This window comes from Drosophila busckii, chromosome 3L (genome assembly GCF_011750605.1).
Source record: "Drosophila busckii strain San Diego stock center, stock number 13000-0081.31 chromosome 3L, ASM1175060v1, whole genome shotgun sequence".
In the NCBI taxonomy this organism is placed as follows: Eukaryota; Metazoa; Arthropoda; class Insecta; order Diptera; family Drosophilidae; genus Drosophila; species Drosophila busckii.
Genome location: NC_046606.1, coordinates 2,193,083 through 2,261,721, shown reverse-complemented (window position 1 = coordinate 2,261,721; position 68,639 = coordinate 2,193,083). Strand labels below are relative to the sequence as shown.

The following is a 68,639-nucleotide window of genomic DNA, read 5'->3' as shown; positions in this document are numbered from 1 at the left end:
TTGTCTCTCTGTGTTGTTTTTTTTTTTTTTTTGCTGTGTTTATCTAACTGCACTTGACAGTTGGTGAGCATTAGCCTTATCCAATTTAACGCTCTGTATGCCGATACACATACACCCGCTACGAAAAGTAAATGTACAGCGCCAAGACATTTGTCAGTGACTGTTTCTTTGCGTTTAATTGCCCCAAAAGTCGGTGAATTTATGACCTCTGCTAATTATGTGACAAACTTGGCTTTTACTTCCAACACAAACATTTAGTTTGCTCGCAAAAACTTTGCGCTGCTGCTCCTCCCGAAATCCGTGTACGTCGTTAATAATAACTGACGTATTTTTTGAAAATTAAAACATGAGCTACTTCCAAACGCTTTTTAAAATAATTGCACTGGGGGGTTAAGTATGCGTGGGTGTTCTTAAATGGAAACTACAATGAGCAGAGCAACTGGAACTGGGGGAAACAAATTACTTTTGCCAACATTTTTTCGTGTGTTTGCCCAGAGACACTGCAAGAAATTATAGAGTAGCAAAGCTGTAGAGAAACCAAAGCGTAGCATGCGCAGAAATAAGAGAGATCATAAGATAAGTATTTTAAATACTCTAACTGAAAGAGAAAGTTATATTGCCTAATAGCCTTATAGAGATATTAGGAGTGCCACAGAAATTTCGGAAGATCAATTAGCCCAAATTGTTGGAGGCGAAGCATTTATATAGATTTTATTTGCAATATTTTTGCATATGTAATGTTTAATTAAAAAAGTTTTTAAATGTAGATCTTAAAGAGGAAAAAAAGGAATATAAAGTATTAGTAAAGATAACTCTAAAGATCTCTTAAGCTAAGTCGTCTAAGGCGAAGAATTTAAAACAATTTTATGCGAAATATATTTAGTTACGCATATGCATTAAAAATGTTTTAAAATTTAGCACAGCCCAAGTTGTTTTTGTTTCAATACAGCTGAGCATAGTTTTAGTTGCTAAAACACACGCATGAGTAAGTAATATTTATTTAAACAATTTGCATGCAAATTGAGCTGAGCTGAGATTATTTCTTAGCGTGCATTTGCTTGCAGGTCCTTCGAGTGCTGTGCAGCAGTTTCTTGAGTGCAAGCAACAGCAACAGCAGCAACAACTTATTATGGGTTACCTTTTTGGTCGAGCTGGGACGACTGACGCTGGAGTGGTGTTCAAAACGAATTTGCCACAGCACTTGAGCGCTTAACAAGCTGCCCCTGGAGTACAACAGTATGTGGCATGCTCATGCTGTCCATGTAATATTTAACAGAGGAGTTGGAACAGCAACAGCAGCAGCGATAATAATGATGGTGAAAACAATTGCAACAACTGTAAACAAGGATTCGCTCGACACGCTCAGCTCAAAAACACTTGAAGGCGCTGCGTTCTGGCCTAGGTCCTTGCAGCAGCTGCCGCGCAGGATGCGTTGCACTGTCACGCAATCACGCGCAACGCGCTTGATGCTTGATGTGTTTAACTGAAAGTTGGAAGGGGAGTTGGTAGGTGGGTTGGGTTCAGTTGGGTTGTGTTGATGGGGTGCTGGTGGTTATGGCTCATTGTTGTTGTGTAATAAGCATTAATAGGGTGCTCAGCATGGGTGCCGACTGCCGTTAGCTCACCTTTTAGCTATTCATGTGAAATGTTGTTGTTGTTGTTGCTTATCTGTCAGCAGGCAGCGGCTGCTGCGGCAACAATGACGCGCGCACAGTGTTTTTGCACCACTGTGCAGCCAGCACCACCCAAAAAACTTGCAGCCAGGGGTTGCTGTTGTGCTTGCCGTTGTCATAACGCGTGTGAGAAATTATTTTTCTATTTTCACAGTCAAATGTTTTTCGTTATTAATTTAATTTTTTTCAGCCTGCCAGCTGCTTGGCAGTTTCATTTTGTGGTTTATTACACGCAAATAAATTAAATTTCTTTTACTGTTACCATTTTCCATTTCAGCTGCGACGTTTTTCCATCCCTTGCTGCTAGATCTCTATTAATTTGATCATTTCGTTGTGTGTGTGTGTGTGATGCGTGGTGTGTTTGTATTGTTGTAATTAACCTTTTGCCCTTGAGAGACAACTACCAATGTCAAGCGCTGCCAATTAACAAAGTTACCCTTTTGGCTGCCCACACCAGCCACACTTAACCTTTCTTTTAGTTTTGCTCAAAACTGATTGAAGCTCAGCACACGTTGCGTATGATTTATTTGATGTTTGGGCTATGTCTGCAACTCAATGAATTGAAAGTTGTAGCAGCTGTTGCTCTAGCTAGTCACAATCTCAGTCTCATTAGTGCGACTCTCGCGCTGCTTTCCTAGGGCGCAGAGTCATTTAGTTAAGTGGCAGTTGATTGGAACCAGTCGCAGTCAACATACACACACACACACACACACACAGGCATATGTGTGTATGTTAATCATGATGATTGCTTAAATCTCTTTTGCCTTTTGCCTCACTTTATTGTTGTTTTCTCTTTGCCATCTTCAAGTTTCAATTTCTTCTTTCCACTTACAAAATTTGTGCTTCGATCTATCTTTATATCTATGTAGCTGTCTGGCTGTCTGGCTGACTGGCTGACCCGGCTTTGTCTTTTAAATTGCTGGCATTACCAAGTAACAGATATTACACTTTTATAGCTGCCAGACACGCTTTTCCACTCTACACTCTCTCCAATCTAATCGTGCTCTGTTATTTCCACTTTTATCGAACACTAGCTACTGTTTTTCTTTTTCGAGAGCTTCAAGTCATTAGCGATCGACATGACGCTGCAATAGCAAATTGATTGAGTGAAATCAAAAGCAGCAGCAGCAACAACAAATTTGATTGAGTGAGAACACGCAAGAGACGCACTACAGTATAATTAATATATATGTTTATTATGCTGAATTTTTTAGTCGCTCTGCAACAGATTTTGTGGCTGGTATTATCTGCATTTGTCTGTCTATTTGCTGTTGCTCAAAATTGCTTTAATTTGCTGCCACAAACAATCAAACAGCCAATAAATCTATATATATATATAGTATTGCTCCACAATTGTTCAGGCTCATTGATTAGTTTTCATTGCAAATCTTTGAGCCGGCAAATTGTTGTCATGCGATCGATCGATCGTGTTCGCTATAAGTTTCAATTGTTTAATGGCTACGGCTATTAAACTTACAGACTGTAGCTGGAACTAGTTCTTTTGTATATAGTCGCTGGCATAGCAAATTGCATTAGAACGCAACCAAATTGCTTAGCTAAGCGTATTGCTTAACTTTAAATATATATGCATTTAAATCTGAACATTGAAGCAATGCGGTATATTTGCTTTTTGGCTATAACTTTGTTGCTTATAAGCGCCTTGAACGCTGCGAAGACCACCAAGAAAAGCTCCTATATGTTTGGCCAGGAGTACAAAGATTTTCACAAAAAGCAAAATCCATATTGAGATTGATTATTTGATTGCAAAATAAATAAATAAAATGCATTGTTGTTTGAGTTTGAGTTTGACAATTAATTAATTGCAGCAACTGTTATGCTGTTGACTGTACCGCAGGACACAAAGGACGCGGCTGGCAGTGCGCATATTAAAACCGGAAATAGTTGAACCAAGTGCCAAGCAACCGACTGACGCACTGACACACATTTCGCAAACAAAAGGAGTCGAAAAATAAAAATAAAAGAGCTGAAAGACAAAACACAGCACAAAATTTGGAATTGAGGCGAATAAAAAGCTGAAATAAAATGCTAAAGTCCTGGGGCGCTTCGGGGTCGGCCTAACTAACCAACGCCGGCGGCGGTAAACTCATCGACAACCACCCCTAATAGCAGCAGCAGCAGCAGCGACAGGACGAACTGGACGCCTGGCAACAGGCTGACATGGTCATGGACATGGGAGGTTGATGCTGATGACTGGCAGCGCATACAAAAGGACACCGCATAAAATAGAGATCATAATAATGCGAAAACTTGAAACCAAGGATAACCACCAGGATGCCAGTCAACAAGCCAAGCCAAGCCGAGCCAACCCAAGCGTTCGTTCTCTTTCACACACACACACACACACATTTAACGAGGCGAGGTAACTCAAATGAAAAAAGAAGCAATGAAAAAGCAGAATAAATAAAAATTAACTTATTTGCATATTTCAGTAAGCGGGCGAAAGGATATGTCGCTGGACACACACACACACAGTCACGCACACACACATGCATGGCTTGAAATTAAATAAAAAGCCAAAGCACATACGCGCGTCAGGATGTGCGTGCAGAAACGTAACCAAGCGTATGAACATTGCAAAATCCTCGCACGCAATTTTAACCAGAACAAGGACCAGAGATCCTTTTGCAACTTTAAATAATCTGCAGGCATTTCTTTCGCCAGTGACATCAATTTCAACCAGCAGTGCAACAGCTCTGCAGCTTTCATTGCTGCACTGGATGGAGTGCGTGACTGTTGGAAAATAAAAAATAATAAAGCTGCAGTTAATTTAAGATTTAATTTAAGAGTCAGAGAATTCAGTTGAAAAGTAAGCGGATAAAGCAAAAATATAATTATTAAGTTAAAAGTTCGCTTGAGTCCAGAGAATTCAGTATGCGAATAGAGAAAAAAATATTTCAATAATAAATTAAATAAAAAATTCACTTTCAAATTAAAGATAAGATTGTGAATATTTATTATTAGCTAGAAAATAAATATATTATTAATACAAATTAATCATAATAAATGGTGGTATTTATAGATTTATAGTTTTTTGCAACTTAAGTTTAAATAAAATAAATTGAGCAAAACTTTAAAAATATTTGAAATTATATTTAAATATTTTTTGTTGGAAATTAATAATTGTGAGAATTGGAAAGGTCAAAAATATATAAAATAAAAATATTAAAAAAAACTGATATATGTTGAAAATTAATAATTGTGACCATAAATTTCAAATATACGAAAGTTTAAGAAAGACTGCAGAGAGTTTCGAAGATAAAAATATGAATAAACTTATATATTTAATAATTGTGTCAAATTTACGAGACTTTACAGACAATTTTAAGCAGAGAAAAATATAAATAAACTTAAATATGTGTAGGTAATTAATAATTGTGAGCATACATTTCAAATTTACGAAACTTTACAACAATTTTGGGAAGAGAAAAATATAAATAAACTTAAATACATGTTGGTAATTAATAAATGTGAGCTTAAGCTTAAAGCTCAAAGTGACTAAAATTCACTTTTAAATTATTCTTTTTATTTATATTTATTTTATTTAGTTTGCACGCATATACTCTTCGATTTTATTGCAGGGTATGCCGCTCTTGGTGCAGTTTGGGGTGTTGAAGCAAAACCAAGATTTACACTAAAAAAAAAATGGGAGCATAAAAAATGTGAGCTGTGAGTGGTGGTGGCGTGATTAAGTGATGGACGTGTATGGACACATGCAGTGTGCTATATTTAGCATACACAGGACACAGCCCAGCGCCACCCACCAGAGCCTTTGCCACACCTACCGCAGCGCACTTTGGCAAGTGAGTGAAAGAGTGAGAGGGCGAGAACATATGTGTATATATTTACATATGTATATATGTAAATGCATGCGCCTGTGTGTTATATGCTGACGAGTCCTTGCGCTTTTAATCATAAATAACAAAGGACACATGGCGCGCTCGCTTGCTTTACCATAGAGCATTTAGCTTTATCCAACAAAAGCCTTCCTGACTGCCTGGCGCAGTCAACCCTCGATCCGAAGTCGAGTTGAGGTCGTCGTCGTTGTTGGCTATGGCAATGTCCATGTTGACCAAGGATATTTGCTGGTGTGTGCAGTACTCGTATGTTTGCCTGTTGATAATACAGCCAACCACCCACCACACACACACACACACACACACATATATGTAAAAGCAAACGCTGTTGCCATGAGCTTTTCATTTCCGCCTCATGTACGCCAAACATGCCACGAACGCTACATGGACTCAGTCACTTCCACCCACACCCACCCACCCGCTCCCGCACTGTCTTGCGATTCCATAGGCTGGGCGCAGATGGACTCTAGCCTGCTCCTAAACAACTGCGCATTTGCCGCCTTCGTAGCTCAATGTGCTGTGCATAAATTTTTTTCTACTTTTTTGCTGCTGCTGCTCTTGATATTAATAGTGTTGGACAGTTTTATAAACGCGTTTCGGGGTTAACATGTTCAAGTGGTATTCATATTTTCCACTGACCGACCTGTCACTATTTCCATGTGTCAGCGTCAGTTGCCCCCAAGTAGCTGCAACTAAACAAACAAATTTAAAGTAAACTTTGTGCCAACAGTTTGAGGCGTAAAAGAATTTAAATTAGCTTAAGCGATCGCTCAACCCCTAAGCGATCACTGTATAACTCCTTAAAAATTGCAAATAAACAGTTGTTAGGCTTTTGGGCTGATAGCATCGCAAGCAGCTGAGGGTTGTTCCCAGCTACAATCAATTGAGGGTTGCAAAGACAAACGCAGTTTTTCCTCAATTGCGTCTTGGATAAATTTTCCCAAGCCCAAGAGCAAGTTGCAAGCTTTTCATACTATGTAAGCAAAAGGTACAGTACGTCAGAAAAACAAACCACCCGTAGTTTTTATTCTTGTTGAACGCAGCAGCATAAATTACGCATTTCACTTTGGCGTCGCTGCCGCTGCCACTTTCAGTGCTTTGGCTTGGCCGCAGCGCAGTTTTGTTTATGATTTATGTGCCTGATGACACAGGGACTTGGTTGCAGCCACAAATGTGTGTGTGCCAGTGGCAGTGGCAGCGCCTTGCTTTTCTTTTGTGAAAATTACACGCAAATTGCACGCAACACGCAAAGCCAAAGCCAAAGCCCGAAGCCCGCTCGCTAAACTTTGCATGCCAATGACGCCAAAACGCGCCACTCATGCGTTCCCCATGGTGCGCGATAGTTGCTGTCACAGTCACAGCCAGCAAGCGGCACTGGAGCGTCAGGCTCATGTCCTCTGCACTGCATCGTCGTCCTGCTCAACATGTTGGCTTCCCATATCCACATTAAGTCGTGCGTCATCCTTAACAGCAGCAACATGCGTGCGTGCAGTCGCTGCCGCTGCTTTAAATATCATAATGCTAATCCCTAAATGCTTGGCCAGCATGGCTGGTGACTCAGCTCTGTGGCAACATGTTGCGGTTGCGGTTGCTAAAGATTTCGATCTGTAGCTGCAGCTAAACAAGTGCGCAAATATGTTGAAAATTCAAGCGCAATTTAGCACCTGCTTGCTTGAATTTTAAACTTTTCTATAAATTGACTGTATGAGCAGCAGGAATTTAAAAACTGGAGCGTTAGAGCAACTAAATTTTGCATGTAGTTAGTTGTTATACCAAGCTTAACGCTTTTTAACCTAAATCTACTTCCACTCTCTACACAAATGCGAAATATCGAGTACCAAAAGTCCAAGTGTATCATAAAGTTGGCTGTTGTTGCTTTTTTGTAATTAATAAATATTTATCAAGTGCCAAATCGTATGTTCACTATTCTATTGAAATTTAGAAAAGGGATGTTGCTGTTAAAATTTGAAAGAAATGAATGAATTCAAAAATATCTTAATTCAAGATGAATTAATCAATCAACCCTATACAAAAATTAGTATCAAGTGTAATAGTCATAACTTCTATTGCTGCTTAAATTGCCTTAAAGGACGAACTTCTAATAGCTGCTTTGTCTCTATAACTGCTTGCTATATCTTCTATATGCATAGCGTGCACCTACCCATGGGGCTGGCAATAAATTGTGCAACATTTTATGTTTAATTAGCTTTCATTTGAAAATTGCAGGCAAGTTTAGAGTGAGAGTCCTGCGCTGTCCTAGACAGCAGCTGTTAAGCAAGTTTATAGCATTGTTTTTGACATATTTATGGCAATTTTGTAATTATTTTTGTTGTTTTTTTTAATTTATAAAATACGTCTAGCCACACACACACACACACGAGCACACACACGTACGTACTTTTTAATCACTTTTCATGAGCTTTTAATTACCAGGCTGCTGCCAAAGCTCGCTCGAGTGGTAGAGCCACAGCAAAAAAAATTTATGAGAAACCGAACGCATAAAAAAAACTGCTTAACAAGCTTTTGCTGTTGCCCAAACCGACAAAAGAAGCAAAAAATAAAGCATATTAAATAAAATAAAAATGCATATGTGTGTGTGTGTGAGTGTGTGTGTGTGTGCACATACAAATTCTCCACTCATTTCCGTTATAATAATGTGTGAAAGGATATTAATTATGAAACAAGCGAACGACAGGAAGCGCCGGCAATAAAAACAGCAAGCGACAGGAACAACATGCGTGACCAACAACAACAGCAACACAGCAGCAGCAGCAATAATAATAGCAAATACTCATAACAACAACAAAAAGTAGCAGAAGCACCAATTTTGTATATTGTATTTTATGCGAATGGCCACATGGCCCACGTATGTAGCCAAAAGTGGGTGGTTGGGAGCCACCACACGGTAGCAACGGAAACGGGAGCAACATGTGCAACATGTCGAACGGAAATGTTGGCCATATTACTCACACACACACACACAGAGACACACACATACATAGCCCTAAATAGGCGCATGTCACCCAGCACTGTGGGCAGGACAAACAGAAGTCATTAGACGCCAGTAGCCCAAGTAGATTTTTATGTAATGTTGCTTGGTTATTGCTTTCATACATTTATTTTATTATGAATATATAGAGTTGCTTTAATTTAACAAGCATTTAATTAATTATAAATTATATTGAGTAAAAGAATTCGCTGCTGCCAGGCAACCAACCAAGCTCGGAAGCAACGTCAATGTCCATCAGTCAGACTGAGCTCAGTGCGTCATGCAGTCAGTCAGGTTGGTTGGTTGGTTGGTTGGCTGGCTGCTGAGCACGTTGCCGCTTCACGTGACACTGCCTCACTCCAGGTCGCCCTACAGTCATCATCTGCACAGCCGCCTTAATGTGGCTGCTCTGGCTTGTGGCTGTGGCTGCCTTCTGCGTGTAATTGCCGTTGTAATGTCCCTCGAACGCGAATATAATTGCTAAAATGTTGCATAAACCGAGCAGACGTGCCAATGGCCAATGGCGCTGCTGCTGCTGCTGCTGTTCGTGCTCGACCGTTCGCCTGTCTCCTGTCTCCTATATCCTGTCGCCTGTCGCCGGTTACCGATTGCTGGCTGCTGCTGCTGCTACGACACTTTTCCATTTGAATTTAATTTTCATTTACGCCCAACACGGAAATTGGCCAGCCACCCACACATTCCGCCCCAACTTTTGGCATGTCTGCTGGCCATGCAACTGACCAAATTCGAGAGCTCTGTGCGCACCGTTGAGTTAATGAGAGCAGCAGCGCCGGCAGACATTTGACTACCCTATAAAATTGCCCAGCGGAAGCAGAAGAGGAAGCTTAATTGAAGCAGACTCCCCATGCAATTAGTCTATAGGAATTTAAATTTAAATAAAAAATATAAGAGATGCGACTTGAAATTTGCTGCTCATATTAAAACTAATCATTAGTGTTTGTGCGTAATTTTCCGCTGGTACAAAGTCGTGCTGACAACTCATTAATTGTCATAACAATTAACATGGCCCTAAAACAATGAAAGCTAAAACAAACGACTAGCAGTTACACTATTTGTTTTAGTTTAAAGCAAACAGCAGCATGAAATTGAAATTTGTTAAGCAAACTATGTTAATTCTATTAGCACTTTTTTATATGCTTGCTAGTTTATTAACTGCGCTGCCATGGAAATATAGAAAATAAATTAAACAGCAGTTGTTTAGCATAATATTTATTTGTGATTTAAAAATTAATTTCTACGCCGCTTCGCACTTAGATACTGCTCCATTAACTGATTTCTTTTGTGCAGCAGCTCGTTGCGTTCTTGCTGTAAAACAGCTGATTGTTCCAATAACGCGCGTATAGCCGTCAGCTGTTCAACGCGCTGAAACTCTAGCTCTTCCATATTGCCATAGGCAGCGTCAATATCAACATCGCGCGCTTCATCATCAGCTGTGTTGGCATGTTCCATAATTTGTGTAGGCTCCAAATCAATATCACTTTTGATTTCAATATCATCATCGATGCAAACTACATCATCGTCATCTTCTTCTTCTTCTTCTTCATCAGCCTCCAATAGCAGTTTGTCATCGAATTCCTCAACTTCAACTTCCACCTCAGTTTTTTCCTTCGACTCATCTGTAGCTTCCACATACCTTTCGTCATTCGACTCATCTGTAGCTTCCACATACGTCTGTTCATTCGACTCATCTGTAGCTTCCACATACGTCTTATCATTCGACTCATCTGCTGCTGAGAAGCGCCAATCTTTTGTTATAAATTGCATCATGGGATAGAATTCCCAATTACTGTAGGGCACTCCAGCATGTTCTATGCGTCGTTTGTTATCGCGATAGGTGCGCATCATGTTGCGAAATTTACGATCCACATTCCTTACATTTATATTGGTAGCGCCCATCAATTGCATTTCCTTCACAACTTTATGCCACAAGCGCGTTTTCAACGCCAGACTAGTGGGATTGTGTGCTATGATCATTTCCAATAACATTTTGGTTTCCTGGCGACTCCATTTGTCTATTAAGATAAACTAATTTTAATTGCTTTGATGTTTTTGGATCAAATTTTACTTACGTGACATCATTTTGCTTATGCTGCCTGCGAATTTGCTCAGCTGTACAACAGAGTTGCTGACTTAGAGCAGCAGTGTTATCGATATGTCTAGCGTAGCATGAGTATAAATAATCGATCGCTGGATCTATATGTTTGTTATCAATTGACAGCACAGAAGCTTCAACGCCTGAAAAGTATGCGCGATACAAAAAAGAAAGCATAAAGTAAAGAAGAATTTATATTTTGGCGCTATACTGAATATAAAAAGCAAATTACATGCACAGTACTTTTTTATTTATTTAATTTGAACATTACATTAAAATTATTTTGTACGCCGCGCTAAAAATTTTTCCATAAGTTCATTATTCTGCTTAAGCAACTCGTTGCTCTCTTCTTGTAGCGCATTGGTTTGCTCCAAGTCCTCACGTATGGCTACCAACTGCTTTACACCCGAAAATTTCAGCGCTTCGTTTAAGTTGCTATAAGCCGAGTCAACTTCACTAGCTGTCGGCTGATCTATGGCCAGCATTAGCTGCTCTATATCAATATCATCATCATCATCGGTTTCAATGTCATCTAAGCAAATTACTGCATCTTTATCGTCATCATCATATGCAGGCTCATCAGCGGCCTCAGCTATGCTTTTCATAATATTAAAGTAGTACCATTTTGATTTTCTAGCAACTGGACTTTGACCTTGTAAGCGTTTTTTTGTTTTATAATATGTGGACATTAAGCAATGAAATTTACGATCCGGTTGCATATTGCAGTGATAAACTCCACGACTTTGCATTTCCTTAACCACATTTTCCCAAACTCTCGTTCGGCCAGAGTGATTACCAGACTTGTATTTTATATACAGCTTCAGCATTAATTCGACTTCTGCGCGTTTCCATTGGTCTGTCAAAGTTTAAGTTAAGTTATTTGCAACTTTTGCTGTTTTGTTATTTTACTCACGTAACATTTTGATCACAAGCACTAGAATTTTGCTCAGCTGTTTAGCAGCGCTGCATTTAACTAAACTATCGTGTAAGCAGTGTTATCGATGTATCTGCATCGATAAGTTGGCGTTAAAAATAAACAAAAATAAATAAATTAATGTAGTTAAAGCTAATTAATCGCTTTGTGCGCGTTTAGCTGCTTCTATATCACTCCAAAATGCTGCCCAGGACTCGGACTGCGTATCCTGACTCACTGCATCAGTTTGCCATTGATTTTGTGCATTCTCGTACTCGGCTAACTTTTGCAAGCGCTGAGACATAAGCGCATTCAATGTATCCGCTTTCAATTTCTCTTCTTGCTTTAGCCAAGCTCCATCGCCATGACACTCGCTTGTTGCCGCACTTTGTGGCACACTCGTTTGCTCAGCATCGGACATGTTTATTGAAAAGTTTACTTCTATATATAATATAATTTTATTATTTAAACAAATAGTTCTAGGCTTGCTTGCTACGCAGAGATTGATCTGCGCCTCTACGTGTTCAAGATTAGGCTACAGACAAAAAAGAATATATTAGGGCAATTATGTTTTCGGAATTACTACATCTAGTGTCAAGTCAAGTGGCCGAGTGGCTGTCTCCAGCTCCTCTAGATTCAACACGTTGCAAGCACGAAACGTGCAGCCGCATAAATGTAGCAACAACAACTACAAGAGAGCTCAGCTTGAGTGTCTTAAGGTGAGCACTAAGCTGGATTTGGGTGCGGTCTGGGGCTTGGGCTTGGGCTTTGGGTTTGTGTTATTATTATTATCGCATATATTGCTATTTGTATCTTGGGTCATGTGCTGTGTTCGCTTATCGTGGCATCGCCGTCGCCTTTTGATTGCTGCACGCAGTGCTCATATTTCTTCCCTCTATCTTTCTTACACAATTTCTTTTCATTAGAAATAAAAAAAAAACACACACAACAACAAGCTGATTGAACGTGCAGGCTTAGCTCGACATACATAATTAATTTTGAGTATTTCGTATTTTAGATATTCGCTGATAGCAACGTGTCTAAATAATTAACATGAAAACATATTAAAAGGTTCAAACTATTTATGCTATAACAAATAGTTGAATGAATGCTAAATAAAATATTTAATAAATTTAAAGCTAATAAAAATGCTTAAAAAATTAAACTGAATTTTAGAGCAATCAACAAACGGTTAAAAATAATTGCTAAATAAAATATTTAATAAATTTAAAGGCAATAAAAATGCTTTAAAAATTAAACTGAATTTTAGTGCATTGAAAATTTAGCAATTCAACAAACAGCTCTATGCGGATTCAGTTCGGCACTAGCTACCCAACTATTTACCTTTCCCCACTTTTCTTTAACCTCTAAGTGTTGCCATTATTTTCTAAAATTAAATATAAATCACTTTAGCTCGCATTTTATTTATTACAGCTAATTTTATTTGCTTTTTCTTTTGAGTTATGCTTCGCGTCATGGCATCTGTTAAATTTTCCAACAATTGCATGATTTTTCTTTTTCAGTTTTTGCGTTTCCACTACCAAAAAACAAAGAGAAAAGAACAAATTGATGAATGCGTGGTATAATCATGGCTGATAATATGAAATTTATCAAACAAAACGTAGTGCTGGGCCCAGAGGCTTCATTTGCAGCGGCTGCGAAATAGAAAATGACTTTCGACACGGTTATCAATAACCGGCTATCGATATTTTATGAAAATTGATACGCCACACACACACAGAAGTATGCGTAGTATATAGGGCCACACCCCCGCTGTGCTTGAGGGAAATAAAAATAAATAATAATAGCTATTATTACAGTTGATGCCACCCTAAATAGTTTCGACTGCCGCCGCCGACGCCGCCGTCCTGTTGAGTCCTTTTGCCAATGCCACTCATAAGCGCACTAATCCGTCAAAATTTATTGCCTTAACTCTGCAGTAAGCGTAGAAGAGACAACATTTTTGGATGAGCATATGACCGAAACTGAAACTGAAACTGAAGCTGGGAGCTGCGGCTGTGGCTGCGTCTGTTTGCGTGGCTCAGGCAATTGATAACGTGCGTGTGAAATTTATCAAATAAATTGAGGCCATAAATGTCAAAGCAGCCGCATGATTCATAGACAGACACAGTGGGGCACACACACACACACACACGCACACTCGAGGCAGTCAATACGCAATTGGCTTAGCTGACAAATTTGTGCTGAATATCATTTTTGCAAATGGCCAACGATTTATTAAAAAGCCATCGAGCCAGAGCCATTAGAGCTCAGCTGCTAATCAACAGACCAAGCCAATCAAATTTTTAGTTCCATTACTCTATTAATTTAATGCCAATTGTTCAAGCGTAATTTGGAGTGGGTGGTCAATTAGTACAACATTGAAATATTATTTTCAATAGTTAGCCTAACCAAAAACAATTCATTTAGCCAAAGCGATATAAACTGCTTCAATGGCCAAGCTCAATTTGTTTTGAAAGCCACACGCCCACTTTTGAATTTAGTATAAAATTGATGCTTGTTGTTTATTGTTTTTGTTTTTTATCGCACTTGTAGTCTAAATTATATGGAGACAGCAGCATTAGCCTCAGCTACAGACTAAGAGAGAGAGACCCTAAAAAGAGCTAGGCAAAGCCAAAATCGTAGTTAAATTGGCCATGTTAAACCGCAGGCCATTTGCTTGTAGCCGTAGTTAGCCGCTTGTGTTTTTGTTTGTGTATTGTGTTGTAGGTTGCAAGGCGACTTATCTGCCAACTTGCCACAAAATTGGTTTCAAGTTGTTGCTGTAAGTCCAATTTATTTTTGGTTTTTTGCGAATTAAGCCAAAAAAACAGAAAATCTACATAAGCTTTTTCTGCAGACACACGTGTGTGTGTGTAAGTCTGTGTGTGTGTGTGTGTTTGCCATATATCTATGGCTTGACTTGTGCCCTGTATGTTTTGCCTTTCGGTCCATTTGTACATTTATTTGTTGCCTCCATTGCTGTTGCTGTTGCTGGGGCATGAATTACATTTCTCTTAGCCACTGGCTGCTCGTTTTCATTTCAGTTTTGTGTTTTAATACACTTTGACATTTGCATGTATTGCAAAAGGGTGTGCCTAGCTATGTAGCAAGTAAATAAATTAACTGGCCTAACAACTTCTTGCTATAAAGCCTTCAAATCTGCCGAGACATATTAAACATAGATTTTGAGCTTCGTCAATTGCAATTAAACATATTGAAAAGCAAGCGCATTCATTGAGCACGTGCGTTAATAATTTTGGCTACCTGCGATTGCCCGCTCTTGCTCTTTTATCTCTTATCTTAAGTAAGCTGCTCTTCGCTCAGTCGCTCGACTCGACTGCGCTGCTTTAAACGAACGAAAGCGTCGCTGCCTGTTACAGTAAATCAGTCCGTATGCATATTGATAGCGCTCTCAACGAATGTGTGCATAAAGAAAGGAGAGAAAATAAGCAGCAGCGCTAGACCGACCGCACGCCTGCGAACTTAACGAAACATCACTTGATTTAAAAGCAAATGAATATTGTTTTGAGCTTTAAATTAAAACTTAAATGTATCTAAATTAAAAGCATAGCATAATAAAATAGTACTTAGCTGCATACTAATAATAAAATACAATATCTATTGCTATAACTTAACTGACTAAAATACTTACAATATTATAATGTAATATAGCTAATATAAATTTTTATTTATAGCAGCGCCTTGTTGTTTATTTCGTTTGAAGCGCTACACCGACCGATTGAGAGCGTCGCTGCCTTAATACTGAAAAGCGCGCTCAACGAATCCTACGCTGGGAGAGAGCGCAACTCAACGAAACATCACTTGATTTAAGAGCAACGAACAAGAGCGAAGGGTTGAATCTTGAAAACTCAGGCTTAACGAAACATCACGTGATTTAAGAGCGATTGTAACAATTTGTATTTGAAACATTCAATTTTTGCATCGATTTAAAGCAAAGTAAAATGCTATATGCCTAACTTAGTTACTTGTTGTGCGTTTTATATAAACTATAAGCAATATTGTAGCTAAAAGTGCAAACTTTGCTGCATATATAAAAACAATTTTATTATCGCATTTATATGCTTTGTGTGAGTAAGAGAAATGTTATTAAATTTAGCGCAAATAGCAAAATCAAACTTGCAGCTGATTTTGTAGTATATTTTTAATACTGTAGCTGCTCAGTTTTTTTTGAAGTGTATTTCAAAGTTGATTGTGCTACACTTTAGTCTGCTCGCTTGTTTCTAAATGCTAATTTATGGGCTTGTGCCGCCATTTGCTTGCCATTGGGTAATGTTGCTACCAGCAGCAGCAACAGCGGCAACAGGAAATGCAGCAATACTAAATAAAAAAAAAAGTTAAGTAAATTGCATATTTATGAATCTGTCAATTGTTTATACTAAGTTTTGAGTTGTTATTGTTATGCTTTGCTGTTCGTTTATTTTGTGTTCCGAGAATTTTTCACATGTTATTATTTAGTTGCTCGTTTATTCGTTTGTTCCAACTGCTGATTGTTGCTCTTGTGCTTGCACTAACGCCCTCCATTCAGTTTATATATAATTTTTTTTTTTTTTGCAGTGCTGGCTGTCGCCATGTGTAACGCCCTAATGTATACCCATAACATATGATTCCATAACAATTCGATTCGCTCGTTTGCGCTGCAATGCCAAACGACTTGCATATATATATATATATATATATATCCTGCACTTAAATATGCCATTATTATATATAAAAAATGTGCGGCAATAATCATAGCTTAGCTAAACTTATTTGAATGTTCCGCTTGCAGCTTGCCAAAGCACAAAAAAAAACAGCAAGAAAATTAATTATCTAAATTTGTAGATCTGAGCAGCAAGTGCTGCTGCTGCTGCCATTTGGCACAGTGTCTGCTATAAAACTTGTATCAATAAACTCAGCAGCAGCAGCAGAGGCAGCAGCCCCTTGTGCTGTTGCTAAGAGTTTCGTAGTCGTTGTTGCTTTTTGTTTACCAATTTCATGTGAAGGCATTAAATAAGTCGAAAGGTATAAACACAAAGCGGCAAACAAATACGCCGGCTGTCCAAGCCAGAAAGAGGGGGAACGTTTAGAGCACAAGAAGAAGTAAAAACAGTCGAAATTCCTTCACAGAACATTTATTTCTGGTGGCTTTTTTTTCGTTACACACATTGATTTTCGAGGCGGTCACAAAAGCAGCAGCAGCAGCAGCAGCAGCAGCTAAAGCAACAATAACAACAGGCAATACAATAAACTTGCGAAAGGTAAAATGTATCTGCTGGATACTCTTACTACTTTGCGTTTTATTTACATTTTTGCTACCACAATTGTTGTAAACAAATCGAGCATATGCTTAACATGCAGTTAATACCAAAAAAAAAAAAAACACAACGCTACATAAATTAAAATTTCAATTTTCTTTACAACACTTAATTCGCTGTAAGTCGCAATGCGGCTAAAACTAAAACTTAAGTCAACAGCAGTTAGTTAAACTAGCGCCAGAAAGAGAGCGGGAGAGAGAGCGAGCAGACAGGGTGAGAAATTCATTGTGAATTCTCATTAGCAGCAGGTAAACACATTTCTGGAACATTGCTTTTAATTAGTGAAACAGACAGCCGCTGTCAAGGCCTCAACTAAAGTGACCAAAGCGCAACAGCAACACCAAAAAAAAAAGAAGAAGCAGCCAAAGTACAACGCAGAGTTTCACCCAGTGCCTTTTTAATTGCGAGAACGTCAAAACATTTACCAGATTAACACAATCCAACTTGAAGTAAATTGTTTAACAAAAAAAAATACAACAACAACTACGCTATGCACCCCAAAAAATACGAAGCAAGCGAAAACATAATAAGGAAGAAAGCAAAGCAAAATGGCAAAACGTACAGCAGGCAAATGTCTGTCAATAATGTGCACAGGGGCAAAGGTGCCAGGTGCCAGGTGTGAGAGCCAGAGCCAAAACCAGAGCCAGAGAGTTCGACTTTTATCTGATAAACTTGCACTAATTTGTGTACACTTAGCCCAACTGGTTGATCAGTATGACGTCAAGCAATAAAAGAAATCTCAGCTATAAAAATGAATTTGGTTTTTTAATAATTATATATGCATTGCAATTAATATTTAATTGCTTGACTTAAAAAGCTTAGCAAAATTTATAAAATATTTAGATAGCTAAAAGTAAGAAATTTATTTGAGTAACCAAATAACTTATAACTAACTAATTGCAATAATAACAATTAGTATTTAAATATTTGAATTAAAAAGATGTGCAATATTTATTAAATATTTATTCTATTAAAAGTAACAAATGCTGCATAAAGAATAAATTATAATTATAAATATAAATTAAAATACTAATACGAGTTGTAATGCTAATAATTTTATTTAAATATTAAATATAACTTAAAAAAATAAAATATAATTTTTAATCCCAATACTAATTGCGCTAATAACAATCAGTATTTAATTATTTGAATTAAAAAACTGTGCAATATATATTAAGTATTTATATTTCTAATAGAATAAATTTTTTATGTGAGTACCCAACTAAATTATAATTATAAATATAAATTATAATACTAATACAGATTGCAATGCTAACCATTTGTATTTAAATATTAAATATAACTTATAAATACAAATAATATTTTTAATACTAATACTAATTGCGCTAATAACAATTAGTATTTAATTAATAGAATTAAAAAACTGTGCAACATTTATTTATATTTATATATTTAAAAGAATAAATTTTATTTGAGTACCAAAGTAAATTATAATTATAAATATAAATTAAGTTGCAATGCTAACAGCTAGTATTTAAATATTTGAATTAAAAAGCTGTAGAGCAGCATACGCTGCGTATGCGTTATAAACTAAATGCTCAGCTGCACTGCTTTATGCATTCAAAGTAAATTAAATGAAACTCAAGCCAACTAGAGTATTTAATATTCGATTGCCATAGCACAACGCAATTTATTTATTTTCTTTGACCAACACACACACACAGTGAAAAGAAAGAAAAAGAAAGAGAGGGGGAGGGGAAACCCATTTTGCTTTTGTAAGTTGTTTATGCCTTTGTTTTGGGCGTAGCTAATGTGTAATATATTTTTTTATTTTGGCTACAGATACATTTAAAGTCATTCAGTGCAGATACGACTGAAAGCGAGTGTGGAGTGGGTAGGGGGAGGGGGAGGGAGAACGAATTAACTACAAACGACTACACATTAATGCCAACTTAACAACAGAAGCCGTCCAAGCGACAGGCCAAGTGACCAAAGCAGCGGAAGAGCCACTACAGCGAGTGAAGGGGAGAGCCAAAGAGAGTGCAAAAAGCAAAGAAAAAAGCAAAAAACCAGAAGCTAACGTGGCAAACAACGACATGCAAACAGAACGGATATACGAACGACTGAAGCTGCGAGCAAGGGGTTGCCACACACACACGCACACGCACACATACGCAGTGTACAGTGAAAGAGACTTGGAGAAAGAGACAAGATACGCAGATACAGCTACAAGATATGGCCATGGACATGGTCACGGCATGAGCTTGGCTAAAAAACAAAATATATTATGCACACACACACACACACACACACACACACATAAAGTATTGTCTTTAAAATTAACATACAAACACAACTACAGCTACAGCTACAGCTGAGTCGCTTAACTACTGACCAAATTGTTGGCCCAAGTGAATTACAAGTTACATTTGTTAAACGCATGTAGCGCTGTCTCTTTCGCACCGTTTTTTTTAACCACTTCCGTTGTCAACAGTCACATGCATGTGTGAAAATTTGGGCAACAACAAAAACTTAATAAGTCAAGCGCATTATATTTAAACAATGTAAAGTCAATAGCTGCTTTTGTTTAAGGCCCAAGCACAAGTATTAATTTGAGCAAAGGACTCGCTGCAATTATAGCAAATTGAGCAAAGTTTTTGCCTACACAACACAACAGCTCAAAGTAGTAAAGGAATCTCAGCTCACAACTTGGACTGACATTAAGCCGCTGCCGCCCACGCCGAGTTGAGAAATAAGAAAATCAAACTACAGCCAGCGCTGATTCTAAAGTCAATGCCAATGGCGCAACCTGCTTTTTTTTTTTACCAACAGATTAATTTCCAAAGGTGTTGGGGGGTGCGTTTCGCTGCTAATTCCCGCATGCAATGAAAACAATTTTTCGTCTACGCGTTGATTTTTATCAAGCTTATTATATGGGTCGCAGCTGTGCCTCAACCCTTCAGTTGCTGCCGCTTGCCGCTTGCTCTGCCCGCCCGCATTGCCCAGCATAGCGTGCAATGCAGCGCGAAATTCCACTCATTCTACCCCCTCGCCGCGCGCTCTGCGCTCCACTTGTCTTTTAACAAGTTCTTGGCTGCACAACAATGCGAAGGTTAAGCCGAGTTTAGGTCTCACTTCATATCATCAAACTTAAGTACCAGGCCACAACTTTGTTGCTGCCACTTCCTCAGCAGCTCGCGGACTCTCGTACTCTGTTTTTTTCATTCTTTCTTTCATGCGTAGCGCTTGAGGTAACTCAAAACTGAAAAATGCCGCCGCCGCCGCCGCCGAGCCAAACACACAGCCTGCATAACTACAAGTCGCCGCCTGCGTCGCCGTCTGCGTCCGTCATATTGTCAACGTCAGTGTCTTCTTTGCAGTCATGCCGCTTTATGCCTTTTTTTTATTTTTCTATACAATCAGCTGTTGAACGGTAGCGGCTCGAAGACGTAGCTGCTACCTACGGGTACTTCGCATACTTGTGACACAATTAAAGCTGCTGGTCGCTGCTCATACAGCTGATGTGGCACCGTGGGCAGCAGCAGCTTAAAAAGCGAAGAGCCACAACAGCATAACGAAGCAGCGTATCAAACGCTCAGCCAACTCGTAAAATTAACATGCAATACGGTACAAGATGAGCGAATATATATTGTGTATGATTAATTCATGCGTAAGCTATATATGATAATCATAAATGACTTGTTCTTCTGAAAATATAAGGAAATAATCCTATAAAATTATTAAATAAAATTAAAGAAATAAAAATAAATGTAGATCCATTATGATCAGTAGGTTCTAATAATGTTTTGAATTCCCTGTGAAGGGTTAATAATATAAAATTTCAAAAAATATTAAAACGAAATGGCATAACTCAGTAAGCTGAAGGGATTATTAATAATCCTAAAAATGTTCTTAATCAATTTAATGATAATCCAAAGATTGCTGAAGGGTCAAATACAGAAAATAAATTTGTTATCGTTTTCAATTTATTGAATTTAAATTAATATTTTTAATTGACTATGTACTACACTAGCTGCAAATCAGCATAATAAGCTATTAAAAGCTAAAATAAAAAGCTAAATTTGCATGCATAGCTTGCTTAGCAAAAAGTATTGCCTACTTTTCTGCAGCGCTTATATAAAAATGCAATTTTCAAACTTTGGCGCACTTATGCTTAAGCAGTTATATTTGAATAACTAGTTACTACTATGCTGACTTAGCTAAGCATATAATGCATAAATATATATAAACAACAGCTTTGCATAAAAATCAGCGCACTAAACTGTAAGCATTAGTATAAAATGCTGTATTTTATTAATTTATTTTAATTGTAGCCTAGAATTAAATTCTATGGTACAATTTGTATAGCCAGAGCAACAAAGGCCTTCAGCCTGTGCTATAAACTATCATTTATTGCCCATAGTAGCTGCTGCTGCTGTTGTTGTCGACTATGCTTAAATTGTTGTTGCTGTCATTATTGTTTTGTTGTCTTGTCGCTGCTTTTATTTTATTTTTTCCACTGTAACCTTAGAACTGCGCAAGTTGCTGGCCCGGCCTGTGCTTGGGCATGGGCTCTTGACGTATTTTATAAATGAGCATAATACCGGAAACTCACAGCAACAACAAAAGCTGCACAACAGCTGAGCGCTTGAGGCATGCGGTTCAACAGCTGAGCGCGCTCAGTTCGCTACACTCTGCTGCATTTCAGTCATTCGGGCCTACAAAACGGCGCTGGCCATGTTTTTGCCTTTTTGCCAAGTTGTAAACAACAAAGCGCATCAAGTAAAAGTTACACCTGCCTAAAACAAACTTGGGCGTGAGTGAGGTTCTCAGTACAGCAACTTGCTGCGGATTCCGTAGAAAATCCAACTGGCTGGCCTAGACTTAAGCAGCAGCAGCAGCTCGTTTAGCTCAGCAATTAATAGAATTCACATTCAACAACAGCACAGTTTACAACATGTCTGAATGTCTGTCTGTCTATCTGTTTGTTTGTTTGTTTGTTGCTAGCATAATTACCACATATTTTGCTGTAAGTGGCCAAGTTGTTGGGCACTTCCCAAGCAGCAGCAGCAGCAGCAGCTACGGGAAATGAGCTTCATTCTTTGGCCTTTTTGCTGGCAGCAGCAGCAACGACAACAACTCAAATTGCTACCTTTTGGCATAGCACTGCATAAATAGAACTCTCTAACTCTCTAACCAAATTGCTGCTTGCAACGCACACTGCATACATTTTAGCAATAAAATTTATGCAGCATAAAATGCTAAGACAAAAGCAACAGACTACAAAATAAAGAAATGAAAAGAACGTAGAGCAACTTGCATAAATTGCATTTCACCAAAGTTATCTTTAGCTGGCAACTTTTGTATAAACAAGCCACAGTGACTGCCAAAAGTTTAAGCTTAAAGTTAAGAAACTAAATTATGTTCAAGCTATTGACTATTGACCCACCGCAGCGCACCATAATTAATGCTAGACATTTGACTACTGTGCGTCGGCCTAATTTACATACATGATTTTCATAATAGATCGTAGATTATTCAAACATACTATATACAAATTGCAGATCGGTATCTTTTGATGCGTAATTAATAACAGCGCGTGAAAAAACAAAAGAGTGAGAGCGAGCGAGTTGCTGGGAAAGTCATGCAAAGGGGTTAAGCAGGTAAAGCCAACTGCAGTTCTTGAATAGAAGTAATGTGAGCTAAGGGGCGCGCCCCAAAATAGAAAAAGAAAAGAAAATTTAAGCATATGTAGAGAAAGGAAAACTGCATAGAAAACTGGTAACCACAGCCCGTAACAAATTCAATAGAAAAATGCGCTGCTCAAAACAATAAGCGACGACAACAACAGGAAAACAACAAATAAAAGAAAAGTTGTTGTAAGAAGAAGAAGCAAACACTTCACTCTACAGAGAGAGATATAGACAAAGGCTAGTGCTAGGGGTTGCCAGCCGTTTAAAAAAAACACGCACCCAGCTTTATTGATAGATTGCAATTTCTCAGCGCCTAAACAAAAGCCAACAAGTTTACAATTACCTTTTGTTTAGTTACTTGCAACTTTTTGTGTCTTACGCATTTGCGTAACAATCGCAGATTTATATATATTTAATATAGCAGTTTCCCAGGCTTTTTCCACATTTGCATGCAGCCCTAGCCCTTTGCTCAAATAGTGCTTAGGGTGTCATTGCGCTGATTATCTCAACAGCAACCCCTGCGAGCGCTTGCAACTTGTTTTTCCAATAGAAAATTGCAGTTTTTCTTTTGTTTACATGTCGGAAAATTATGACGCAATTTATAGTTTGCCGCTGCTTTTGTTTAAGGATTTTCATAAGATTTATTTATACGCATGTGCGTACAAATTATGCAAAAGGAAATTTGATAGCAACTACTGACGAAATCATATTTCAACTCAATAAAATGTCTGCCAAAAATAGGCAGCAAAATCATAAAAATTCAAGCAGCGCTTTTATCGCCAATCGTAATTCAAAATGCCTCAAGAACTTGCCACACACACACACACACACACACACACATGCTTACATATTTGTTATCTAATACCAAAAAGCATAAACTGCACAAGATATGAGACTTGGGCTCTGTTTTATGTAAATACAACGTTGAAATTTATGATCCTTGGGGCGATACTTTGTGTCAACTACTCGGCATATAAATAATGAATTTTAGTTTACGACAACGCCATGACCTTCGCCTGACCTGCATATGCCCAATGGCAATTTGTAATATTTTTCCAAAGGCAATTAAATAGATCATTCAACAAATACGACACTGCGCATAAATAATAAAATATAAACATCTCAGCATCATCTTCAAGTACAAACGCTGTTCTCTCTATTTTTTCTCTCTCTCTCGCGTATTCACTAATTAGTGTGAGCAGTAAGTCGTTTGATTTGTGTGACAACAAGTTGGAAGCAAACGCCAATTGGAATGGGCACACATAAATCAATGTTTTTAATACAAACAATAAATTATTTTACAGCTGCAACTAAAACACAATTGTACAAAAAATAAAACGCACAGAAATGAATTCTCAAGGTTTCTCAAGCAGCAGCAAAATTTGAGCGCTAGTTCTGAAAATTTTAGCACCAAGCGGCAGCTCTAAAATTGTTTGACCCGCTACATAAATTTACAAAGGGTCTTTTAAATTAGTCCACTGTTAGCATAAAAAATATGCACAAAATAAATTTCTTTTGTTTTCAACAATAAAAAAAATGTTAAAATAAAAATTGTTTTGACTTTCTTTTTATGCCACCCGGTACTTCAATGTACAAAGGGTCTTTTAGAGATATATAAGATGTTGATATGTGATATCAAAGAAATTTGCTGAGTAGTTTGGAAAAATTTTAAAACATAGAGGCAGCTCAAATTTGTTTGACTCTTTTTTTCTGTTCGACTTGTTACATAAAAATTTACAAAGGTTCTTTTAAATTAGTCAGAACTTTGTATAAAATTCAAAGCTATAACAGGCATATTTATGTATCTGTAATATCAACTTGCTTTTTAGTATATTATGAATTTTATCTCGTTTTAAAATGTCGGCTACATGCGATTTGAACTTTTTTTTCAATGCGTTAGTGCCACATACGCACATCTTGATCATATCTTTGATATATAATGCTCTTTATTTTGAATCGATTGCTTATTCCAGGTTTTAAAATGTCGGCTACAACCGCTTTAAATTTTTTTCAATTCTTTAGTGCCACATTTGCTCTATTTTGTTCATAACTTTGATACATTATGCTCCTCATTTTAAATCGACTGCTTATACCTGGTCTCAAAATGTCGGCTACAACCGCCATTCGTTTTTTTTTTCAATCCTTTAGTGCCACATTTGCTATATTTTGTTCAAAGCTTTGATATATTATGCTCTTCATTTTAAACCGATTGCTTATAGCGGGTTTTATTATGTCGGCTGTAACCGATTTTTAATTTTTGTCAATGCTTTAGTGCCACATTTGCTCTATACTGATATATTTTGCTCTTCATTTGAAATCTTTTGCTTATAACGGGTCTCAAAATGTCGGCTACAGCCGCCTCTTATAATTTTTCAATCCTTTAGTGGCACACTTGCTCTATCTTGATATCATCTATAAGCAATGCTATAAGCTTCAGTTGTCGGCTCGTTAGTTGTCATTGTTGCCTACACTATGTGCAATAAATATGTTGCCGGCAATTTTCAAAATTAAGAAATATATATTTGAATTTATTGTGTTGCACTCGCGGCTCTGCTACAGCTGCGTAGTTGTGGGTTAAATGAGCACAACCAAACGTCCCGCTGGATTGCTGGGGCAACAGCAGCAGCAACATACACAGCAGCAGCAGCACATGCTGTCGACAGACAGTTGGACCGACAAACAAAACTGCAACATAAATCATTTTCATCTTCGTTACAAGTTGCATCGAAGCGTTTGCCGTACTTGCCACATGCTGCCAAATGTTGAGAGATTTTTCGAACGCGTCGCTGCAGTTCCAAATATACACATGTGTGTGTGTGTGTGCTTGTGTGTGTGTGCACCCGTTCCATTGTCAAAATGCTCAGCTACGCCTACGTCGCGTTCGCTACGCGATCCCAGAAGATTTTTAGCTCTGGCTGTCTTTGATTTATGGGCCTCTGCGCCTCCAATATAATTATGTTGTATCCAAAAAAAAAATATGTGTGGTGGCCATGTCTTCAAAACACTTTTTCGAATATTTTTCGTTTGCAGTATGTGTCGCGTTGTGTTGCTACGAAAAATCGAACTGGGTTACACCCCACCCCAGCCCAGCCCAAACGCTCACACAATTCTATTTTAATTAAATTTTAAGTTGCCAAAACAGAAATGCTTTGTGATTTATGTAGACAACGAATTGTGTGGCATGCAACAGTTCGATGTCTAATCGAAGCCTGTGAAAATACAAAATTCAAATTGAAATGAAATATTTTGTGGTGCTTGTTCATATTTATTTAGCAACTAACAAAAATGCCCACAAATTGAAGTTGAGATTTCTAAGCAACGTTTATACTAAAAATGCAAATATGCAACAATAAATAAATAAATAAATAAATAAATTGTGTCTACCTCTCACTCTGCTCTTCAGCATCATTATAACCTTAGCAAGGCATAAATAAATCTGTCAAGTGTTGCGCATAAATATCTCGGCAACATGTTATTGTTGTTGTAGTTGTTGCTGCCCCAAGTTGTTGCTGCTGCTGCTGCTGCTTTAATTAAATGCTGCAATCAAGTGCGTAGCGCAATATTTCCAATGAAAAAAAAACGTTGCAAAGGCAACAAAGTGTGTGCACCCAAAAAGGGTCGCGGGGCATGCGGCAGTCATTTGGCCGCAGGCCGTTCGCCTCATGTTTGTGCATTGAGAAAATTGTGTCCGTTGCACATTTGTTGACTTTGCCACTCGCCTGCTCTTGCTGCAGATCCTCGTCAAAGTGCCGTTTGGCGACCGCAACGCCAAGCGGCCAACTTGCCTTGCCCCGCTCCCCCCGCTTGCCGTCCCAACTGCTGGGCAGTGCCCTAACGAACGGCCCCAGTGAATTAAATTCATAATTAATGCGTTGCATGCACGCACACACACACACATACATACGCATTTGAGGCACAAACACGTAGCAGCTACCGTTGCCTCTTTGTTGCCTGACACGTTTATAAATACTGATTTTTTATACACAAACATTTCCACATATGAAACATTGCACTACAATTGGCAGAGTGCATGGCCTATGAGCTAAACTTCAAAAAATATATATCAGCTGAGTATATAGTAATAAGCAATAATAATAATAATAGCTATAAGCAAGTAAACTATTTAGTTTAAGACTTTACTTAAATTCCAGCAAATTGTAATTGCAAATGTCAATTAAATGATTTAAAGTATTAAGTGTATTATATACTTTTGATATGCACTTTAAATTCTTATAATATTTATATATTTCGTTTAAAGAATTCACTCAAGTCTAGCAAAATGTTATTGGTTGTTATTAGTTATTAGCTTCATATATTTTATGTTTCCAATTTAAAGTCATAATTGCATTATGTACTTTCAATTTAGATTTTTTTTAATATTTATAAGCAAGTATTAGATGAAAGAGTTGACCCAATTCTAGCAAAATGTTAATAAAATTATATACTTTATATATTTTGTTTTATATACTTTCACTTTTCGATTTATATCTTAGGCAAAGTCAATTAAATTATTGTAGTAATCAATTAATTTTAAGTATATTTACTTTTCTATTGAGCAATGTCAATTAAATTATTTATTTTATTAGTGTTTTTATTTTTTAAATATTTCTTGATGCAATGTCAATTACTATGAAAATGTCCTATGAAAAATATTATTACAAATAATTTATCTAACACCTTTTTTTGTTTGTTATTTATAAATAAATTAACTATCTGATTTTTTTTTAATATTTATTGCATCAATGTCAATTACTTGGACATTTTTCTATAAGAAATGTTATTTCAAATATTTATATAACACCTATTTATGTTAATAAATTAACTATATAATTTTTTTTTAAATATTTCTTGCACATTTATTTAAAAGAAATGTAATTTTTTAATTATGTATGTTAATAAATTAACTATATAATTTTGCGGCTTATAATTATTCCTAGCAAGCTAAAATTTAAACTTGTATATTTTATTTTAGAGTATAATTTTTGCTTATTAATTTTTTTAAATTATTGCATAGAGCATTGAAACTTCTGCATGCTCCACACCCTTTTAGCTTGTTCATAAATTTTTGTATAATTTTTTTGCTCTGCTTTTAGCATATTTCATGCAGTTTTGTTGCCTCTTTTATTGTTGTTGTTGTTGCTCCTTTACATTTCACATATTTTTTAAGCTGTCGTTGTTGTTGCTTTTGTTATTGCTGCTGTTGCTGCTGCTGCTGTTGCTGCTGTTATGTTGAATTTTGATTTTGTGCCAAAAGCACGCAATTAGAATTTATTTCTTGATGTTTAATGCTGTTGTTTGCCTGTCGTGACGCAGCACGCAATTTTGACCTTATGGCAATTACAGCAGCAACATCAACAGCAGCAGCAGCTACAGCAATAATAAATATACAAACACACAGTGTGTGTGTGTGTGTGTGTGTGTGTGTGCGAGAGAGACAGGTATATGTTGTTTAAGTCGCATATAAAATTTAGTTTATTGTAGATCATTAGATTAAGTGGAGCAGCTACACATAAATATATTTTTATATGCGAATAACAAATGCACAAATTATTTAAATAAATCATAAAACTAGCTGCAGTTAACTTTTGCAATTAAAAATATGCAAAAAAAAAAAGAACGACACGTAAAAATGCATTTAATTATAATTATTGCCACCCACAAGTGCCAGCAACTGGGGAGTGACTAACAATGCAAAAGCAAAAGCAAAAGCCAAAGCTTTTTATTGTTATACTCAGCAAAAAGAGCAGATTAAGAGAGGCTTAATATCAAGCTGCGTCTCTAATTTATTTGTATGTTTAAAAATTAATTATAATGCACAATTTGTAGGGTAGCTATGTGGCATGAACTTATACTAAATATAAATAATAAAACAAAGTGCACGGCAGGCAAATGATAAAGTGCATTAATATGCACGCAATTGCAACAATAAAAAAAAAAGTACAAAGGCGTAGCTGCCACGCCCTGTGCCACCAACACACACACACACACACACAGACACACAACTAACTTTAGACTCATTTAAATTGCATAGCACGCAACAGGACGCACAAGTCGATAAATTTTTTTTTATTGTTGTTGTTGTTGTTGTTGCTGTTGCTGGTGGCACGCCCGCTTTGAAATCTCTGTTGCAACATCAAGTGGGCCACAAATTGCTGCACTTTAGTAGCTGCTTAGGCAGCCAGGCAGCGTGTACTAAATTTATGCAACAGCCACACAAAGTGCTTAATAAATTTTAATTGCAGTCAGGCTTAAGCTGAACTTAAAGCTAATTATGATGCAAAAAATTATATAAAAATATATTATATGTGTAGCTGCTGCTGCTGCTGCTGCTGCTGCCGCTGAGTGTCAAGCGCATTTAATTGATCATCAAAGCTTGCACATAAAAGTAAAAAGAGCAGTAGGCGCAGACTTTAGCCTGTGGCAGCAACAACAGACAACAGGCAACAAAGTAAGGTAAACAAACAGTTAAATGTTGCTGGCTACATATGTGTGTGTGTGTGTGTATCTGTGTGTGTGTGTGTGTGCCTAAAGCTGTAGGCATATGCCAAAAGCAGAACAGGCTGCAGCCCAAAGCCGTCAGCGCTTCAGTCGCTGTGTTGTTGTTGCTGCTGCTGTTGCTGCTGCTGCTGCTGCTTGTTGTTGCTGTTGTTGCTTGCAACAGTAGCCCGTTTTGGCTTGCATGTATTCGTGTTTGTAGCGCATTTTCACTTCGCCGTTTTTGTGTGCAGCTCTGGCTGCTGCTGCTGCTGCGAATGTTGCTGTTGCAGCAGCAGCAGCAGCAGCATCAACGCGGCATTCAGCGCATGTCATGTCTCGTATCTTTTGTGCTAATCGTAAATAACTGTCGAAATTTTTTGCTACTGTATGTGATTTGCACATGGCATGGGTAGAGGATGAAAAGGAGTTTGCGAAGTGGCTTTTTGGATTGGCTTACGGATGCTGCAGCCAACGATCGTTGTTGTTGCTGTGGTGTTATCTTTTGACGTTGCCTGAAACGGCAAACTGGCGACGTTCAACTGGCAACTGGCAACTAGGGACAGACAACTGGGGACTTGTGGCAACTCAGGCTGCCAGTTAAGCAGGCCTCTTTATATGCGCACCTTAAAAAACACCAAACGAACAACAACAGCAACAACAGCAACAGCAGCAACAACAAACAGATACTTAATTCTGCTGTGTTTTTTGTGCAGACTCTTTTTTTTTGCATGGGGCACACTTATTGCCACGCAGGCCAGGCCAAGACATAAAGAACTTGAAACCGGAGTTGGAGCGCTTGAAGCTGTGACCCAGCTGAAGCTGTGGAGCTAAGTGAAAAACATGTTTGCTTATAATTCTTTACACACACACACACACACACACACACATGTATAATTTTTTATTTCGTGTTGTTTTGCTGCTTTGCTTTCTTTGCTGGACATGTACGAGTATCTGAAAGATACTTTTTTGTTGCTGTGGCTGTTGCTGTTGCTGTTGCTTGATGACGCTGACAAAGGTCTGAGCAGCAGACACAAGCCCCGCACCCACAAGCTTCATGTGTAGCGAGCGATACCCAACCGTAGCCATACGCGTTTTTAATGAAGCACTTAAAAAGCATAAATGAAAATAAAAATCCCAACAAAGGCCCACTGAACCCCCCACACCAGCCCCAACCCCGCGCTTTAGCACAAACCCAGCTGCAACAACAACAACGACAATTGATGTGGAGCCTGTATGCCTGTCTGTCTGCAGTTGATGTGTCCCCCCGCTAACCCTCCCCCCGCTACAACACAACATATAATTTTGCTTATTTTTTTGTGCTTTTCAGTTTTTATTGTTAGAAGTTTTGGGCTAGCGCCTTAAATTAATTCTAATCTAACAAATTACGCGACGCACTGGACCCCACCCCACCCATAGACTAGAACCATTTAGACAGTCGTAAAAATTAAAGACGCCGGCTTTTAGATAAACTGCGTACGTGTGTGTGTGTCTATGTGTGTGTGTAATAGCCAAAGAGCAGCCAATAAAACGACAAACATTAAAAACATTAACAACAGCATTACAAATGCAAGATATTAAATACGCTAGTGTGTGTGTGTGTGTGTGTTGCAAGGGTGTACTGGGGGGTGTCACAGCATAATTGAGTGAGTGGCGCGCTTGTGATAAGCAAATTGCATGATCTTGATGCGAACAGACGCGCACTAGTCAAGCGAGCCATGAGCAGTGTCTAAACCCAATTCATGGTTTAATTATTCTCAGCAACGCAGCAGCAATCACGTAGCCATAAGCTGGCCAGACAGACAGAAGGGAAAGCTGTAAAAGTATTGCCATTTGAACTGTTATTAAAATTAATCGCCAAGCTGAGCCTAAGCTAGCTCGACTGCCAAATACACTGCAGCGACAAAAAGAAAACTAAAAAATTACAACAAAATTAAATAATAATTTTTATAAATTATTTTTGTTTATCAAATTAATTTTTAAGCAGCGAATAGTCAACTAAGTGGCAACGCTGCATGCATATTTTTTTATAATCTTATTATAAACATATATGTATGTTTTAAAATCACTATTTTTATTTATGAGCTTTCATACAATCTATAAGTGATTAGCTAAGTGGCAACACCGCATTTGTAGCTTTTATTTTGGTTCATAAATGACCCAACTTATGACAACATAATTATTTTCTAACTCTAAATTCTCTTTCCAAAATTAAATAAATGTTCTACGCGATCTTTCTTTCTTTATAGTCTACGTTTTTTTAACCAAGTGGCAACGCTGCTGCTGCTTGGCGCTTGCCTAAATGTTGGCATGGTTCAGTGCCAAAATTGTTGCCAACGATTTCTCGCCTAGTTTTTAGTTTGTTGCAGTTTGAGTATGAAATGAGTTCATTGCACGAGCGAATAGCCAGTGCTGCCACCCACCGCCCCCACGCCCCTTCTTGGCTCACCCACAGTCGCACTGACACCCACTCAATTGAAGCGTTCGTCGCTAGGTGATTGTTGTTGCTGTTGCTTGTTTGTTGGGCTCTGCTCTGTTGGCCGAGAGTCGGAGCCGACGTTGCTGCAACGGTCATCGGTGCATTTGGCTGCTCTTTTGTTTCGCGGAGAGTGTGAAGAGCGAAGAGTGAAGAGTGAAGAGAGCGCACAAGTTTTGGTTTGCTTGCCTGCCTGCTTCTAATGCGGGCACGAATTGTGTGTGCTCCAAAGCCGATGCCGCTGCCGCTGCCGCTGCCCGTTGCTGTTGCCAGTTGCCGATGTGGAGCCACCTTCCACCTTCAGCCGCAGCAGCAGCAGCAACAACAACAGTCGAGGCTGTGTATGCACACAGACAGACAGCTCACACACACACACACGCACACAGCAACAGCGACGCATACATAGGCTGCCATGCAAGTGGCCCCAGCGTTGACGTCGGCGTTGGCGTTGGCTTTAGCTTTGGCTTCGCTGTTGTTTATCGTTGCCTTTCTTTTGCGCTGTCGCTGTTCGCTTTTGTGTATGATGTTTTTTTTTTTCATTTTCTGTCTTTTGGCTCATTTTTGCCCATGGTTGTTGCTATATTTTTGCAGTCTCTGTTTCTTCCATAAGGTTCGCTGTCTCTCGGCTCGCTTTGGCTGCTTCTGCTGTTGTTTTGTCTCTTTGGTTTTCGTTGCCTTTTGTCTGCTGCTGCTGCTGCTGCTGCTGCCGCCCCCGCCGCCGCCAGCCGCGCCCCCACACTAAAGGCACCTCTATCGCCAGCACCTTTTGTCTGTATGTAAAACTGACGTCGTCGTCGCCGTCGCCGTCGTCGTCGTCTCTGCCGAACTGTTGCTGGCTTTTGTACATGTATTCTTTTTTCGTATTTTATTTTATTTTTTGCACATTCTGTCTGTTCTCTCTTCTCGCTTGCATTTTGTGTATCTCATCTCGTGTGCGCTTTCGCCGCTTTTGCGCTGCTTTTGCCTCTGCCGCATTGCTTTCCAATCTCTCGGGCATCGCTGCGCCCCAACAACAACAACAACAACAGCAGCAGCAGCAGCAACAATTGTTGGCGACGCCGCCGCCGCAGCCGCTGCTGCTGCTGTCGTCGTCGCTTGCCGACGTCGTCATCGTTTTCTCTATTTTCCTCCAATCGCTTTGCCTTTTCATTTTCAATTCGCATATTTTGCAAACTCTACTTTCAGTTATTCGCCGATAATTGATGTCAAAGGACGCTGTTTGTGCTCCGCGTGTTGCCGCCGTCGCTCCACCTTCACCGCCTGCGGCTACAGCCAGCTGCACATCCTGTTGCCATCAACATGCCCAAGGAGGATCCGTTTGTGAATCGCGCTCAGCTGCTGAAGGCCATCAAGAAGTATCCAGAGATCTGGGACTCCAACAATAAGCTGCATCTATGCCGCAGTGTTACCTCGCCCATGTGGAACGAGATCGCCGAGCAGTTTGGCGGTCATGTGCCTACAGGTGAGTGCAACAGAGATGCCAACAACAACAACTGAGAGCATCGCTCGCTTGCTCTCTCTCGCTCGCTCGCTCGCTGTGTTGCTTTTGTAAGCTAGCGGCAAATTTTAGTTCTGCGCTTGCCGGTTGACAATTTGTTTTTGCTTTGCTCTCGCTCTCTCTTTTGCGCTCGCTCTCGCTCTCTTATGTAAATATATAAGTGTGCCGTCTATAAATAGACATGTAAACACACACACACTTACATACATAGATTGTAAGTGCTTGTCAATAATTGTTGAGTTGAGCAGCGTCGCTTTAATTAGCAACAATTGCGTTATTTATTTGCAGTTAAACTGCAATCGATTTGGAGTCAAATGAAGTATCACTACCACAATCTGGTGCATCGCCAGATACTGCACAAGGATCGCTTCAACACCAAGTGGGAGCACTTTGAGCCCATGTCCTTTATGTATAATATAACGGTAGCCAAGATAGTGGGCAGCCAAACTGCTGCTGGCAGCGCTGCCGACGACAATGAACTGCAAATGGGCGAGGGCGACTCTGCTATGCTGCCGACGCCAACGCCGCCGCCGCCGCCACTGCCCAGCGCTTCACATGGACGTGGACGTCCCAGTGGCAGCTTCAGCTGGCTGCAGTCCGCAGCTACAGCCACGCCCACGCCCACACATGTGCCGCAACTGCTGGAGCCACCGCCAGCGCCTGTTGTCTATACCGCCTTTACGGGACTGGTGCCGCCCGCTGTGGTTAGCGTGGAGGCGAGCAGCACGCCCATGCGCAAGCTGGGCAGGCCCAGTTCCTTGCACAACAGCATGCGTGGCAAAATTATTGATGCCATCAAGGCACGCCCCGCTCTGTGGGCGGGTCGCCAGCGCAGCGAGAAGGGCCAAGGCCAAAGTCGCACCTCCGCCGTATGGAAGGAAGCTGCACATGAAATGGGTTTGACGCCAAGTAAGTAGCAAAACCCCAAGCTGCCCATAAGCTACTCCAACATAGACTCTACTTGCAGCCCTAATGCAGACACGCTGGTCCATTATCAAGCAGCGCTATGTGGACGAGCTGCAGAAGGAGCGACATGCGCAGTACGCTCAACAGCCATTCCGCTCCAACTGGGAGCACTTTGAGCGCATGTCGTTTATGCGCGACATGCTGCTGCGCAAAGTGGACGAGCGCGAACAAACACGCGAGCATATTCAAGAGATGGTCAGCGAGCAGCAGCAGCAGCATCATCATCATCATCAGCAGCAGCAGCAGCAACATCACCAGGAGCAACAACAGCAGCAGCATCTGCAGCTTAGTCCTGTTCACATGCCGTCTTATCGCACTGGCCTAGGCGAACATGCTCAGGATATGCCAATTGGCTTGGTCGGTCATCAGTTGCCGCCGCATGCAACGCTGGCCATGCATCATCCAGCCCATGCTCATCATCATGCTCATCAGCCGCTGCCCATGGGCGTACGCCGCCGGGTCAAGCACGAAAACGATCTGGAGTGGGATCCTTTTGAGATGATACTGCATGTGCATGGCAACAATGAGTCTGCCGCCAACTAAATGCAAGACTGAGTGTACTGTCGCGCCAACTAGTTACCGAACTAGTGTTCCGGAGTGAGAGAGAGAAACAGAGACATAGTAACACACATACATATGCATACGTACTATATCGAAAGATATAAAACTAACTAAACGATTTGTAACTACAACTTTTTACTCTGTAACAGAATAAAAATCTAATTAAATCCAAAGGTCACAACCTCCAACTGTCTCATTATTCCAAAAGGAATAACACTTTGTTGTTCTTTTGGCGAACTTATTAGACATAAATGTTTACATTGCTTTTGCACATGAAAACTTATGCGCATTACTTACAATAATTTTTGTATTGTGTGTGTGTGGCTGGCGCAATAAATAAAATTATGCTAATTTCGACTGTATGAACGTTCGTAACACGACGTGTGCAACATTTGTCGATTTGCCACAAATCACAAAACATTGTTATGCTATCGCACAGACATTTGAGCCCATTTTCGAAAAACCGCACCACATGCTGGATGGAAAATCGTGTAAAATTTTCCACGCTCAGCTAGCTAAGTAGTTGAAAGGCCTTGCTGCTTGTGTGTGGCACGCGCAATTCCAATCACGTGCCACCCATACATACACTCACATCCACATAGTGAACACAAAACTTTTCAAACTGTAAAGCGTTTATCAAAAAGGACCACCCAACCCAACCCAAGCCACCCAACCAGCCAGCCAGCCAGCCAAGTGTTCGCCTCAATCTGTTGGAGCAGCTAGAGTTCTAGAGCATGGCAGCAACTCATCAGGCGCACATAATTGGTTGCCTTGTCAGACGAAGGATTTCGCACGATCCGCAGCTTCAGCTAAAGCTGTCGACTAACAGGGAGGGGGGTTGACGCTCCCAGCCTTGAGTGTCTTCAATAATAAATGCATTTCACTGTCGAATTTGCCGCATTTTACACAACACACGTGCCTTAAATAATTCACATCGCATTTAGCGGCGTTTTTGCTGGAGCTCTAATGGGCCCAGCGATTTGTAGCAAGAGAGCAGGAGGGTTGACTCTGTCTGTATGTGTGTGTGTGTGTGGCAGGTGGAAAGTAGTTGGGCTACGGTTTTTAGTTCTAGGCGAAAATTTGACTAAAAACCCCAAGTAGTTTGCTTCAACTTTTATCCTCATTCTCTCTATGCATTTATCAACGCCAGCCCCAAAGCGTTCTAAAGCGACTTCAGCGTCTACATAAAAGTCCATGAGACACAACTACTGCTACTACAACTACAGCATCTCTCCCATTGTTGGGCGTGGCAGGGGTAGAGGCAGCCTCTGCCTGAGGCTGGTCGTGTAAAAGTTTCCACTGTGCTGTGCGCTGCAGAGCGGAGCGGCGCGGCTCGGCGCGGCGCTAGATGATGGAGCGTTATTTAAATGGTTTTCGGATGCGTGCGTGCGAAAATGTTAGTAAATGTTAGCTAAAGCGAAGGATACCCAAGCAGCGCCAGGCACTTGTCCCTAACAGAAAGAAAACCCAGCCAAAGCAAAGGCGCATGCCAAGAACTAAAAATAAGTTACGATTTGTTGCTCCGAGCAAATAAAGCAAAGAACTGGAGAAAGAAAAAAGTAAAGCTCGAAATAGATTAAAGGCAGTTATTCCAAAACGCTGCAACTTGGATTAACTCTCGAAAATTATTTGCCTAGGTCGGGTTTAAGACAAATCGATTCGACCTAAGTATAACTACTGTAACTGTAACAAATGTCAGAAACAAACAAATAGTGAATGAGTGGGGGGTGGGTTAAGGATTTTCAGCTGTCATGCTTATTACGTGTTCTTGTCAACAGCATTGCAATTGCTGCACATTTTCGCAGATTTTACTTTGCGACGCCTTAATAGCTTTCAAGTGGAACGTGCGACAGTGTAAATTTAGCAAATGCCTAAATGCTTTGCTAGCTGCACTCCTTCCGCAGGAAATTCACAAGAATACAGACGCACACACACACAGGCACACACGCACACATGATAACACTGCTTATGTGAATTATCACACATTTTATGGTGTAGCAAGCGAATCTCTTAGCATGCCACCTGCTTCTGCTCTCTGTCTCTCTTTCGCTCCTTCGCTCCTTCGCTCACTCGCTCTTGTTGCTGTTGCAGCTGAAACTAGAAAACTTGTCTAAAAGTGCGCGCTACTCATATCTTTTAAGCGGACATACCGACAGTAGCGCATAAAAACTTTTAAATTTACTTTTGCCAAGAGTTTTTCCGGCCCCATGAGCCACGCCTACGCCACAGTCGCCTGACAGTCACACTCGTCCTCACACGCCCATGCATATTCATTTCAAAAATCCACACGCACACACACACACATGCTCAAGTTTTTCTTTTAAAAGTTTAGCCCCGCTGCGGCAAGAGCTGTTGGGAGCTGTGCTCGATGCGTGGCTAAGGTATGGCCTGTGGGCGTTTAGGCGTGGCATCGTTTAATAGAGCTTTCCAAAAATTTGTATGCCTCAGGTTGCAGCGCCGCGTTACATGTGCTCCAAATTGTTTCGTCCTCAAGGCGTATGCCCAAACAACAGCAAACGCCCCCGGGTCCCAATCCAAAAAACCCTGCGAGAAACCCTCGCACCTCGCACCCGAGTGAAAAACCAAAAGCAAGCCAATTCCAATTCCCCCAGCTGCCAGACAGCTAGGATTTCTGAGTCAGTACATGTCTATGCCTATGCCTATGATTTTTGCATACTGTGGGCATTTGTCAATAAATAAATTATATAAATAATGTATACTCAGTATTATTTTCTCAAAAATAATAAACATTTGTATTGTTGAAACTGTTTTTAATTTTGTTTGAATTTAATTTGAAATTTTAGCGCATATTTGTCTGCTTGTGCCCATTGTACACTTGCCACAACGCAAGCAGCAACTAAAGTGTGGGAAGTGTGGCGCATTGGGGGAAATTGTTTGCTGTAAAATGTTGGGCCACGTATCCTGCAGCAATTCGTAAACTAATTCTACATACGTGCCCCTGTCAGTTGAAGCCACTCGTTGTTGCCTCACCCCACTCCACTCCACTCCACACCACCCCACTTTACTCCGCCCCGTCGTCGTGCACGAAGCGCGTCATGTTTTGATTGCGATTGCCGTCGTCCTGTACACAGGATGGATTTGTGCATTGCTACATTGCATATACACAACGGTACAACGTATTTGTCCCTGTGTGTGTGTGTGTGTGTGTTTATATGTGTGCTCAACATTTTCATATTTTCTTTTTGCTTGCCTCCGCAACTTCTTCTGCTACTATGGCTAATAAATAATTGCATTTTCACCTCAAGTACTCACTGACAGATGAGCTTGGCGCAGTTGGATAGGGTATTGCCTGCCTTGGTTAGACAGTCGCCCTACCCCCCGTCCCACCACCTACCGTCGCTCACAATTCAATTTTGGGGCGCGTATCCGTTTTGGCAGCTTTACGTAGGCAGCTGGATTTTATAATTCCATTTGTGATTTCATATTTTTGCTGTCAGTGCGAAATGATTCAATTTAGCAGATTTGTTGTGCAATGCTAAAATCCATTTGCATGTCAAAAATATATATATAGACCATACTTATATATAGAAATTGCCCAGAGACAAATTTGTTGCATATGCTACTATATGCAACGTCAAACAGCGACGGCTGCAAATCAATTTACTGCGCTGACACCAAAAAACAATTAAGAAGTCTCTTTTGATTTTTGCGAATTGCATCTGACATCTGCTGGGGTTAACCTGACATGGGATCCATGGAGTGCTTACGTGACAATAGCCCAAGACTAATTTGGTTAGTTAAGCTGTTGCTCTATATTTATTATGTATACCCAAAATAATGTAAGAATATAGTTTAGATTTTCTAATCTTCTTCTGGATATTCTTCAAGTGGATCGTCCGGGTAAGCTGAGTTCACTGTAGTGCGTATGAAATCATAAAACAATGATAGACGCATTCCGAGATTAGGATGCCAAGTGCCGCAACCATAGATTCTTGAGTTCACGCCGACCACAGCTGGTCGCTTACCTTGTATAGTTACAGGACTTCCCGAATCGCCAAAGCAAGTGCCTTTGCCCTTCTTGAAAGGCGAGTGACATAGAGTATCATGAGCATATGGCGTTTTTCGTTTCATTAGCTTTTTGCATGCATCCTCGTCTAGATAGTAGGTCTCCAGTTCTTGAAGAACAGCTGAACCTTTATTATCTTTGCGCCTACCATGTCCATAAACCACCATCTTGGTGCCATTGGGCATTAAATAAGGATAAACTAGGATGGGTTGTACGCTCCAGTCAAATATTATGGGGGTAGTTTCCAATAGAGCCACGTCGCTATAATCAATCTTATGAAGATGTGCGCATTTAACGTATATACGTTTAATGTGTATTAGTTGTACCATTGTATTATTATTTGTGAAGTCCTGATTGCCCGCAAGCAATCGGTTACGTAGACTTCTTGCAGATGTAAAGCCATGGGCACATGTTAAGACAAATCTGCGATGTATAATAGCGCCACCCATGAAAATAAACAAGTTGTTTGCACCAATAATCGCTACGTGATAGGGCGCAGGCCTCGCTGGTGAGCCACCATGTATGCGAGGTCGAGCTCTACGGCTGCCTTCAACGTACACGAGGAGCAGGAATAAAATTGTGAACTTAGTTATACATGCAAGCAACATTCTTTTTAGACTATTTCCAATTAATTTTAATTTTAATTTTCACTACATGTAATATAATTAGCTTGGCTAATTTGCTATGCTTGAGAGCTTAAAGTATTGCTGCTAACTCGGCATTGGCAGCGAATTAGTTAAGTACTTGAATCTATGAATCTTATGTGTTTCCATGGTCATATTGACAAATCCAAATCCCCACAATAGATTTGCATTGCAGACAACAGCAGTAGCAAAAGAATTCTTATCTGCGATTTGACCAGGACTACAGCTACTTTCAGTTAATTTTTCATTGAGATCTTGACACTGAACAATGACACAAATAATGTCGTACTTCATAATAAATGTTTTATTCCTGAGGTTCTATGTGCCCGCAATCACTACCTGGTATGACCACATGCTAAAACAAATCTACGATGAATGATGCATAACGCATTACGAGTTAAGCTCTTTCTATAAACAATGCATACGTGAAAAGGCGTGGACAGTGGCTCCGCTGGTGTGCCACCGAAGATGCCAGGTTGAGCTTCGACTCGGTCCGCAATGACCAGGGAACCCACGAGCAGGAACCCAATTGTACCCGAAGTTCTTAACCAAAGCAGCATTTTATTTACACTGTTTATATAAGAACCACTTAATATTAAGACTTATTTGTTAAGTGTGTATTTTTAAACCGTAAATAATGAAAATTTGCGTAGCAGAAATGACTTCCACTTGAATTTCACTTTCATTCCGCTTTGAGACAGAATAATATTGCGATTATTTTCTAATGCACTTATCTATATTCATCGAGTGGATCGTCCGGGTAAGCTGAGTTCACTGTACTGCGTATAAAATCATAATAAAATGATATGCGCATTCCAAGATTAGGATGCCAAGTGCCGCAACCAGCGATTCTTGAGTTCAAGCCGACCACAACTGGTCGCTTACCTTGCATAACTACAGGACTTCCCGAATCGCCAAAGCAAGTGCCTTTGCCCGTCTTGAAAGGCGAGTGACATAGAACTCCAAGATCAAATGGCGTTTCTTTCTTAATATACCCTTGGCATGCATCCTCGTCTAGATAGTAGGTCTCCACTTCCTGTAGCACAGCTGAGCGCTCATTATCTTCGCGTAAACCATGCCCATAAAGCATCAGCTTGGTGCCATTGGGTATTAGATAAGGATGAATTAGTATGGGTTGTATGTTCCAGGCAAATATTATGGTTCTATCTGTTTCCAATAGAGCCACATCTTGATAGTCATAGTTCTTACGAAGTTGGGCGCATTGAAGGAATACACGTTTAATGTGGAGCAACATAATCATTGTATTATTCTCTTTGATGTCCTGTGTGCCCGCAATCACTCGCTGATGTACTCTACTTACTGATCGAAAGCTGTGGGCACATGTTAAGACAAATCTGCGATGTATTATAGCGCCGCCCACGACATGAGACTTCTCTGTTGCACTAATAATCGATACGTGAAAGGGCGCAGAATGCGGCTTCGCTGGTGAGCCACCGTGTACGCGAGCTGCAGCTCTACGGCTGCCTTCAACGTATGCGAGGAGCAGCGACAAAATTGTGAACTTAGTTATCCATGCAAGCAACATTCTATTCAGACTATTTGCTATTAATTTAAATTTGCACTATATGTAATATAATTAGCTTGGCTAATTTGCTATGCTTGAGAACTTAAAGTATTGCTGCTAACTCGGCATTGGCAGCGAATTAGTTAAGTACGCGAATCTATGAATCTCATGAATTTCCATGGTCATTTGCATATTGACAAATCGCTCGTAATGCTACGTAAGGCAATAAAGGCCACAATGCATTTGCATTTCAGGCAGCAGCGGCAGCGGCAGCGGCAACAGAATTCTTGTCTGCGATTTGAGCCATAAAAGTGTACCAGGAATACAGCTAATTTCAGCTAACCAAGCAAGGTCCTTGTGCCATAGTGCATAGTCGGCTTAAGTAGTTGCAGTCAGTTAGCTAGTTTGGTTTGGTGGGGAGCGAGCGAGTGAGAGAGAGTGATGGCTGCTGAGTTGGTTTTCGACATCCTTGAAGTCGTTAATGCCGGAAGTGTCCTTCGTCCTTGCTGTAGACTGCGCACATGTGCTGGCATAAAATAATGCGACATTTTTATGGCCCAAACGAGTGTCAGGCCGAGCAACTTAAAGCGCTGCTCAAATTTATGAATGAATTTCGTTGGCAGGCGCGCACTTAACGCTACAATTTTTATATTTTTTCTTTTCTTTTCAACCAAACCCAAGGCGATGGCATCAGCAGCAGTCGCTCAGGTATAAACCATAATTCAGTTGCTGCCAGTCGTTTCTCTAATTTCGTTTTGTGTGTGTGTGTGCCCGAAAAACGAACAAATGAAAAATATAATAAAGAAGTGCAGCAGCTCAGCTCAGCTCACAGCTCGCTCAGCTCTTTGCATAGTAAAAATGCTCGAAGATTTATGATGCGCTTGTTGAGCGCGTGCAATGTCCGGAAAATGTTACAGCTAATCCAGCATGAATGAATTGCCCACTTGGCCGTTTGGCCGTTTGGTCTAGAGCCTTGCCCAACAACTGTAAATCCGTTGATTTAGCAATTCCATTAATATAGATATCTACACTTGGGAGTTGACAGCAGCACAACAGCAGAGCGAATTTCAAATGCACTTGAAGTTTTCAATTTTGCAGCTAACAACGTTAGCCAATTTATATGGAATTAAATTAAGCCAAAATAAATATGAGCCTAAGCGGCTTAAGAAGTTTGGCGCGCTGAGCTGTTAACTTTTGCGCTTGGTTATTGACATATTTGCTAAGCAAGTTGGTCAGCAGCAACTCTGTGGGCCCCAAAAAACAATAAACAGAGTTTACATTTGCCTAATGCGAATGGCTCAATTAGTTTCACTCGAGAGGACTGAGGACTACTATTTATTTGGCTGTCATTATTTTGTGTAAATATTTACGCTCTTGTCATGGCCAGTAGCACTTGGCGTTAATTGATTTTGAATTGGGAAGGCACTTTTATTGTTATTATAACGAAACTCCTACGCTACGCACACACACAGAGAGAAAGACACACCTCTACACTTGCATATACAAACAAAAAGCACTTACACTGACTGCCATATATAAAGCAACACATTCAATTACCATAGCTACAAGCATAACAAGCCAAGCAAGACAAGTGTCCACCCTAAACGTATATATAGTTATATATATATATATATGTGGTCTTCTATAATCCTTATCAAATTTGCATTTTCTGCTGTAAAACTTACACTTAATCTTATCAGCCTGGGCAGTATTACAGCTACCTATAGATAGCCCATAAATATTTGTTTATATATTTTCTGCTTTTTGTATATTATTCTCTTTTTCACATTATGCTTATCAATGTGCAAGCAAAAGTGCCACACAGCTTAAGATACAGCGCTACTCCATTAGCTGGTCTGTTGTTATTTTTTCTGCTTTAGCCTCACTTTGTTGTTTGTCTACTTGCTCTAAGTATATACGTGTGTGTGTGTGTGTGTGTGCCTGGATTTATCTTATCGACGCTATGGGCCAGGCCAAGACCAAAAACACAAACCTGAGCACAGCATAGAGACCTGGTCTAGCTCTTGGCTCTTTGGCTTGGCTTGGCGTGTCGTGGCCTGTCGTTGTGGTTATCGTTTCAGTTTGTTATTGTTGTTGCTTTTTTTTTCAGCTGTTTGCTCAATTAATACGAACTTTAATTGAAAAACAATGCAATTAACTAAATCAGTTAAGCGCGTCACTGGCGCCCATCGACAAACGTTATTTCAGCCTACTGAGTATCTTTTAGCTACTGTGCTTGAAATTAGCCACACTACAGTAAGGCTTGGCTAAGTGGTACCTTATACTAGTGAGTCAATTAGTTGAATGGCATAGGAATATCAAAGTATAGGTAATATTTATAGGCACTTACCCCATTACGTTGCTATAAAAATAAAAATAATAAAAAATGATCTATTAGTATTGCAAGAATTTAATTTAGTTCAATTTATATTGAATTCGTAGAAAAATATGCATATAAATAACAAATTTTTTATTAATATTGCAACAGTCTAATTAAAATTCAATTCCTAGAATTAAATATGCATTTAATTCAATTTAAACTTTAAACGTTCCTAGAAAAATATGCAAATAAATAACAAAACGTTTATCAATATTTTATTCAATTAATTTAAATTAAATTTCTAGAAATATATGCAACAATTAAATATATATTTAAATAGTCATTTAAAATTTTTTTCCTGGAAAAATGCGCAGCAAAAAATATTTACACATGAATATTAAAGAATCTATCAATCAATATTTTCACATTTCAATTTAATTCCTAGAATAATTCCAATTTAATATACATACATTTAATTCAATTGCAACTCAATACCTGGAAAAATGCTAAGCAAATAAATTTTTATGTATAAATAGTACGGTATAATAAATGATATTAAATTCGTGAAGAAAAGATACGAAATTTGAACTACTACAAATATTTTGCAGCTATACTGCAGCTTCACTGTACTACACATTGTTACATTGCTTGGCTGCATAAGTATTTGTGCAAGTTTTATGTTTGTTGTTGTTGTGTATTTGCTTTGAACGTTTTTATCTAAATTACTTTTAATCACCATTTAATGTTTTTGTTTGTTTTTCTGCTCGCTTGTCTCTATCTCTTTCGCTCTTACACGCTTTTTGCAGTTACATGTTTTATGTCTGCGTATTTTGGATGTTTCTAATCTAATTGCAAATTATAAGCAACACACACACACACACATGCAGCTTTAAATAGATTGCACGTTATCTGTACTGAAAAGTACGAAAAGAAGAAAAATAAATTCTGTACACTCCGCAAATTGTACAAACAATTATAAACAAACAGGAAAACGGGTTGTTATCATGGCCTAGTTCTTTTATTGATATCATTTAAAAAACAACAACAACAATTAGCCAGCCAGCCAGCCACCCCTCCCCTCCCCCATTGCATTGATTGATGCCAAAAGAATTCTATAAGAAATACAAAATGTTTTCATAAACAAACTCATACATCATACCATACACAGTGGTGCTGATAAGTATGTGTACACATATGTAGCTGCAGGTATGTGTGTGTGTGTGTGTGTGTGTGTGTGTGTGGCAATTGACGCATACGATTTGTGTATGTAAATAGGCAACAATTGGTAACAAACGTTTCACATCCGTTGACCGAAAACATCAGTGAAGGCCTAAAAGCCACGAAAATTCCTCTGGGCTGTGCGTCAATACGAAGAGAATTTGGGGGCTAGGAAAGGAAAGTATTTTGCACAAATACTTAAAAGTTGCGACGACGAACCCAACTCAAGTTAGTTCTTAAAGCTGCTTATAATAATTAAGCAAAGTTTTACGCAAAGTTTCACTTTGCACTAATTGATTTACTTGTTTACAATGTGTGCGCTCTCGCCCACAGCTTTATAATATTAAGTATACGCAAAATAAAAATAATAATAATAATAAGAAGACAGAGCAAGCTGGTTATAAAACAGGCGCCAAACAAGGCGTTTGAATTAATTGCTTTAGCTATTTGTATTTAAATTTATTTACTCGCTAGCGCGCTCACTCTCTCTCGTTATTATGGAGCTTAGCTTGCAAACAAAACAAAATTAACATACGCCCCGTATGATCAACGAAACGTGAGGTAAAAATAATACAAAAAATAAATTCATTTATTATTCTTGTGACATCATCTGGGGGGCAACATATAAAATGTAGCCCTGCTTGCAACACTAGGCAAAGAGATCAATAATAAAGCAAAGCAAAGGGTTGAGTTAGCCACATGACCTAATAAATATAGCTGCATTATTAATATGCAAATTAGTTAGATAAAAAATAAACAATTAAATATTTTTTTATAAGCTTATGCGCTATTTTGCCTTTTTTCAATTAAAAACAGGCGCAAGCTTTAAGCCGCTTAGCTGAGTTTTAATTTGATTTTTATGCTAACCAAAAGTTATATCAATTAAATAGCATAAAATAGCTAATTGCTATGCTAAAATTTAATTATTAAAATATGCAATTTAGTTCTAGTTTGGCTACACTGTAGTTTCATTTGCATGGGGCCAACAATCAAAGTTGTTTGTTGCTCGTATCATGCGCTGATCGTGTGCCCCAGCGGTTGAGGCACTGTCATTATAAAAATAAAAGAAAAACAAACTAGAAAAATAAAAGCTTATTTATTTTGTTTTTTTGTTTTCGGGGTCTGTTGCCCATTTGCGAACTTCAGCGAGATCGCTGCGAGCGCGAATACAATGGATGAGCATTCAAAAACGAGTGTGGGTTGCCCATAGTATTGTCGCTGTCAGCGTCGCTGTCGCTGTTGCGGTCGCCGTCGGCGTAGGAGGTGTTGGCGCGTGTGTCTTGCTTTGGCAAGACAACAACAAGCGATCTCTATGCGATAAGTGGTGCTGGCCCCTGCCCATGCCGCTTTGCGAGTTTAGAGACTCAACTCAACTCGACGCGACGCGACTCGACGCGACTCGACTCTGGGTCTTAGCGTTGGGCGTGACGATTTTAGCGTCTCTCGCATATTGCGTCGCTTTAGTTTTATGTGTGTTTTTTGTTTTGTTTATAATTTCATCTAATATGCATATACACAAGCATACAAATCAACAACAAGCCATATGCCCCCATGCCGAAGCCGTCGCCGTCTACCCTCATTACACATACGCCCCATACGCCCTGCTCTAGCGCTCTCTAGCTCTTGGTATTCTATTTGTAAACAAAGCGCAAAGCGCACGCCGCTTGAATTCTAAATTTTCAAATGGCCTACGACGAGTACAACAAATAAAAAATAACAACAAAATATAGTCGCCCCTAGTGGCTCTGGGCAGGGTGTTATAATTTAATCAGCATATATCTTGACTAAAATCTGCTAAAATCATAAACATTTTCATTTTAGCTGCTGCTTTAGTTCTTCATTTGCATTTCCAGCGTTGCGTTGTTTGCTTTTAATTAGCCATATTTAAGTTTTGAGATAAACTTATAAATAAATAAAGTTGTGTATTGGCGCCACAGCTACAGACTGACCGCAAAGTTTAGTCACTTTAACCAGTTTGTGACTCTATAGCAAATATTTTTGTTTTTCTTGCAATATTATTAACAAATTTATAAACTTTTGTTGTTACACTTTTTAGTCATTCATTGATTCAGTTGCTCATTCATAGTGTGTGTTGCTTAAGCTTCCTCTTGTTATTTATTTATACATTTCGCATGCAAATTGGCATACGCCAGTTTGAAAATTGCTAAGCATAATAAAAAAAATTTATTAAATTTAACAATTTGCTATTTTTTGTATCACTTAATTTTGCGGCTATTTTCTTTAATTTATTTATATATTTTTTTAGTGCGTACTAACATTTTTCTTTGGCTCTATGTTATGTCGTCAATACGTTTCTTGCCAAAAGTGTGCCAAATCTATAAAATTTCAACTGTTGATAAACAACAGGAAAACAAAAACTATGCATAAAAAAAAGCTCAAAAAACAACAACACAAATTGCGCTTTATTAAAGCATGAAAATAACAAACAAACAGTTGCTGCTGCTGCTGCTCTGCTGCTGCTGCATAAATTTAAAATGTAATATTATTATTTTCTATTTGTCTGCAATATGCATAAAACGCGGCGATCGTTAAGTGCAGGGCGCAGAGGGCGTGGCACATCGCTTATTTGTTTATGTGTCCAACAGTATTTGCGTCGTCGCTTTGCACTAAATGAAAAATAGAAGAAAACTCAGCGCAAGCAATTTTCATTTCGCTACAGTTTACAATTTGTGAGTTTTTATTTCTGTTGCCGCCGTTGCCGTCGCTGCATTTGAGATTATTATTATTATAATGGCACTCGCTGTGTGTATTTTGGGCTACAACCCACCCAGCGAGGCTGCAGTTGAGTGGGCGGTGGGTGGGCGCTACGACTATTTTTGGCTGCCATGCAAATTGCTTTTCTCACATTTGACATTTGCCGAATTATTAACAAAAATGTTGAGCAGCAATAACAAAAATTTGTTTACAAAGTGCATGGAATAAAATTTTGGAATAAATTGAACAACAGGCGCACTTTAAAATTTACAAGCAATATTTGTATACAATATTTATAAGAGTAGAATTTATTTACTTGACTTTTTAGACTAAAAGCGTTGAAATAAATTATTTTAAAAAATGCTGCTTCAATTTTAAATAACAGTCGAAATGGGAAAATGTTTAAAAATTTAAAATAAAGCAAGTTTGATGATTAGAAAATGTGCTGCAGTTTAATATATTTGCTGTTTGCTTGATAAATTCTTAAATTGTTTACAAGCAGCTTAAAGAAATTCTTTGACAATAGCTTGATTGATGGCAAACAAAGATCGCTAAAGTATTTGGTAATTCCATAAAGAAAAAGGGGGAATGCCAATTGCAAATTACATATCAATTGTTTATTATTTGGGTTGAGTAAATCTCAAATTTCATTGCACATTTCCTCAAAGATAAATCGATGCAATGGGCTTGATAAGCAATGCCAATGCTGCAATAACAAATGCCAATTGAATTGATGTGCAGCCCTCAGGCACTGACAGACAGACAGACAGATACTCAAAATAGAATAGAAAAGGCCATAGACCTGTGTCTCTGGGCCCAGGCACAAGTGTTTGGCAACCTGATCAAGGGCTTAACTTGCTTATCGCTGCCGATCGCAGCGTCATGCACTGCACAAGTCAAAGGCATTTGTCATGGGGCGTGGGATAGAGCTAGACAGATAGACAGACGGATGGATGAACAGCCGGACAGGCAGCCGGTCCGGGCCGTGGCATTGTTGTCATAAATTACACTTCAATTGTTCAAAAAGATTAGACACTGGGTTTGGCATTAGTGTGGTGCATGGCTTGGATTTGGATTTGGTACTTGGCAATCAGCGCGTTTTTTAATTTACAGCAAACTCCCTGCGTTTGAAATGTGTCAAAAATATCAAATGTCCTTTTTTTCTTTCTTGTTGTTCAGGTACGAGGCTAAAGCAATTTCTTTACGCTTGCTGCATTTCTATAGTGTCTAGGAGTCTCTCTCTACCTGCCAAGCATAATTAATTTAATCATTGCTCACTGCGCACACACAAAGTGAAAAGCAAAAAAAAAAAACGAGTATAAAGAACCTGAAGCTGAAGCTGAACCTGAAAACCAGTCAAAGGCACAAGTGTGCTCCGAGCTCTGGGCATCCTTCTGAACGTGCCCCAGACCCGAGACCAAACAACAAACCAAAAAGAAAAACAATCTGTGCCTAACAAGCGACTGGGACCTGAAAACTGGAACCGGTATCTGTATCTGTATCTGGGTACGATCATGACAGGCAGTTTTCTCCCCCTCTCTCTCTCTCACTCTTAGCGCTGATTGAGCTCAAGTTGATCCTCATCATCAATGCCCATTATCATCAACTCTTCATTTGTGTGACAAACAAAAGAGACCCCAGCACCGAGAGCAGCTCAGCGCTCAAAGATCCCTCACACCCTGAGCAACCCGCTGTGCCGGCATCTCCCTCTCCCTCTCCCTCTCTCTCTCTCTGCTATTGGCAACTTGTTTGTGCGTGCTTAGCCAGAATTTGTTGGCGTATTCTGGTAGTTAAATTGTTGCTCCATTGTTTTTGCTCACGTTCATCTCGTTGCTCCCTCCAGCTTGGCCTGATCATTTGTTCAAACCGTCAACATGCATAAATTGCCGCTAATATTGCTGCTTTTCATTTATTTATTTTTTTGGCGTCTCAGCTGGATCTCTGACACCTCTGTTTGGCTTTCGAGCAGGCCTCGGCTCGCTCGGCGCGTCCAACCAGCCGTTGCCCAATTTATTTCCATAGCAGCAACCAACAGTGCGCACTTTGCATATAAATCATGTTTATGACTTGTTATTTTTCACTATTTATTTTGCTTTGCGCCTTTTGTTTATCGTTAGAAACAAAAAAAAAATAACAAAAAAAATTATATACACAAAATAGCTGTTGCCTTTTTTTTCAGCGCTGTAAATTACAACATTATTTGGTTTTACTTAGGCTATGTGGCCATGGACAGCCTAGCGATCGGTTTGGCAGACTCTGTAATAAGCTGTGTACAGCGGTCTTATAGTGTGGAGCAGCAGCAGTGCAGAGTTTGATGCGCTACATTAATATTATTTTGTCTAAAGAGCTACAAAACACATTATAAAAATTTTATAATAAACAAAGTGTATCAAAAAGTTGGTCTAATAGTGTAGAGAAGCAGAAGATCAAAGTTTGATGTGCTACATTAATATTATGTCATGTAAAGAGCTACAAAACACATTATATAAAGTTTTTATATTATACAAAGTGTATCAAAAAGTTGGTCTAATAGTGTAGAGAAGCAGAAGATCAGAGTTTGATGTGCTACATTAGTATTATGTCATCTAAAGAGCTAAAAAATACAAATTTTATAATAAACAAAGTGTAGCAAAAAGTTGGCTGCGTCTACTTTTATACATTATAAAGCTTAAAGAACAATTTTCAATTCATTTTTACTGCTTTTGTACTTGCTTTGCAACCTAGAGTTATTTTCATACAGCGTCTCAGCTGTCGGCTATGCTATATGCTAAATTTTTGGAGACAGCGCTAGGCAGCAATAGGGTCTAAGCAGCATAATTAAAAGGCAGCACATAGCTTACATTAAGGGGCGCCAATATAATTGTAAGCAACACGACCTTGTACAGTCGCGTTGTATAAACAAAATAACCGAACAACAAAAAATCAACAACAAACAATTAGTAGTTGGGGTAGTTAGTACATGGCATGATTATAAATTATGGAATATATCATAGAATTATGCTTTACTTTGAAGTTTGTATGGTTGTAAATCTGACGCTTCAAAGTAATTTAAATGCGCTCTCCCCTCTGAACTTTTCGAAATCTGCACAAACAAAATAAACATATTTATTGCTCTTGACTCATGCCACGATTTTTCTTTTCTTGTCGATTTCCGTGCTGGCAATTTCCTCTGACATTTAGGCCCTCCTGCAATTTGGCTGTGCCCCATTATCAATCTGTGACCCTTGAGAGCAGTTTCTGTTAATCTGCCGCAAACTGCGAAGCATTTTAATAAAAAACAAATATATATATAAAATATCAGCAATTTATTGCAATTTTAGGCGCAGCAATAAAAAAAAATAAAAAAAAATACCCCCTCAAAGCAAGAGAGAGAAAAAAATAACAAACGATTTGGAAAAGCGACTTGCTTAAATTGTGAAAAGCCATTAAACACAGCTGGGGCTCCCCAAACAGAACCGCAATTATCATGAACGCAATTTTCAATGTGGACCCCACACCCAAAGCACAAAGCCGGGACCAAGGGCCAAAATCCGAGGCACAGTTTGACGCAGAAAAAAAACTTTAAACGTTAAGTATATGAGAGCAGCATATTTATAAGCAGCTATAGACAGCAGCTGCATATTAAGGAGTTAAGGGAAATGCGAGAAGTTACAAATGTGCAGACCGAAAATAAAAATAAAAAGTAAATATGTAACTCTGTGGGCTCTGGGCTAAGTAATATGGCTTTAATGAGCTGGTCAACAATCTGACAGCTACTTTTGGGAACACACACACACACACACACACACAATGGAGGCCTGCGGTTACAATAGGGATTGTGGTTACAATTTTTGTGTAGCAGACAAATGTCTAAATTATATAGAACCCAAAAAAAAAAAGCAAAGAGCGCAACACAAGCGAAGCGCAATGTATGCTCAACTTAATTTGTTAAGTGCTAGCATATATCAATTGACTTCTTCTTCTTATACTTTGAGGCAATCCTTGCCAGCCTAAAACTGCAGACGCGGCATAAGCCATTCAACAATTGTTACATTGTAGCTGCTGCTGCTGCTGCTTGGGCAAAGCTCTGGCTCAATTGCTCTGGTTTTTCTTTAGCGCTTTTATAGATTTATGGGCATGTTGGGCCAACACCCCCCAACAAGCACTACAATAGTTTAATTAACATTAACGCTGACGCCAACTACTGTTGCTGGCAATAAAAAACCATTAAAAGGAATTTATTTTAAGGACCGCACCGACTATAAATCACATTACATGCGCCTGGCTATAAAAACAAAAGCAACAAAAAAATGTTGCTGCTGCTGCTGCTGCTGCAGGCGTCGAGGTTATGGCTAACAGCAGGAGCAGCGCCGTTAAAAGCTTCCCACCCCAACCAGTTGTAGGCAGGTGCTTGCTAAACTAAAGTGTGGGCGTGGCATTCTGAATAAGCATGTTTTGTATATCGAGAAAATCAATGCATCAACCCGAAACCAGCAGCATAAGCTATAGCCCCATGCCACACGCTGTCTCTCTGTGTGTGTGTGTGTGTGTGTGTGTGGGAGTCGGCCGTAAAAATCTTTTATATACGCATAGTTTTGTAGCTTTTATTTGTTGGCACGATTGCTGGCACAAAGGGCACAACTGACAACACCGAAAATGTTGCGTTAAAAGCGTTGGCATTAAAAATTACGATGAATATTGTTAATGGAATTACCGGCGTGCAATAAAAACCGTAGGCTCTGCCTATGCGTGTTGTTTTGCTAATACTTCATAATATTTTTTTGATAAAGGCATAAATCCTAAACTTAACTCGTTAAGCAAATATTTATGTTCAAGCACGCGCCTGTGAAAATCTCAACATAAAAAATAGTTATAGACATAATATAGAGTGTGGCTTACTTACAAAATATGAGAAGCTCAAAGAAAGAAAGGCGCTCGAAAATAAATAAATCCATTTATTGCCAAGCACAATTTCAACATAAAAATAGTAATAATAAATCTATAAACCAAATTGTAACTTACTTAAAACTTTGAGATGCGCGTAGAAAGGCGTTGCTCTTAAAAAATTAAGTTTTAATGCTTGAAAATAAATTAATCTTGCTAAAGCTGTTTATCGCCTAACAAAAGTTAAACATAAAAATAGTTATAATAAATCTATGACCCAAACTGCAACTGAGAAGCGCGTAGAAAGACGTTGCTCTTAAAAAATAAGATTTTAATGCTTGTTTGACTTTAGAAAATCAATAAATCTCGCTAAAACTGTTTATCAGCTAACAAAATTTCAACATAAAAATAACCCAAGCAGCAACTCAAAACACTGAGAATCGCATAGCAAGGCGTTGCTCATGTAATATTAACTTTTAATGCTTGTTGTAGACTTGAAGCAAATAAATAAATCTCGCTTAATCTGTTTATCGTTTAAAACATTATAAACAAAAATTATAGCAAAGCCATTAGCCAGCTTAAATTACCCCATTAAACGAGAGAGAGAAAGAGAGAGATCTATGTGGAGAGTCAGTTACAATTTAAGCCGCCAAGCAATAGTGTGGGCATAACTTTTTGTGTGCAGGATATATGAAACAATACAACCATAAAATTGACTGAAGGAAACACATTGATTTGCCATTTGAGCGCAAATTCATGGCAATAAAATCAGCGTTGGAAAGTTTTTTTTTTTTGTTTTTTTTATTTTACTGTATGCTGTTTTTAATGCCACTTTCAATATTTGTTTTTGCACACCCCATGAGACACGCCTCCCCCCCAGACTCAGACCCAGTCCCAAGCTCAGTATATAGCATATAGTTAGTTGTGGTTGTTTTTGCTGGCATACGCATATCAACATCTCTCGACGCCGCTCCAGCCCAACGTGCCACACACTCAACCAACTGCTGCTGCTGCTGCTGCCTCTGCTGCTGGCAATTGTAAAACGCGTTGTGTAATCGAAACTTTTAACGACTTGATGCGATACGAAATTGTGTTATATTGAGGCACTAATACTCAACCAAATGGAAATCGAATAACCCACACAGACATGCACAGACATGTGTGTGTGTGTGTGAGCTCGTTGAGGGTCCTTCAGATTCATTACTGCGCTAAGTACGCTACGTTTGATTGAAGCCGGCATATCGGTTGAATGCACAACACAAAGAGTCAATTAACAAGCACTTGCCACATGGCAACATCAACAATTTTTTAGCGCTACTAATTGGAAAATAGTTATTTATTAATTTCAAAATGAATTGAATGCGCTAAGGCTTTGATGAAAAGCTGCAGCGTAAACCAATTCATGGTAATTCGACGACAAAGATGTGCTAATAAATTTCAACTTAATTTCCGAAATGTGCAGCTAACACATACAAAAAAAAAAAAAACGTTAACACACACACGCAAACACTTGAGCACATTACAAGAAGGAAGCCTGCAGCCTGTTACGGAAATGAGCCTGGACAGCAAGAGAAGCTGAGCTGGGTGAGAGCTTGAGTCGACGGCGTATTGTTCTAGAGCTCTTTGCAAGCAGCTGCTTGGGTTGGGGGGTGGGTGGTGGGTGAAACGCTTGCAAAGTTTCAGTTTCAAGTATGGTTTTTGCATAAAACTTCAATTTAAATTGACATTTGAGTGGAAAGTAATTGCATGATATGCAGAGCGAAAAAAAAAAGCAGTAAAGCGAATGAGGATGAGGCTGAGGCGCAGCGGTAGGTGTGGAGCACATAAAAAAAGGCAAAAAACTGGCTAGGGCTGGCAGCGCTGCTGCTGCACAGTTGTCACCATCGAGGGTTGGGGGCTGGGGTGGGCTGGCGTGCTTAATATATGAGCTCCGTTACAGCTACTACTATTTTTAGGCATTTAATGCGATTTGCTTTAGCCTGCGCTTGGTCTGCCTCTGTCTCTGTCTCTGCACTCATCCAGGCCTTAAATCCATTGCGGCTGCGACTCTAGCCGGAGCTCATTATGCGCTCGTTTATATGCCGAATTTGTTGTTGCGGTTCCGTATTGTTTCGCTTTTGTTGTTAGTGTAAAGTTTTGCGTACAATATGGGGGTCTTTGGGCTTAGTTCCTCTTTATTTTTTTGGGTTTGTAAGTACCAAATGGGCTGCGGGACTCTCTCAGCCCAATGCGGGCTCCAGTTTTCTTGCTTCTCTTTGAAATTAAGTGCCAATAAATTTGCATTTTTCACATGGCAATTGTTTTGTTTGCTAGAGTGTCATTTGTATTACTTTTTTTTTTTGTCTTCGATTTGCTCAGCAGCACAACTTTATCAATTCCCGCATACACATTTCAAATGAGCCAAGTTTTTTAATGTTTGTTAATTTGTTTTGCAATATTTACAGCGCTCGCCCGTAACATTGAAGCGAACTTGAAATTGACATTTTTAATTTCTATTTCTATGGCCAAATGGCTCTAATGATAGCTAAAGCAAGTTATGGCTAATTGCTTAGCTAATTAAATCATTAGCAGCGTTTGTTTTTTATAATTTATAAATAATTCAGCTGAAATTAACATCACGTGCAAGCATAAACAGCGAAAAATAATGGCTATTAATACTTGTTATTAATAGTAAAATAATTCATTTACTAATAGCAAATCATAGCTGTACACACATACACTAATTATGCTGCTGCCCTCAACTTGCGTTTCAATAACAAACTCAATAACAACAGCTAAACTAAGCTAAGCCTTTGCCTTTGCACACACAATGAGAGAGAGCGTAATAGTTAGAGAGCAAGCGCGCGCTCTCAATTGCAATTGCGATAAGAACACGAGAGCTTTGACTAAATACTAACGTCGCTGCCGCTGCGCTGCTGCTGCTGCCTCTAGTTGTTGTTGAATTACATTGCATTGTGATGAGCAAGAGCGCAGCCAAACTTTTACTGTTACTTTTGCTTTTGCATGGCATCAACTCTTATCAGCTGCTTAGGCCGTTTGCATTTTCAGAGGGGTACAACTTTAATTAGTTGTGCATGCAATTGATCCCTCTTATCGCTTGACTTTGTGCTGTGTTTTTTTTTACTCTCGCTGCCCTCAAACACTGTTAATAATGCGTACACTCTACTCTCCTTCGACTTGGGTATAAAATCATGCAAATCATGCGCTCTCAATTGCAATTGCGATAAGAACTCTGCTGCTGTCTCTTCATATGCTAGTTGTTGTTGATTGTTGTGATGAGCAAGAGCGCAGCCAAACTGTTACAGTTACTTTTGCTTTTGCTTGACATGAACTCTTGTCAGCTGCTTAGGCTATTTGCATTTTAAGAGGGGTTCAATTCTAATTAGTTGTGCATTCAATTGATCCCCTTATAGCAAAGCCATGTGCTATGTTTTTCTTTTACTCTCGCTGCCCGCAAACACTTTACTAATAATGCTTACACTCCACTCTACTTCGACTTTCGTATAAAATCATGCAAATTGAATTGGCAATTCAGCAAAAAGGCTTTGGTCAGCTCCTGAGGGACTGGTTCGGGTTTGGGGCTTCTCCTCGCTTTTTGCAGTTTGTATATCAATAAAGTTAACCTTATTTGCTTTTTAGCTGCAAGCTCTTCTTGCGCCATAAGCCAACTAAAGTTCCAAAGTTGTTTAAGCAATGCAAACAGACAATGTCTCAAATATTGCATTTGCTGCTGCTTCCCCTTGCTGCTTGTTGTTCTATATATTTTGCTTTTTCTATATTTTATTTTATTTGGTCCCTTCATAAAGTAATTTAAATAACGTTATTTACATGCCAAATGCCAAATATTTGCCAGGATACAAATATTGATGCCGCGAGGACATTTCAGCATGGCAGCAAACAGACAAACAATGCCAAAGCGCAAAAGGATCCACAGGATAAAGACATTTTGCACTTGTTTCAATTATGCGTAGCAAAAAAAAATAAAAGCGAACCAGTGTGCTGACTCTGAAGAAAAAAAAACACACACAGCACAAGGGATAGGGACAGCGAATTGGGAATGGAATTGAAGTGAAACTAAAGCCTTTTGCAAATAGTTGTTAAAATATGTCAATAACCTACACCATTTGCTTCAACCCCGGGCCACGACCTCCCCTCACTCACTCTCGCTCTGCTCTGGAGGAAGAAGAAGAAGATGTCGCTGCTACCAGCGAGCGCGCTGGGGTCCAAAATCAATGGCCAAAGCAATCCAACCCCACCCCACCCCACCCGACTTCGACTTCGAATAAGAATTTCGGACAGCAAAGTTTCTGTGTAGTGGGAGGTTAGTTGGTTGGTTAGTGCACTAAAAGGGCTGGGCGTAGGGGGGTGTGGCTCCAATGTGTATACACGAATAAGCGCAGAAAATGTTTAATTAAATTCCGGGACACATTTGGCATGTTACATTGCTTTGGTTCGGTCGAGAACCACAACCGAAATGCCGAGGGGGGCGTGGGTTGTTCCTTGGACTTGGAGCTTGTTTGTCCTTGCCACACCAGAAAACAGAACTAACTAACAGGAAATTGCAATAAAAATACCAAAACGTAGCAAAAACTAAGCAAAGCAAATTATGTTCTACCAAACGCTCTCAGTTTGCCTTAGTTTCAGCACATGCTGCTGCTCGAGGGGAAGGGTGATGGGTGTTGGGTGGTTGGTTGGTAAAAGCTAAAGCTATTGACATTCTGCTTGTCGTTTTATATTTCACAGCTGCGGTTGCTGCCACATAAACTTGCAACTGGCAGTGCCACTGGCTTCAATGGCCATTACCTTTAATGAAATAAACAGTTAGGATTATAAGAGGAAAGGGAATTGCAAGCTTAATTTCGACAAATGCAAGTGCAAGTCAAGGCAACAGGAGAAAGAGAGAGAGAGAAAAGAAAGTGCTAGTAATTAGTGCAAGACAAACTGCAAAATTATTATTTTGATAAAAGAAACAAGCAAATAATGAAACTAGTTCTAGCTGTTTATAAATTATGAAAACCAATTGACAATTGTATAACAGTAACATTTTCGATTATACAATAACACTAAAGTATAGCAGTTTACAACAATGTGCTGCTGCTTAGTTTTATGAGCATTAGTAGACCAGCAAAATTTTATAAACCCCCAATGGGCAACAAAACGAAACGAAAATTCTAATCATATAAGCGACTAAATTGATCAAAATCGGGCCTCATAAAATCTTATGACTAAACCAAAATTGTGCTTTAGGCTATTTTATAAACATTTTATTATTTCTTTCTTTAGTTTTATATGCGTAAATCTCAAAGACGGCATCTGTTTAATGTAATGTGCGCTTGGCCTCCAAAAGGCCAACTTAAGCATTTAGACCCGGAGTTTTATGTCAGTGTGTGTGTGTGGCTAAGACCGCACGGCAACAATCAACACGCTCGGCCAGAGTCAGAGCCAGAGCCCAAGCGTTTTGGGCCACTGTTTTCTAGCCTCAGTCTCGCTCTCTCATTTAGAAAGGAGTCGGCGTCGGAGTCGGAGTTGGAGTTGCCTTTGCCTTTGCCTATGCAAACTGTAAACAGCGCGGCGAGGCTTCGAGGCTGGCCTGGCTTATAGTTTCAAGATGCACATCAAATTGGCTACATTGTCGTGAGTTTGTGGCCGCAGCAGCAGCAGCAGAGGGAATCTGTTGACTGTCGTTGATGTTTTTGTTGCAGCAAGTAGTTGTTGCTTGGTATACCAGTTTCTTTATTACAAAAAAACAAAGAAAAAAAAAAGGGGCTTGGGTCAAAACCACAACAACAGCAACAGCTACGAAATCGTAGCCAGCAGCGCCGTCGTAAAAGAAAACAAAATATTGTAAATAAAGTTTAGACTTGGAAGTCCAAACTGGTTTCGAAACAAACCAAAAAGCAACAGCAACAACCAAAAGCGACCAACCCAACATCGTGACTGCGATTGCTGTTGCTGTTGCTCTTAGTGTTGTTGCTTTTGATGTCTTGGTCTTTGATGACTTTTTAACCAAAGTTGCCAGTTGTTCTTGTTTTCGCTGTTGATTTTTACTTTATTTTATTTTTTATAAAGAAAAAAAAAATTGTTACTTATTTTGATTTTTATTTTTGTTACCATAAAAGCAGTTAAACCACAAACCACATCCATTGACGCGAAGTAAAAAAAATAAGAAAACTTTTAAGAAAATGAACGAAGTGGAAATACACTAACAATTTGAAGAAAACTATAAAATAACAGTTTGCTCATTGGTGAAACTCTTGTAACTACACCAATCAACAACGATTGCCGCCCATATAAAACATTGGTGAAATTATTAAACAATCGCTTTTAAATTTATCAACAACACTAGTTCAACCAACAACATCACTAGTGAATTCACCAACATTACTAGTAAATTCACCAATGACTGCTTTATTTGTAATTTAAAACATGAAATACACTTACAAGTTTATTTAGTCAACAACATAACAGTTTGCTGTTAATAGCAGCACAAATAGTCCACAGTACGACTCATTGGTGAAACATTTATAACTTCACCAATCACCAATGGTTAACGCACATACAAAAATTTGATGAAACTATCAAGCAATCACTATAAATTATCAACTACAGTAGTAGATTCAACAACATCAATAGTAAGTTCACCAACATTACTAGTAAATTCACCAACGTCTGCTTTGTTGTTAATTTTAAAACCTAGAATTCGAATGAAATGCAGCTGCTCTAATCATGCAATTAGCTATTGTTGGTGAATTAAAATTAAATCACCAACAAAATCAACAATTGACAGCAATGCTGCACATTTCGATGTACTTTGAGTTAGTGTATAGCGACGTTTGGCGTAAACAACAGTTGGACTTGAGGACAGACAGACATCTTTGGTTGGCTTGGTTGCTTGGCTTGGCTGTTTGGCTGGCCCAACCACTTTGGCTGTCTTTGGACTCCTTTTGGCTCTCTCAAACAGCATGGAACATGGTAAACAAATCTAAGTCAAGAAACAGGTCTCCTCACAGATTTCGAGGCTACAATTCGCGAACGAACCGAAGCCCGGAGAACTAACCTAGGTCTAGGAACTAGTTTTTCATTTTTGTTGTTATGCTTTGGTTGTTTGTTTGTTTTATGCACATGCTTATGGCTTTTAAGATAAAAACTATTATGATTGGCAGAACAAAAAATAAAATAAAATACACACACATGCATACTTGAGTGCTAAGTACACTTGTGCAGCAAGCACACGACTATAAACAAGTGTGTGTGTGTGTTTGAGACATGAAATTTATGCCTTGGCATAATTAACTTCAAACATGATCTCATAAATTCATATCGCGTACGCTTACTTTGGCCCAACTGATGCTGAAGTGGAGCACACAGCTGAGTGCACTCCAGTTCTGGAAGTCACCGAAGCAACAGAATCGCACACAGATACACACATCGACACACACACATGCATATGCAGAACTTTCAGCTTAACACATGCGCATATTAAGTGCCATAGAATAACTTGTTCATTTGACTAACTTCCTGTCGCAGATACAGCTTGACACCTTAAAGATACATTCAAGTGTATAGTAAAAAAAAATAAATAAAATTAATTGTTATTTACTTTGGCTAGTTGCAGCAGCAGCTCAGCTTAAATTGTAATTAACATTTATTGTATTATAAGTGAGCTCGAGGCACTGAAGTCGTCACCCCTGCGGCTATGAAGCGGAAAATACATAAAATTGAAGACATAGGTGATTTTATTTTTTATTTTTATTTTTTTTTTGTGAAAGGGGTTGGGGTTATGGCGCATAAACGGCAACTTCCTGAATTTAAAGCGCATTTTGAAAGACACATAAATAAAAGGTCGACAGTGGACAGTTGGTGGCAGTTGCATGTAGCGCATTCGCCTCTAGGCCTCCACTATAAAGAAATCATTGAACGAAATCGACAGCAAAAAAAGCTGAAATGAACACAAGCATAGTAAAATTTATTGCACTGTTTTCCGCTGCTGCTGCTGCTGCTGCAACAATCCTTTGTATGCCCCCAAAAAGCGGTTCCAAGTCACAGACCCAGACCCAGTTCCAGAGCCACTTTCAACTTGTGCGCGCAGCACAATGGAAAACTCTTTCAAATGGTTTTTTTTTTTTTGTGTTTGTATTTTCGTTGTTGAAAACAAAACAAAAAAAAGCAAACAAAAATACATTTTTCACGAATTAACGTGCCCAGTGAAGCCAAGCAGCAGCAAAAGGTTTTTATAATTGATTTCCTGCGATTGCGATTGCCAGTGCAGCAACAGCACAATCTTGAAATTGCAGCTCAACCTCCAATATGGACTACCGTGCAAAAGCCATTTGATAGTTAACAGCAAACAAAAGCAACAAAATATACATAAAAACCAAAGAAAAAAAAAAAATAAAAGAAAAACACACAAGCAACAAAAATATTGCCGCTGCAGAAATCAAATTGCCTTGCGATGCAGCGCGAAAAAGAGAAACCCACAAAAAAAAAATAAATAAATAAGAATACAAAAAAAAAAACAAAAACAATGCACACAAATGTTGGAAAATAAACTAAACAAAAAAGGTTAAAAATCAAGCAGCCGAAACTGAACTGCGGCCAGCATTGCCCGCTGACATTCAAGCCGATCCGACTTGGTCGCCTTATCCATGCACTTTAAACTAAAAAAGGTTTTACTAATTTACTAAACATATAAAGCTAAATATAAATGTGTTTTAGTGTATTAACATATTTATAAATTATATTAGAAAGTTCAATTTGAGCTGCATTCAAGAAATGAATGGATTGATACATATGTACATATACTATATCGAAATTATTAAATTAAATTTCATTTATTAATATATTAATTAAAAAAATACTTATGCATTTAAATTATGTTTCAGTTGCGCTATATTTAAAAGTGTTATTAATAAGTTAGTTAAAACAATCGATAGTATCGATATATACATACATTTATATAAAATTATATTAGAAAGTGCATCTAAAGTATCAATATCGATTATAAACATACATATACTATATCGAAAGAATTAAATTAAGTTTCAATTATTAATATATTTAAAAAAAACATTGCATTTTAATAAATAATTATTCAATTTGTGCTATATTCAAAAGTGCATCAATAAAGTTAGTTATTTTCATTAAAGAACGAAATTAACAGATAACGATACTATTGATGAATCGATAGTTTCCAGCAATTTTAAATTCTTAAATGTTTTTATTTATACATTTATTAAGTATTAGAAAACTTAAACATTCAAATAAATAATCTATACTCAAACGTGCAGCGCTAGTGTTAGTTAAAGCAATCGATAGTATCGATTGTACATATAAATATCTATCTACTGCATTGCTAGAAAAGCAACGTGATATCATCAAAATGATAGTAGACACACTAGCTATATAGTTATGCTTCCTAGCATACTGTCAACGTTCACAACTATAAATTTTACAATATCATGTTCTCATCTCTTCTTAACATAAACTCCATAGATCAGAGAGATAATCAACATTAAAGACAGAAGAAATTATCGCGGCACACAAATTTAAAGATATATATATTATTCTTTATAAATCACCGCACATAGCGTCCTCGCCTACGATTATCTATACACTACTTTTAACCGAACTAAACTTAAAAATATATCTCACTATAACATCAGAAATACTAGCCTCAAAAACACATTAATATGTTCTAAATAAATCGAACTAAGATTGACTACTAATAAAAATGTAAAAATCTGACCTTCCTCTCCGGTACATACTTGCGACGTTATCACGTGACAGTGCAAAAATATAAGGAGAATGAAACAAGAGTGATGCCGAACACATATTAAAAAGAATACTAATAATATAAAAAAAAGGTGTAGCACATAAAAGTGGAAAAAAAAAGAAAAGTTACCGAATCCGGATGCCTCACATATCCACAAACACTAATTCATCACCGAGATACCATAACTAGATGCTGCAATATCTGTGCTATGCGAGATTAGAGAAGCGGCAAAAACTATCATCAAACACAAAATACAACCACGACGACTGCAATCCCAAAGGACGCGCGCGTCACGTCTCTAGCTATAAGAATAAATCAAAGAATGAGCATAGCACACTCAAGCAACCCAGATCAAAAACACTATAACAGATAAGACCACAGAACATGACGCGTCGAGACAGAACGTGATTGGAGTTTCTTATTTGCACCCCACAATGATATAGACTCGAAGATGCGAAAGCCAGCGCTTGTAACAAAGCGAGTATATAAGCACAAACAAATACGAGCAGAAAAAGATCAAGCCAAAGACGCAAACCGCGTAACATACAGCGCGTCATCACAGCCGTGCTACAGAAACCCTCGTACCCACACCAGACTGAGCGAAGTCGCGAAACTCTAGAATGTACGTTTCAGATGTTAAATCATGCTTTCGAACGAACGCTTTCGAACCGAAAACCAGACCCTATTAAATGTCATCAGCTGTTACTTGGTGTGTGTGTTGCCTTCTAGACATTTCGTTCGCCGTGTCTGCTCTGGTGCCTCAGGAACTCAGCCTGTTTGTTGTTGATTTAGTTCACGTTCTTGTGTATTCGAGCACGATGATGTAGATGTCAGAACGCGAAGTAGAATCTAAGATAAAAGACCATAGTATTTTAGGTCTCATAAGCGATGTGCGGTGCCGCGTAGTGTGCATGTTACTGGCGTTGTGCTTTAATGCTATATACAAACTCTTTGAGACCTTCTCGAATCTTTTAACAAACCTCAACTGCCATATTTGCAACAGAGACAACAGAGCTACAGCCACTACGTCGCTTTACAACAAAATCGTTGTGAGTTGTCGTAATAGTCCATAGTGTATGATGAATTGTGAGCTCTGTGCCATCGCACACACACAGTGCTATTGATAGAAGGCAGCACCTACCACCACGTTACTTCCGCGATTTTAAAGGCTAGCCTCACATTTTGGCTGGTGTGCTCCCAGCTTCTTAGAGTGTAAGCGGACTATGAAATATAATCCGGCGCATCATATATAGAGGTGCACAATATGGCTCACAGTCGCACTGTCTAATATTAGCAGTAAGCAACGTCAGCAGCCAAAACTACTATGCTTATTGTTTAAATTATATTGCAGTCCACATGATAATCCTGAGAATCGAAAAAAATTAAACTAACGCCTCAGGCCAAATAAATTAACAACATATATATATATATATGTCAGCAGGCGGAGATCAAAGCAGAGAATCTAACTGAGAAGCAGAAATGTAATTTAAAGCTGCGCTTAATTAGAGACTATTAACTCAAGCGCTGAATGACAGTTGCAAGTTGGCATAGAGCAATGCTCCGATAGCTCGGTTAGCTTTTGTACATGACAGATCTTTTGACATATGAGAGTACCATAGTAGACAGTAATAATTCAAGCGCAACGTAGCGAGTACATCGATGACCTTATAAGAAGAACAGAAGCGGCACACCTAGATATGAAGCTATTGACGGTAAGTTCACTAGCCAGAGATACAGACATTTAGTATGCTGCTGAGTTGTTACCAAGATACAAAATAAAACCAACTCCAATACAGTTCCTCTGAGAACATAGTAGAGAACCAGCCCAACGAACATTCTTTTAATAACACACTATTATTGCTTCAAAGCTCAGAGAACAGAATTTATATGTTATTTAGCTGAGCGTGTAAGTCCTTATAACACTCTCAAAGTGCAGAGGAATTTCACACCCTGACCTACGATACAATTTTTATAATTAATTTGTTAATTAAATAATTTTTTTTTAATTTTCACTATTCTTTGCATTCATCGCTTCTTAATTTGCATATTCTATCGACATCAATACTGTCACTGCTAACAACTGTTGAACTAATATCGCGAGTTTGTATTATTATCTGCGTCGTGCAGTTAAGACGCAGTATTGTTCATTATTTCTCCTCAAGTAGATTCTTATCTAATCGACTCAATTAGTGTAACGTTTCCTGAATAGATAATTTGTTCAAAATGGTAATTCTTGCGTATAAACTTTAATAGTGAACAATTCTCCATAACGACATTTATAGTTCTTAATGTTAACATCACATAACTAGGCAGCCACGTACAAAAGGCGCGAAGCTGTCCAAAATTCCTATAAAGCTACCTACGATATCTTCCACAATGACTCATGCCTTGTTATTTAATATATATAATCATGATCATCATTTATTGGTCGTTTTGGTATCGCACATATGCCAGTCAAAATACAAAAACACGTACTAAGGTCTTATAGCACACTTGTTTCACCATGGTTGTGATGACGTTCTATTAACAAAACATAGATTTATATTGTCTATATGTTATAATACAAATTGACACATATTAGTTACAATATGTTGGTTGCATTGCCTGATTTATCTAAGATACAAGACACATCGCGCTAAATTAGGAGTCACTATAATCAGAAGCACTGAAAAGCAGTCCTAAATTAAAGAGAACATAGACATCACAAAGTACTATTAGAATCAAAGAAGACAAAGGGCCGCGATTGCAGCTACAGCTGTATAATAGAAAGTCGCGGTGGGTGGAGCTAGGACAACGAAAACCATCTCAGCCTTAGCACTCAAGAATTGCAAGTACGACGCTTGTCTCTGATGGATAAGAACACATTGTTGTTCAAAAGGAGCGTTCAACGTGATTTATTATTTTGAATATATATTAATGACGCATTATGACAGCAATTTAGATTATATTAATAAGTCTGGACTAAAATTCATAGAGCACAATCCTTTAAAATTTCAATGGTCTGCGACTACACACACCCACAACTCTATTTTTACAGCTCATGAAAAAAGCAATTCAGCACGTCCTTAAATGTTAAACTAATCATTAATTATACAGATTATAAGCATCAAGTTTTGCATTAAAAATATTTAATGTTTCACTTCTCCAGAGAACTGACCACGCGCTTAATATCAATCGACACTGGAGGAGACGAGAGCCCAACATTACACGTAGCACAAACAAACCAAAATACAACAGTATTATTAACTTACAAAAATATGTATTGAGCATATAATTATTCTATAAATATTAATTTCGAGATCCAACCCAACTGATCAGTAAAATATAAACTACTTTTAACACAATACAATATTATTTAAAAAATATTTGTAACTTCCCTCTCAGACTCTAAGTATTATTCTATTATAAAATTGAGATTTCTTTTGTACTATTAAGATTTGCGAGTAAACCAAAATATGTATGCCATAAAAGAAATTAAATAAAATTAAATAAAGCGTCAAAAGTTTACATATAGGACAGAATTGAATTTGTGATTATTATATATATAATTTGTATCCATTTAATATTGTCTATAAGCTTATAAACCAGCAAATTGCTGGCAAATGAAATTTAACACAATAAAAAATCTTAATAATCAGTGCAAGACAGTTTTCTATATTAAAGAAGAGTATCACTCCATTATTATGACGTCATAAATTATTGTCAAAGGACGATTATATATGCAATGATATAGCGTACTATTATAGCACCTTATAAGAAGCTTAAAACTTAATGAGCTGCACACTATATTATATATTAATTATACTTCCTTAGGCCTTATTTAGACAAATACGACCAGAGACTCATTTTTCTATATTTATACACTTTCTTTTCGAGGCTGCACAGCCAAATTTAAATTCAATACCTTTTACTCATGTAATAATTTTTATTTGAGAGTAATATTTAGATATAGTCATAAATTGCTGGCCCAACAAGCCCCCTCTGAAAACTCGTAAACTCCACTTGGAATATTAAGGGAAATGGGGAAATTCCACTTATCATATACGCTCATCAGGTTACACTAAACGCTGATGGTAAAAACGACAATCTACCTCGCTTATAAAAACCTGTTAACAACAAAAATGTTGTTATGCTAAGGTTCAGTTGACACTTCGTCAACAGGCTAATCCCGCACTAAAAGCTGTTGACGCTGACCACGAATCTATATATGGGTCATCGCAAGTACCTAATTGGAATAACACAAGAGAGCTGAGACATCGAGTTATCCCACTCTCAGGCACAAACTGCCCAACATCATGGCCCATCTCAGGTAGAGGGACTTCACCTATGTTGGCCGCCACATCTCCGTGGAGGTAAGCCATAACACAAAAGCAAGCACAATACAGCAGCTGAATGTATGACGAACTGCGAAAGATGGTTGAGCTGAGAATTTCTCGCGTCTAGTGCGATCGGACCGAACAAGCGACACCAAGATATTTTAAATTAAATTCTTGACACTAATATAATACGTTGGCCCAAGCTGACAGGCTGGATATATGCACACATGAGCATAAACCTGCTGACATATTCTGGGAGTAAATTAATGTGGAGGCAAAACACAGAACACAATCGAGCGAACAGAAGTTAATATTAAGATCTAGTCGCACAGCCGCAGACGTAGCGCAACGCCTGCACATAGCACCAGCACAGCACACAACCCACAAGAGGTGCGAGTCGTGGGTGAGGCGAGGGCGGTGGTGAAACAGGAGCTAACATGCACATATCACAGCTGAAGAGTGGTGAATATAACCTAGAGCCTACGAGCGCCGAGTGAGCGCCGATCTAAGATCAGAGAGCTGCACAAGATCAGAGCCAGAACGAAACCAGCTCTGAAACAGGGGGCGTTGGAACCAAGTGCGCAGTCTCATACATTATCGGGCGTGCCATAGTCGCTGCGCTCGTAATCAACAGACGAGTCACGTAGTACAATATTATAGACTTGTGGTCTAGCTAGCACCACACACTACTTGTCAATTAATGAGTCCAACGAATTAGAGCATACATGTAAGAACACATTTTAAAAGCCCAATTGACATATAATATATCAATAAATTTTATAAAAATTTTATTGCCTGCAAAAAAAGAAAGCCCCCAGCCTATATATGTAAGTACTTAAAATTATTGTTGATTAAAGTTAAATAAATCAACGCACATAAATCAATGCTTAAGCTACTTAAGCTGCTTTCAAAATTTCATTTACCGTAGCGCACATTTTATTGCTTCGAATTTTTTTATACGTATCAAAATTGATATAAAAATTTATCACTTTTGTATTTTCCGGTAGGTTTGTGTTTAATTTCTGCTGCTTCGTTACGTTAACATGTATTTTTTACCCTCACACACACAGATAAAAAACACAGTTGGCTGTTGAGTCAGCAGCGTAAAAGGGATTTGGTTTTAATTACATGCGAGTTGAGTTGCTGGCGCATGGATTTTCAGTCAGTTGATGACAATAAGTCGGTGGTAGCTTAACCCCCCCCGCGCGCCCGTCTAGGCCCAACCCTTTAAAGCAAACACACACAGTGCCAGCGCCATTTGTTGACTTTTATAATTAAGGCTTTTGTGTGTGCATTTCCAGCTGATGGCACAACCCAGCCCAACCCACCGCCCCTTTTTACCTGAAAATCAAGCGTAGTCGCAACGCCCATAAAAAGGATTAATTGTGCGCAATTCAACAAAAATATATTACGACAACAACAACAACAACAACAAGCAGCACAAGTTGGCCAAGTTTTGTGTTACCTTTTTCGTTGAAAAGTTTGTTTGGCTAATGCTTTTCATGGCGCTTTTTCCTTCGCTGTGTGTTGTGCTAAAATGTTTTCCATTGAATTATGCAAAATCATTTAAATGGCGACGCAACAAAAACTTTTGCGCCAAGCTAAAATTTTCAAGCCATGTGTCTAAGAATCTTAATGTTATTGTTCTTGTTGTTCAGCTTAAGTTCATAATGCGCATACAGCGTGGGGTGGGGGGCAAGGCTTGTGGTAAGTGCCACAAAGCCGCATTGCAATTGCCAAGCAAGCTGCCACAACTTTTCGGCGCAAGCTTTCCACATGCGCTACCCATTTAATTGCTCAGCTTGAAAATTAAAATATTTATGACAATGCAAAACTTTTTTATTTCCATACACACACACACACACACACAAGTATCACTCTTCTTCTTCTTCTTGCGCCTTTTGGCACCAAGCTGCGTAATTTGGCAAATGCCTTCAAGTCAGTCAATTGTCAAATTAGTTGAGAGCTGTGAACTGTTCCAAGAACTTTGCCCCAACTAACTGAGTGAGTGTAATTTTCATATTTTCCAAGTAATTCACTTGTTAGCATTGCTGTCTGAGTCAGTGTGGCTGCTGCTAATAAATATGGATTTGGATTTGCTTTGCTTATTAGTTAACTAAGCCGGATTAATCAAGTTTTTTATTTGGCAGCAATCAGAACTTATTAGAAATTCGCAGTTTGTTCATAAATCATTTAGTTTAGTTGTCGTATTAGCGTGTAAAATTTAAATGAAATATAGTAAACAATTAATAATAAAAAGGCAGCGCTACAAATTTTATAGAAAACTAAATTAAGGCTTTGCTAATTTGTTTGCAAGCATTGAGGCTTTGTGTATAAAATAAATATAAAATTAGTACTTTGTACTTAAAAGACTTTCGTTATATATTATCTAATAAAACTGATTAATTATAATTATAGCATAAAGTTGAATTATATTATAGATATATAAAATAAAGCTTAGCTAATTTTTATTACAAGCATTGAGGCTTTGTTTTTAATATAAATGAAATATGGTACTTAGTACTTAAAAGACAAGTTGATTTAATTTACAGTATAGAATATTTTTTTCTGTATAAGTAAGTTTTAAAAAAGTTTACTGAAAAAATAGTTTAGAATAAGATGCTCACAGTTTTTGTATAATTTCTTTATTTATATTTGGTATAAGTATTTTTTGGTATAAATATAAATAAAGAAATTCTATTATATAAAAGTTGATTTAATTTAAAATT

General features: G+C 38.6%; 4 protein-coding genes across 5 annotated transcripts; 1 reads left to right on the top strand and 3 right to left on the bottom strand.

Annotated features, from left to right (window-relative positions):
- Window positions 1-9,783: 9,783 nt before the first annotated feature.
- On the bottom strand, window positions 9,784-10,756 carry LOC108599309 (kinesin-like protein KIF21A). Its single transcript, XM_017986111.1, has 2 exons — window positions 10,628-10,756; window positions 9,784-10,570 (listed from the first exon to the last, which is right to left on the bottom strand). Exons 1-2 carry the CDS (start codon window positions 10,635-10,637, stop codon window positions 9,786-9,788), a joined length of 795 nt encoding a protein of 264 aa, XP_017841600.1. The 5' UTR covers window positions 10,638-10,756; the 3' UTR covers window positions 9,784-9,785.
- A 142-nt stretch (window positions 10,757-10,898) lies between these two features.
- Window positions 10,899-12,012, bottom strand: LOC108599204 (maker680). Its single transcript, XM_017986000.1, has 2 exons — window positions 11,564-12,012; window positions 10,899-11,506 (listed from the first exon to the last, which is right to left on the bottom strand). Exons 1-2 carry the CDS (start codon window positions 11,568-11,570, stop codon window positions 10,929-10,931), a joined length of 585 nt encoding a protein of 194 aa, XP_017841489.1. The 5' UTR covers window positions 11,571-12,012; the 3' UTR covers window positions 10,899-10,928.
- A 20,571-nt stretch (window positions 12,013-32,583) lies between these two features.
- On the top strand, window positions 32,584-34,673 carry LOC108598845 (mediator of RNA polymerase II transcription subunit 12). 2 transcript variants are annotated; one of them, XM_017985599.1, is made up of 3 exons: window positions 32,584-32,947; window positions 33,272-33,892; window positions 33,951-34,673. In XM_017985599.1, the coding sequence occupies exons 1-3, from the start codon at window positions 32,785-32,787 to the stop codon at window positions 34,490-34,492; spliced, it is 1,326 nt and encodes a 441-aa protein (XP_017841088.1). In that variant the 5' UTR covers window positions 32,584-32,784; the 3' UTR covers window positions 34,493-34,673. The 2 variants fall into 2 exon arrangements, with proteins under 2 accessions (XP_017841088.1, XP_017841089.1); XM_017985600.1 differs by having other exon boundaries at window positions 33,938-34,145.
- Window positions 34,674-39,741: 5,068 nt separating this feature from the next.
- Window positions 39,742-40,720, bottom strand: LOC108599230 (trypsin-4-like). Its single transcript, XM_017986028.1, has 2 exons — window positions 40,067-40,720; window positions 39,742-39,960 (listed from the first exon to the last, which is right to left on the bottom strand). The coding sequence occupies exons 1-2, from the start codon at window positions 40,440-40,442 to the stop codon at window positions 39,953-39,955; spliced, it is 384 nt and encodes a 127-aa protein (XP_017841517.1). The 5' UTR covers window positions 40,443-40,720; the 3' UTR covers window positions 39,742-39,952.
- Window positions 40,721-68,639: the final 27,919 nt, after the last annotated feature.

What these genes read in the sequence shown, in the direction of transcription:
- LOC108599230 (XM_017986028.1), bottom strand. Translation starts at nt 40,442, where the DNA reads ATGATTATGTTGCTCCACATTAAACGTGTATTCCTTCAATGCGCCCAA.
- LOC108598845 (XM_017985599.1), top strand. Translation starts at nt 32,785, where the DNA reads ATGCCCAAGGAGGATCCGTTTGTGAATCGCGCTCAGCTGCTGAAGGCC. An exon ending in TGGCGGTCATGTGCCTACAG is followed by an intron (nt 32,948 to 33,271) that starts GTGAGTGCAACA and finishes ATTTATTTGCAG; the next exon opens with TTAAACTGCAATCGATTTGG. An exon ending in TGAAATGGGTTTGACGCCAA is followed by an intron (nt 33,893 to 33,950) that starts GTAAGTAGCAAA and finishes CTCTACTTGCAG; the next exon opens with CCCTAATGCAGACACGCTGG.